The 72,089-nt window shown below is 40.6% G+C and overlaps 1 long non-coding RNA gene across 1 annotated transcript; it reads right to left on the reverse strand.

The window, feature by feature from the left end:
* Positions 1-2,892: 2,892 nt before the first annotated feature.
* LOC138352353 (uncharacterized) lies at positions 2,893-19,787 on the reverse strand. Its single transcript, XR_011222772.1, has 3 exons — positions 19,627-19,787; positions 5,088-7,284; positions 2,893-3,324 (listed from the first exon to the last, which is right to left on the reverse strand). It is a non-coding gene; the product is annotated as an uncharacterized lncRNA (long non-coding RNA).
* Positions 19,788-72,089: the final 52,302 nt, after the last annotated feature.

The raw sequence follows: 72,089 nt of genomic DNA on the forward strand, positions 1-72,089 counted from the left end.
TCAGGAACAGGTTGTTATGCTATTAGTTAGGAACAGCCGTCGTAGTGATAATTGTGTCATTTATAAAATACCTTGTAAAGACTGTAATAAGTTCTATGTTGGGCAAACATCTAAAGATTTGAAATGTAGAATTTCGCAACATAAATACTCTGTAAGACATGACCAATTGTCTAATGCTTTGTTTGTTCATCTGTCAGAAGATGCTCACCAAATTGATTGGGAGATGGCTTCTTCAATAACGAATTGTAAAATCACTTATAACAGAAACATAATTGAATCTGCTTTGATACAAATTACAAAAGAAAGTAATTTGAACATTAGGAGTGGTTTATATAACTTAGATACATTTTTGATAGATCAATTAAATGGCGATCTGAGTAGGATCATTGGAACACATTTGTCTCACTAATTCATTGTAAATATTTACTATCTTATGCTATTATTATCCATGTGTGGGCCTGTTGGTGGATATGGATAGGAGCTGCATCGTATGGGCCAATAGACCTTCATCATTGCTTGTGCGGCTCATATTTGTCTCCACCTAATTCCCATTCATTTGTTATTGTACCTCACCTCACTCCACCATTCTCTCCTGCCTACTTATGTCCAATACTTGACCTGTAAAATCACTCCATCTGAAGATGTATTAATATACGAAAGTACTTAAGGAAATTCCTGCTTCAATTTTCCTCCGTGGTCTGACACTGTCATATATATATATATATATATATATATATATATATATATATATATATATATATATATATATATATATATATATATATATATATATATATATATATATCTTGATAGGATATGCAGTAACGATATCTAACATATTCAAGGATTTAAGTAAGGGTGCCGAGCGCTGTATTTTGAGAGCTTTGAGACTGTCCCAATAATTTAGGTGCTTTATCGTATTCTACCACAACCACAAGTCTACAAGTCAAGTTAAACAGTTTACGAGCTTCGAAGCTACACAAAACGAAATTATTATTGTTACAAACAACTTCGAAGTGAAACTGATAAAGTGATAAATAAAGTGTAAACAAAGTAGCCATGATTGAGGAAAGATGTAAAGGTTTCGCTAGGGAATATTTGAATGCTTGATGGTCCTGTCCGGAGTCTAGACTTCCTTCTATTAGAAATATGCGGAAAGAAGCTCGATCATTTCTGTCAATGCGGCGTCAAATTTGTTCATGGTTCAGCGAGTTGTTGCTGTTAGCAATCTGCATGCATTCCATACACGCCCCTCTCATACACGACCCTCACCCCTGTATCATTCACGACCCCTAATACATCAGAATCATACACGACCCCTCACACACCCGTATCATACACGACTCTTATGAACTTGTATCATACACTCCTCATACACCCGTATCATACACGTCTCATACACGGCCCCTCTCATACACGCCCCTCAAGTATACGTGTCATACTCGCCTCTCACAACCACGAATTATACACGTCCTTCACTCACGCATATCATACACACACCTCACACATACATATCATACACACCAGTCATACCGCTGCACAAGTCAGCTCCGGATATTCAGACCATTAAGTATTTTTTAACTTCGCTATCTCTGTTGGCCAGAGTTGGGAGATGCCGGTTTTTACCCCAAGTGAGGGGGGGAGGGGTCGTGTTGGGGTCTTGCATGGGGGGGGGGTCATGTGGGGGTCTGGCATGGGGAGGATCGTGTGGGGGTCTGGCATGGGGGGGGGAGGCAGGGAAACCTGTGGAGGGGTAGAATATAGATAACAGGTGAAGGTTATGGAGGGGGAGGGGGGGGGGAGTAAGAGTTACTTGTAATTCGTTAAAATTAATGAATTAGGAACAATAATATTTTTGTAATGGTAAACAGAGGACTCCTGTTGCTTAATTATGTATATTTAATTGATTTTCTAGTCCAAAAATACAGATTAAAAATAATTGAAAGCAATTTGAAACCCTGTAAAAGTTTTTTATGTCCTTTTTTTAAAAATAATTGGAAAATAGTATCACATATAAACAATGTTGTTATCGCCCCGTATTAGCAGCATCAGATATGTGATGGTGAAATGATGAGCTTTGCTTCATATTGTGAAATAAAATATACATTAAAAAGAAATAAACTTATTTATTCTGAGAATTTTGCTGCATCAACAACGATGACATATATGAGGCTTGAGTCTGGTGAGGCTTGAGTCTGATGAGGCTTGAGTCTGATGAGGCTTGAGTCTGGAGTTTTTGAGAGTTTAGCAACACCAGTTTCATCTGTAAGTAATTTAAATTAACAAAAATCTTCAGTGAATATATTAACTTGCATATATATATATATATATATATATATATATATATATATATATATATATATATATATATATATATATATATATATATATATATATATAACTGAAAACTCACACTCCAGAAGTGACTCGAACCCATACTGCCAGGAGCAACGCAATTGGTATGTACAGGACGCCTTAATCCGCTTGACCATCACGACAGGACATAAGGAAGTGATAGCCAAAACTATCCTTATGTTCGGTCGTGATGGTCAAGTGGATTAAGGGGTCCTGTACATACCAGTGTCGTTGCTCCTGGCAGTATGGGTTCGAGTCACTTCTGGAGTGTGAGTTTTCAGTTGCATATAGTCCTGGGGACCATTCAGGTTTGTTTGCATATATATATATATATATATATATATATATATATATATATATATATATATATATATATATATATATATATATATATTTATATATGTATATATTGTTAAATATGACCGAAAAAGTGAGATTAATAATTCTAACACGAATTTTCTCAATATTTCTTATGTGTCTTTTTACTGACGAAGGTAATTGAAAAATCAATTCTCCAAAATTCATTTTTATTTCTAGTCTGACGCGACTCTTGAACACGTTTCGAAATAACTTATTACATTTTCAAAGACTTTATTTTACACACACACAACTATAACCTGAAAACACTAAACAGAGTCTTACTTATACTAACACTAAACAGCTTATCCGTCTTACTTATACTCGCATTTGGGTGAGATGATATGGTGCAACAGTTTTGGATGAGGTGAACAAACTTGTGGTAAATACAAGACAACACGAAACAATGGGTATTAGTCGGATATGAGAACATAAGAATGGAAGTAACTGCAGAGGGCCTATTGGCCCTTACTTCCTCTTGATGCTTCTATGTTGGTTCGGTGTCTTGAAGTGGGTAGAATATAGTTGTGCATAAATTGGCTATTGATTGCTGGTGTTGACTTTTTGATGTGTAGTGCTTCACAGATGTCAAGCCGCCTTCTATCGCTGTACCTATCGATTTCAGTTTTGTTTCAGATTTCTGTTACACTAGTAAAAATTAGATTACGTAAACTAAAGATTACTGTTTTCTACTAGTAAAAAAAAAAACTTTTTTTTTTACTAGTTGTATATGAAAAGGGCTGCAATTGTTCCAAGTTTCAGTATTGCAGCCTAAATAGAAATGAAGAATTTTTTTTAACGAATTTTAAACATTTTCTAATCGAAATTACAACCACAAGTTTCAAATGAAATAATTTCCATGACAATTTTCTATCACATTAGCATATAATAAAAGGCTCTGTTTTTTGCGGATTTTCCAAAATATGTTTAGTTTTACTAATACAAATAGTCAAAGTTAGATAAAAAAAAAATATGAAAATATATTATGTTTATTACTGTTATAAAATCAATAAATGAACTTAAAAAATAAGCTCAAAATAAATTTGTAGAAACATAAACTCTACATATAAGGTGTAAGGTTCATGTAAATTGAATAAAAAATGAAAGAATTATAGGAACGTTTATATTACTTGAAAATAAATAAGTAAAAAGTAAAATCTAAGGTTCTGCCATCAGTGGCTTAGGTTGACATGAACCAATTTCCTCCAAAATTGGCACCCTTACAGATAGGCTTACGTGCAGTCAGGAGTATAAGTTTCATGCAAATCGTCCGATAAACAAAGAAGAAAAATGAAAAAAAAATAAAAATTTTAACAATTTTTTTGGATAAAAATAATTGTTAAATATTTTTATTATATGCTATTGTGATAGCTGAGAGTCATAGACATAATTTCAGTTGACACTTGGGTTTGATGTTAGTTTTTGACCATTTTGGAATTTTTTTGACACAAAATTCAATATTTTTTTCCTCCCTTCCTATTTATGCTACGATGCTGAGACTTGGACCAGATGAAACCCTTTTTATATACAACTCGTCAAAAAAGTTTGATTGAAATCGAACGAGTTTTCATTTATTGAATATTTTTGGCATATTTGGGACTGATGTCCCTTTAATCTTCATCAATCAATCTCTCCCTCACATAGGACTTGATAATGGTCCAGGACAGACCAAAACGTCGTCGTTTCTCCATCTTCTGATGTGCAGTTAGAATAGATTAAATTTAGCCTGATAAATTTTTGATAAGAAAGGTTAAATTTGGTTTAGTTAAATTTATTTAAATTTATTTAAATTTAATTAAATTTAATTAAATTTCATTAAAAATAGTTGAATTTAATTAAATTTCATCAAATTTAGTTAAATTTAAATAAATTTACAGTAGTTAAATTTAAATAAATTTACAGTAGTTAAATTTAAATAAATTTAGTTTAATTTAGTTAAAGGTTAAATTTGGTTTAGTTAAATTAAATTACATTTATTTAAATTTAGTTAAATTTAATTAAATTTCATTAAAATTAGTTGAATTTAATTAAATTTCATTAAATTTAGTTAAATTTAAATAAATTTACTTAAATTTAAATAAATTTACTTAAGTTTAAATAAATTTACTTAAATTTACTTAAATTTAAATAAATTTAGTTAAATTAAACAAAAAATTGAATTAAAAAATAGTTAAATTTAAATAAACTTACTTAAATTTAAATAAATTTAGTTAAATTTATATAAATTTATTTTAATAAACCATATATAGTTAAATTCAGCTCTAGTTAAAGTTTGACTAGATAGGAGAAATTTTGATAGAATAAATTAGAATAGGATAGGAAAAGTTAAATTTTGTAAAATTTTGTTAAAATTAGTTTAGGTCAGGAAAAATTACCATAAATTTGGATAGGAGAGGTTTACAACCTATCTGGTGAACAACCCGGGCTGCCTGGTGAGGGAGCGGGCTGGTGTATAACCCGGGCTGCCTGGTGAGGGAGCGGGCTGGTGTATAACCCGGGCTGCCTGGTGAGGGAGCGGGCTGGTGTATCTCCCAGGCTGCCTGGTGAGGGAGCGGGCTGGTGTATAACCCGGGCTGCCTGGTGAGGGAGCGGGTTGGTGTATCACCCAGGCTGCCTGGTGAGGGAGCGGGCTGGTGTATAACCCGGGCTGCCTGGTGAGGGAGCGGGCTGGTGTATAACCCGGGCTGCCTGGTGAGGGAGCGGGCTGGTGTATCACCCAGGCTGCCTGGTGAGGGAGCGGGCTGGTGTATAACCCGGGCTGCCTGGTGAGGGAGCGGGCTGGTGTATCACCCAGGCTGCCTGGTGAGGGAGCGGGCTGGTGTATAACCCGGGCTGCCTGCCTGGTGAGGGAGCGGGCTGGTGTATAACCCGGGCTGTCTGCCTGGTGAGGGAGCGGGCTGGTGTATAACCCGGGCTGTCTGCCTGGTGAGGGAGCGGGGTGTGAGACCATTGTGCTTCAGACACGTATTATTCTCTCTTCGCGCTCTGCGAGACCGAGTCTATTGTCTCTCTCTTTCAGTAATAATTACATGTTCTTTTTGTTCTTGTTCTCGTTATATTTTAATCTTTTGTCTGTTTTTATGAAACTTTAATTTTCTTTCTATTTTTTCCAGTAATTAACTTTTTCCTGAATGTTGTGCTTACTGGGTCGAGCTCCGGCTCTTGGCCTGGTATTAATTGTCTCATTGTACAGCTGGCTTCATACTCGACCTACGATAAGGGATCCAGTGTTGGTTTTCCTGGTGGGAGAGAAATGGTTGTGCACGCTTCCTTCTGCAACCCGTTCTCGCACTTGCTTTCAGTCAATATTGGCTTATTTAATAAGTGCATATGTGACATACTAATTGATTGTGAATATTTTAGTTTACCTTGAAAAGCTTCATAGAAAACACCGACCTCACCTAACCTTCTTAGTATGTTAAGATAAGCATCTTATTGCTTCTTATTTACAATTATTACTTAACCTATCAACACTGCAGGTGTCACTTTCACACAGGACACCATAAAACTTCTGCAATCTTCTTTCTCGGTGAGTCCACTTGTATCTTCCATCGTGCACCACTCAAGGTTCCCTCCCTGAGTATGTCTTCTATGGTACTCACGCCGGCGACTTCACCTTTCTCAGTAAATCATTGGCCAGTCCTATACAGTATCGTCACGGTACCAAAACACCACTTCTACTCTCCAGCAACACGCTGGCAGAGGTCTCCAGCAACACACTGGCAGTGGGGTCTCCAGCAACACACTGGCAGTGGGGTCTCCAGCAACACACTGGCAGAGGTCTCCAGCAACACACTGGCAGTGGTCTCCAGCAACACACTGGCAGTGGGGTCTCCAGCAACACACTGGCAGTGGGGTCTCCAGCAACACACTGGCAGAGGTCTCCAGCAACACACTGGCAGTGGTCTCCAGCAACACACTGGCAGTGGTCTCCAGCAACACACTGGCAGTGGGGTCTCCAGCAACACACTGGCAGTGGTCTCCAGCAACACACTGGCAGTGGTCTCCAGCAACACACTGGCAGTGGGGTCTCCAGCAACACACTGGCAGAGGTCTCCAGCAACACACTGGCAGTGGTCTCCAGCAACACACTGGCAGAGGTCTCCAGCAAAACACTGGCAGTGGGGTCTCCAGCAACACACTGGCAGTGGTCTCCAGCAACACACTGGCAGTGGTCTCCAGCAACACACTGGCAGTGGGGTCTCCAGCAACACACTGGCAGTGGTCTCCAGCAACACACTGGCAGTGAGGTCTCCAGTAACACGCTGGTAGTGGGGTCTCCAGCAACACACTGGCAGAGGTCTCCAGCAACACACCGGCAGAGGTCTCCAGCAACACACTGGCAGAGGTCTCCAGCAACACACTGGCAGGCTTCCACACCGGCTTATAACAAGCCTGAACAGACGGACAGTACTTCCATCTCGTAATTCAACTTGGCCATCCCGGGATACGTCGGTCCAATCGCCAATACTTCAATAAGAATCATAGACAAATAACAGTCTACACCGACTCGGCCAGTTGATCCCACTGAAACACGTCTTGAGTTCAGGACTGCCCTGGGTGAACTGATTCCTGTCGACCACGATACAACCCACATCACTTCTGATGAGTAAAATATGTTTAGTAGGAAATAAACTACATAGGGGGTCAAATAATACAACAGCCATCCAACAAGGAACAGAAAATGGGGTCGAGTGTAGTCATTGACAAGTCACACCTCCCCTCCTAAAAGAATTTGTGGAAGGGTGCCCTCAACAGATGGCGTCGACATCATCACACGCTCATCAAAAAACGTGTCAGGGGATCCAATCTAGCAAACTGCTAGATTGGATCCAAGATTACCTCAATCACAGGTATGCCAGAGTAAAGCTGCAAGGCCAGGTGTCACACTACCAGTTGCATGAGAATGGGACCCGACAAGGAGGAGTCCTGAACCCTAATCTTTTTAACATCCTTATGGAAAACTTTGTTACCATGACATTTGCAGAAGGGTTAAATATTTAATCTTTGCTGATGATATAGCATTAGTCGTTACAGGTCCTTCACTTTTGAATAAAGCCCAGATACGCTAGATAAAGTAAAATCCTAATGGAACACTATAGAGCTAAACATATTTGCACAGAAATCTTTTGGAAATGAGTGTAGGTGGGAACACTCCGGACAGGCACCTTCACATTCAAGACATTAACCTACGGCGGGTTACTCAATATTAACAGATTGTAGCAACAAGTGTAAACAGATTCTAAATGCAGGCGATGAATCACAATAACGTGGCTAAAGTATGATGACAAGACCACACACTAGAATATGAAGGGACGACGACGTTTCGGTCCGTCCTGGACCATTCTCACAATCGACTTGAGTGAGAATGGTCCAGGACGGACCGAAACGTCGTCGCCCCTTCACCTTCTAGTGTGTGGTCTTGTCATCAGATTCTAAATACTGATGAAGCGGCAAAACTTTCAGTTAACAGGAGGAATCTAGACATTTACATATCACAGAGTCTACCAAAGTTTAAGAAAATAATTAGAGATAGAGCAACGCAGTACAATGACCAGGTGCAGACGATGAGTGACAATAATGTGGCTGAAGATATGATGACCTCACACACGACTTAATAATGGTCCAGGGCGGACCGAAGCGATGAGACCTCACACACGACTTAATAATGGTGCAGGGCGGACCGAAGCGATGAGACCTCACACACGACTTAATAATGGTCCAGGGCGGACCGAAGCGATGAGACCTCACACACGACTTAATAATGGTCCAGGGCGGACCGAAGCGATGAGACCTCACACACGACTTAATAATGGTGCAGGGCGGACCGAACCGTCATCGCTCCTCCACCTTGTGACGTGCGGTTTGGTCACCACTACAGGAAGCATAACGTACCAGCTGCAACATCATGATCTGTGTGTTGGTGCAACAATTCAACAAACTATGAACCACTTATTTGATGAAAGGAAACAATGGAAAAAGAGAACTTAAATAGGCTTACAAGCGATGAGTCACAATAATGTGGCTGAAGTTGTCGGAAAATCCGACACCATTTAATATATCATATAGACATAATAGCTGTGTTGTATAAACAAGTTAACCATAGAAAACGTAACTTGTAGTGGAATTACCGTCTAAAGAAAACGGGATATCATCACCACACACTATTATAATTCACCACCTATTATGGTGGGAATTATTCTTAAATACATTAGTCTTTGGACTTTACCATCATAAAAACATCTTATATAAATTAACTTAATTATCAATATTAAAGTAGAGTAAATGTGACCCTTCTATCACTTTCTGAAATGTGGACAATGTAAGCCAGGCGTCAGAGTGAGGAGGAAGGGGCAGCCATTGTTTATACTAGACCAGAGGCTCACACGGGAGCAAATTCGGCTCCTGTTAATTTTACTTGGACGAAGTGTTATGGAAACCAAAGGTGTACCATTGTCAACACGCTGTCTACAAATCAAGTTAAGTGTTCTTTCCGAAACCCGTTTATTTTCATTTGTGGCCATTAATGTCATTATATAGGGTGACCCGGTTAGAGCACGTGGGAGCCTCAAACTAAAGGTAATTAAGCCAGGTCTTCAATGTTCCATGTACAGTTTTCTCTGATATAGCTTGTCATATATAGAATCTGGCTTCACAGCTAGCGCCCTTTTGACAGGTCAAGACGAGGAAGCAAGATTTGTGCACCAGTTACTGGGTGATGGAAGCTACCTCAAAGAGGATAATTTGGTGTCTACACCCTAGTTATACCTGGTGGACTAACCTGCTGTACTATAAGATAAGGAACCTTTTCAATGTATGTAGTCTAATTCTGTAGTTTGATTGGCTGCATATATATAAACTAATAAACCCCCCCTAATGTGTAGAGGATCGATTTGTGAGATTGAGATTATTGCAGAAATACAGTCCACTTATCATTATACAAATTGCTATCGAAGTATATAAATTAACGTAAATATAAATTCATATAAATTAAATAAATATAAATCTCACAGGTCGGTTCCCACAGAAGTATGTTGACCAGACCACACACTAAAAGTTGAAGGGACGACGACGTTTCGGTCCGTCCTGGACCATTCTCACAATCGACTTGAGAATGGTCCAGGACGGACCGAAACGTCGTCGTCCCTTCAACTTTTAGTGTGTGGTCTGGTCAACATAGGCTTACAAAGTTCCAAAGGATGAGAGGAAATGTCAGCAGTGTGAAGAAATGTCCAATAGGCCACAGCAACATTAACTAACACAGTACAGAGTTACAACCCAAATAAGATTTCAAGTGAGATTTAACAGAGCAGAAAACATTGTTAAACACATTGGACGTAGTTTCATTGAGGTCAACATACGAGTCATAAATGCTCATCCACCTCTCAGTAAGTCCGAAATAAGTAACACTAGTGGGCTAGTCAGAGGCTCAGGGCTCGCACAGGAATATCCATGAAAAAAAAAGAGTGCTCAATATTTATCCTCCGCATCTGTATGGTGAGGTCCACTTCGCTCATGTCAGGCACCCTTCAGGTTTTTCAGTGGCTGAAGCTTCGAATTTCCCGCAGATAACTTCACATAAATCAGAACATCATAGTGCATGTTGCTCCATGCTCTCACTCTTAGCTGTGTTGAGCTCCTGCCATTCTTCTCTATTGTCCTGCCTCACTTTTCTTACTCCCACTATTCTTCCCTTCCACCCGTGTTTCCACATTTTCCGTCCTCGTTATCCCTATCTTTCCATTCCTCCATCCTTTGTTTCCCTTATCATTTCCTCCCCTCATCCTTTGTTTTCCCTCTATCTGTGCCTCCCTCACCTTCCCTCTGCGGCTCCCTACATCCTGTTCTCTCAATACACAAATAAAAGTCTCAAGCGTACACAATGGTACGCAGTGGCGAGTACTCTCCAATTGTACCCAGGGTGGATGATGCTCTCTATCTCCTACCCCCCCCCCCCTCTCTCACACTCCGGCGAGTACTACCCAGGTACTGCCTAGGTACTCCCCAGGCAGGGGATCCCGGCACCCTCCGGCACAAACACACACACACACACATAAAAGCCACCCCAGGTTAACAAAAGAAATAAAAATGTTGTAATGGAGGCTGTGTGAGCGTTAAAATCAGAGAGAAAGAGAAAAGAGAGAGAGCGAGAGAGTGTGAGTTACAATATTTTGTGTCGTGTTGGGGGAATTCGAGCTCTTCCCTTCCCTGTCTGTCTGTCTGTCTGTCTGTCTGTCTGTCTGTCTGTCTGTCTGTCTTGGTGTGGATGCTCTTCGTGTGGAGGGTAATGGTGTGTAGTAGTAAAATTTTAAATCTTTGTTTTCCTTATAGTAATATTGACCATTATTCACTCGTCAGGAGAAAACTAACATAAATTTTTTGCTATTCATACTTTGGCCATAGTGGTATAAAACAGTCGATCCTCCCACAGCTTCAGAGAGAGAGAGAGAGAGAGAGAGAGAGAGAGAGAGAGAGAGAGAAAGGGGGGGGGAGAGGGGAGAGATCAGAGACACACCGTCTACCCCCCCCCCTCCCCCCCAACCTAGTAGTTAAATAATGAAAGAGATCTGCAAAAAGGCTTACCATATCAAAGCAAGCTTGTGTTATTTTTTGTTGTTGTTGTTCTTATTGGTAAAGTGTTGTTGCTGTGTCATTGTTGTTACTGTTGTTATTTCTGTTAATGCCTGTTACGATATCAACGAATCTGTAGAGTGAGGTGTGGTGATAGCAACGCCATCTATGGACCGGCGCTCCAACTCCAAGGCATTAAGTGAGATGAAGACAACGCCATCTGTTGGCTGAGGTGTGGCGTCTGAGAAAGGCTCCTGTTTCATATCTCAGTTAGGAGATGAGGTCAATGTGGTGGGCGTCTGGTGAGACTTCTGTTCCCATCTCTCTGCCCTGAACTAATCCGTCTTTCCCTGTTCATCTTTTACAATATTTCTCCCTATACTTCCCCTTTCCTTTACAATTCTTCGTCTCTCTCTCTTCCATTCCCCCTCTTCCTTCTTCCTTCTCCCTGCGTCTTTTCCATCGCCTTCTACTCCTCTCACCCATTCCCACACCCGTTCCTCTCACTCGTACCCGCTGCTCCCCCCCCCACCTCCATCAAGCAACAAACAAACAAACAAACAACTCAATCAATTCTACACCCGATTCTCCTGCTCGGCCGATACCTCAAGACCGCTCAGATCCTGTTATTTTCCCGAGACACTTACATTATGGCAGGATATTCCCCCCAGACACAGACTATGGCAGGATATTCTCCCCCCAGACACAGACTATGGCAGGATATTCTCCCCCACACACAGACTATGGTAGGATATTCTCCCCCCCACACAGACTAAGGTAGGATATTCTCCCTCCAGACACAGACTATGGCAGGATATTCTCCCCCCAGACACAGACTAAGGCAGGATATTCTCCCCCCACACACAGACTAAGGCAGGATATTCTCCCCCCAGACACAGACTAAAGCAGGATATTCTCCCCCCACACACAGACTAAGGCAGGATATTCTCCCCCCCACACAGACTAAGGCAGGATATTCTCCCCCACAAGACTAAGGCAGGATATTCTCCCCCCAGACACAGACTATGGCAGGATATTCTCCCCCCAGACACAGACTAAGGCAGGATATTCTCCCCCCACACACAGACTAAGGCAGGATATTCTCCCCCACACACAGACTATGGCAGGATATTCTCCCCCAGACACAGACTATGGCAGGATATTCTCCCCCACACACAGACTATGGCAGGATATTCTCCCCCAGACACAGACTAAGGCAGGATATTCTCCCCCACACACAGACTAAGGCAGGATATTCTCCCCCAGACACAGACTATGGCAGGATATTCTCCCCCACACACAGACTAAGGCAGGATATTCTCCCCCCAGACACAGACTAAGGCAGGATATTCTCCCCCACACACAGACTAAGGCAGGATATTCCCCCCAGACACAGACTATGGCAGGATATTCTCCCCCCAGACACAGACTAAGGCAGGATATTCCCCCCAGACACAGACTATGGCAGGATATTCTCCCCCACACACAGACTATGGCAGGATATTCTCCCCCCAGACACAGACTAAGGCAGGATATTCCCCCCAGACACAGACTATGGCAGGATATTCTCCCCCCAGACACAGACTATGGCAGGATATTCTCCCCCCAGACACAGACTAAGGCAGGATATTCTCCCCCAGACACAGACTATGGCAGGATATTCTCCCCCACACACAGACTAAGGCAGGATATTCTCCCCCCAGACACAGACTAAGGCAGGATATTCTCCCCCACACACAGACTAAGGCAGGATATTCCCCCCAGACACAGACTATGGCAGGATATTCTCCCCCCAGACACAGACTAAGGCAGGATATTCCCCCCAGACACAGACTATGGCAGGATATTCTCCCCCACACACAGACTATGGCAGGATATTCTCCCCCCAGACACAGACTAAGGCAGGATATTCCCCCCAGACACAGACTATGGCAGGATATTCTCCCCCCAGACACAGACTAAGGCAGGATATTCCCCCCAGACACAGACTATGGCAGGATATTCTCCCCACACACAGACTATGGCAGGATATTCTCCCCCCAGACACAGACTAAGGCAGGATATTCCCCCCAGACACAGACTATGGCAGGATATTCTCCCCCCAGACACAGACTATGGCAGGATATTCTCCCCCCAGACACAGACTATGGCAGGATATTCTCCCCCAGACACAGACTATGGCAGGATATTCTCCCCAGACACAGACTATGGCAGGATATTCTCCCCCCAGACACAGACTATGGCAGGATATTCTCCCCCAGACACAGACTAAGGCAGGATATTCTCCCCCAGACACAGACTATGGCAGGATATTCTCCCCCCAGACACAGACTAAGGCAGGATATTCCCCCCAGACACAGACTATGGCAGGATATTCTCCCCCACACACAGACTATGGCAGGATATTCTCCCCCCAGACACAGACTAAGGCAGGATATCCCCCCCAGACACAGACTATGGCAGGATATTCTCCCCCCAGACACAGACTATGGCAGGATATTCTCCCCCCAGACACAGACTATGGCAGGATATTCTCCCCCAGACACAGACTAAGGCAGGATATTCTCCCCAGACCATGAGCAGGTGGAGTGAGGAGGAGAAGGAGAAGGAGTAGGAGGACGAGAAGGAGGAGGAAGCATTTGTAGGAAGGTCATCCTTGAAAAGGTTCCGAATTTATGAGATAACATCAACAACTTGAGCGACCAGGTGCGGCCCGGAAGGTAATGGAGGGAAGTTATGAGCAACTGACGAGTCGCGGGGAGGGTGTCCTAATGATGCCCTGAAGGGACGTCGCACATGTGGGCGGAGACCACCACCAACTGACATGACGGAGCTGGACACCTCGGCTCTCATCCCGACCCGACGTCCAACAGTGGGAGCCATGGCTGCTGATCTTGACACAGTGACAGCTTCCTAACCGGCAAGAGTCTCTCTCTCTCTCTCTCCCAGGAGCGAGCACAGACGACCTGCACCACCTGGTGGAGATCAGACACGACCTGCACCACCTGGTGGAGATCAGACACGACCTGCACCACCTGGTGGAGATCAGACACGACCTGCACCACCAGGTAGACACGACCTACTCCACCAGGTAGACACGACCTGCACCACCAGGTAGACACGACCTACTCCACCAGGTAGACACGACCTGCACCACCAGGTAGACACGACCTACTCCACCAGGTAGACACGACCTGCACCACCAAGTAGACACAACCTATGTCTGTCAAGATCTCCTCAAGCGCTTGTACCGTTGCTCTGAGCATTTTTCCGTTGACGACAGCTACTGTGAGCGGCTCGCACTGCCCTCCTGGCCTAGCTGCACACAGTGGTGGTCCAACCTGAAGTAACCTCTGACAGAGCGGGAGAGGGAAGGTACAGTGAAGGTGAGAGAGGGTCAGTGAAAGTGAGACAGTGAAACATAAAGTTAAAGTGAGAGAGGGAAAGTGAAAGGTACAGTGAAAGTAAGAGAGAGTGAAAGGTACACAGATAGGGAGTGTGAAACGTACATTAAAAGTGCGAGAGGGAGAGTGAAAGTGAGTGAATGTGAGAGAACTTGTGAGAACATAATACCAAGAATGGAAGCCGTCAGAGTCTGTTACTAATGGAGACATAAATCACAGAACTAAGTTGTTGTGTGGGGCGTATAAAGGAAGGAGGGAGAGAGAGAGAGAGAGAGAGAGAGAGAGAGAGAGAGCAGGTAATAGAAGAGACACGTGAAGGCTCACACCGGTCAAGATCATCAGGTACGGGTTAAACAAGCTTTCGGATAGAGAAATATATTGAGTCTTGCCATGGTGGCGACTGTACGTCTTGCTGATCCAAAGTACTCCCCTAGTTGTGCTTGCGGGGGTTGAGCTTAGGCTCTTTGGTCCCGACTCTCAACCGTCAATCAACTGGTAAAGTGAGACTGTTTCGTAGCTAAGCTGATCTTGCTGCTCTTGCCAAATGGCTGGTGTTTATAATTGAACAAAAAAGATCCAGTTTATGTGGGTTCCAAAATAATTTTTCATGTATATCCAATCAAAATCAGTCAAGGAGCTCCACCAGTATTGAACCTACAATTTCAAGTGAAGGTTCACACACAGAGAACGATAGAGAAATAACTGAAAATCTAAAAAAGAAAAGTATGAGGCTGAATTTAGCACCATATTAAACAACGTGAAAGTTGAAAATCTGGGAAGCTTATTTATGAACTATTTCCAAAATTCTGGCAATATAACTGGTGAGAAAAATTCACCAAGGCTGTGAGGTGTTTCTGAACACTTCAGAAACACTGTTTCTGAAGTTGGGACGCAAGGTGTAGGACCACTCTGCCCTTCCCCCCCCCCCGAGTGCTTGTGGGTCATTCGTAAACACTTGGACTGGCTTCAGTCGGGGCCTCCAGACTTCCTGTGATTTCCTTAGAAATCCGGTGGTATGACTCACAATTCACCGGTGGTCCAATGGTAGAGAATGCGACTTGGCAATGCCGGGGTCGTGGGTTCGCGCCCACCTCACAGCCTTAGTGGATTCTCATTGTTATTTATCACGTTAGTGTGATGGAGTGAATGTAACTGGTATTACCATCAGCACAGCAAGCTTTGAAATATAAATTGGCAACATGCCCATAAACTCAGCCCCGGGTCCCGACTCCTAGAATTCCATATTAATAGAGAGCTGTAAAGTAGCAGTAACAGGAGCGCTCAGTGTAATATGGAGAACAACTTGGATACAGGTAAGTTACCAGAAGCACTTAAAGCAGATATAACTCCTCTGAACAATGGAGTTAGTGAAGCACTGGCAAAAAAAAACAATAGGTTGAACTAACATCACAAATAATGAAAGTTCTTGAAACAATGATTAATGGTCAAATCTCCAGTTTTATGGAGGACAATGAACTTCATAACTTAGATCAATATGGCTTTACAGCGGGATGATCCCTGCTTTTCGGAATTACTAAACCACTTTGACAAAATCAGATAAGCCTTAGAAGAAAAACGTAATATAAATTTTGTATTCAAGGACTTTTTAAAGGCAGTTAATAAATGTTACCATAGATTGATACCATAGAAAATTAAATCAATTGGAATTACATATAAAGTCGGGCGATAGATATTAAATTTCATCTTAAACAGAATGCAAAGAGTAACAGTCAATCATAGAACAAGAAATCCAAGCACAGTGAAAAGTTGTGTACTACAGTCTATGCTCCACTTTTTTTTTTTTTAATTCTAGCAATCCCGACACGCCTATGTTCATCCCGTACCTTAGACCAGTCTCTCTGTCAGTCTGGGTGAGGCTAGCCCGAAGCGTCTGGCCTCCAACTTTGGGCTGACAAACAGAGAGAGAGGCAAATACATTCTTCTTTTCTTACCGGCATTATAATATCATTATTATAAAAGAGAATGTCTGAGTCTCTGTCCAAAGATGGAGGGACTACCCCACCCAAATTGGCAGAGGGAATGGGCTGGGGTACGGGATGAACATAGACTCGTCAGGATCACCAGAATTCAAAACAACGGCGGGTTGGGGGCCACATTCAGACTCCCACGGGGAATTTTTAGCACTGCCTGCTGCCTACACAGCTAAATATTTTAAAAACTATTTTTTTACCTCATAGTAATATAAGGAAAATTCACTTTTTCATTCACTATTATACAGTGATCTCTGAAAAATTTCGTGATATTCATAATTTGTCCGTACTAGCATAAAAATGATACTCCTTCCACAGCTTCAAAGGTTTCTAAAGAGGGCATAGTGCTCAGAGTAAAGGAGTAACTACTCTATTTTTTATTATTTCTTACTGCTAAGCCCCTCTCACCGGCGATCACCACTGAAACAGAAAAAGAGATAGAGACAGACAGAGACAGAGGCAGAGAGAGAGAAGTAGAGACAGTAGATGGATGGATAGCTAGCTAAATGGAAAGATTGATGGATTGATAGATAGATAGATGGATAGAATGAAGGTTAGGCGAATATAGATGGGCAGATAAATCGAAAGATAGATGGATTGATAGACGAATATATGGATAGATGGATGGAGGGATGGATGAATGGCTGGATGGATATGTTAAAAGATAGATGGTTGGATAGATGGAAATATGGAAATATGGATGGATTCATAGATGAGTAGATGGATGGATAGATGGTTGGATGGATGGATGGATATGGATACATGAATAGATGAATAGACTGAGGAATTGATAGATATAGAGATAGGCTAGATAGATTGGTAGATGGATAGTTGGATAGATAGATGGATGCACAGATTGATGGATAGAAAGATAGATGGATGGATGAATAGATGTGTGGATAGATGGATGGTTTAGATATGGATCGCTAGATAGATAAATTGACAGATGGATAGACAGATGAATTGATAGATGGATAGATGAGTAGTTGAATGGATATGTGGAAAAACAGATGGGTAGATGAATGGATAGATGAATAGATAGGTGGATAAATAGATGGCTAGATGGATGGATTGATTGTTGGAAACATAGACGGATTGATAGATGGACAGATAGATGGTTAGACACATGGATAGAGAGAATAGATAGATAGGTGGATTATTAGATAGATGAATGCATAGACAGATAGATAAATATGTAAAGAGATGGACGGAAAGATAGATGGGCAGCTTGAAGACAGACCCGGGCAATGCCATGTAGAACCCATAATGCATATATAAGTGAGAATGTTTGAGGTTGTGGGCCAGATGCCTGGGGCTAGTCTCACCTAACATTGCTGGATGAAATGTGGTTGAGTGACAAGCGTCTTAGAGTGGTTAGATTCGATCCATCTCCTCTAAGAGGTATCAACTCCTATTCCGAATTCCAACGAGTCCTATGAAACATGAAATGTGGGTTTGGTTGTCCATAGAGTGTTAAGCCAGACTTTATCGCTGTTATCATGTAATAGACCATACACATCACACGCCTTCGTATGACTAACCATCCTGTGTGATGGGGAATTTTACCATCACGTAGCTAGTTTTTTGACACACTCTGTACTTCCCTTCATATAGTCTAGGGCAGCTGTACAAATGCACATGTTCCTAAATGTGTCAATAAAGAAAAGTAATAACCGATGAATCAACGTCGATAACATTGACTGAATGTTACGTATCTTTCTCCCACTTGGATGGAGAATGTGAGGGCGCTCCCATGGGAGAGAGAATGAGAACGAGGAAGATGGGCGAAGGGGAACATGACGGAGAATGAGCGAGAGAGAGAGAGAGAGAGAGAGAGAGAGAGAGAGAGAGAGAGAGAGAGAGAGAGAGAGAGAGAGAGAGAGAGAGAGAGAGAGAGTGAGAGAGAGAGTGAGAGAAAGAAAGAGAACGTGAGAGAGAGAGAGAGAGAGAGAGAGAGAGAGAGAGAGAGAGAGAGAGAGAGAGAGAGAGAGAGAGAGAGAGAGAGAGAGAGAGAGTGAGAGAAAGAAAGAGAACGTGAGAGAGAGAGAGAGAGAGAGAGAGAGAGAGAGAGAGAGAGAGAGAGAGAGAGAGAGAGAGAGAGAGAGAGAGAGAGAAAGAGAACGTGAGAGAGAGAGAGAGAGAGAGAGAGAGAGAGAGAGAGAGAGAGAGAGAGAGAGAGAGAGAGAGAGAGAGAGAGAGAGAGAGAGTGAGTGAGAGAAAGAAAGAGAACGTGAGAGAGAGAGAGAGAAAGAGAGAGAGAGAGAGAGAGAGAGAGAGAGAGAGAGAGAGAGAGAGAGAGAGAGAGAGAGAGAGAGAGAGAGAGAACTTGTAAGGTTATTAAACTTGAAAAGCTCAATGATAGGATTACAAGGATCAGGACCATGATGGCTGAGTTTATTTCATTTTCCAGGACGGTACAGAATAACTGCACACGTCTCGTCACGGGAACCTCGTGTATAAAGAGGCGTGGCGGGCTACGCTACTTGGTTTACCACTCAACTAAGTCTTAAACTAAGTCACTACTAAGTACTTATCAGAATTAAAATTTTGTTATAACTTAGTCATTATAAAGTCCTTATGACTCTAGAGATCAACCCGTTCGCCTAATAGAACGTCGTATTTTGACGTATACTCTACCTAAAACCAAAAATTGTCGTACTTGAAAATGGTAGCGGTTCGCGAAATTGACATACTGTCCCGTTTTCTGTTTTGGGTCCTCTGGTAGGTTAGGATAAGGACACTTTAGTACAACAGTTTCTTGACGTTGGGAAATCTTAGGAGGACGGGCTGATTTTTCATTACATATTAAGGTTCGATGATTTAATCCTTAATCTATACAAAAAACATTAAGGGCACTAAACGTTTCAGAGGCCTCAGAGGAACCAATGGACCTCCAAAAAGTGACTCATCTCAGGGAAATAGTTCCTATAAGACGCTGAGGACACTACCAAACTGCTGAGGAGGATGCGAACGACGTCTTGGCTTGAACGGTTTCCACCAGCAGGTGCAGGAAGGCCAACTCAAGAAGTGTTGCGGAGCGCCGCTTGAGGACTTCTGCCCAAGACAACACGAGCGATAAAACTGAGAGCCAGAGTCAGGCAGACGAAGGAGAAAACCATCTCACTTACGAATTACCATTAAGCAACACATCGAAGTCAGGAGTGTCCATGACGCAAGGTTCTCTGGCGACGCAACATAAGCTGTATTACATCAGGGAGGTGTCGTGACGCAACACAAGCTGTATTACATCAGGGGTGTGTCGTGACGCAACACAAGCTGAATAGCACCAGTAGTTCGTGTGACGCCAAGCCGACCTCCAGACGCAACACACAGGCTGGATAACATCAGCGGCAGCAGGCGCACAGATGGTAAACACAATGACTACCTTCACCAACACGCATACAGAGTCATCAAGGCGGAAGATCAATTCTAGATTATGGAACGTCAAGCAACTCTGGAGGCAGCAATCACTCGCAGCAACAGTAACAACAACAGTAGCAACATTAATATCAACAAACACAGTATTGACTGATTTATTATTTAATTTGATTTCATTTGAGAATTGATTTTTAAATTACCATTGACAGTGAAAAGAAACATAAGAAATATTGAGAAAATTCGTGTTAGAATGATTAATCTTACCTTTGCGATCATATTTAACAACATATGTTTACAAGAAAGACTGCTACCAAAATATATATATATATATATATATATATATATATATATATATATATATATATATATATATATATATATATATATATATATATATATATATATATATATATATATATGCGAACAAACCTGAATGGTCCCCAGGACTATATGCAACTGAAAACTCACACCCCAGAAGTGACCCGAACCCATACTGCCAGGATATTTTCAGTTGCATATTGTCCTGGGGACCATTCAGGCTTGTTCACATTTGTGTTCCTCACGTGTTCCCCAAAGAATGAGGTGATTTGATAAAATGCTATGCCCAAGATTACCATCAGAGTGCCGGTTCAAATTTAATATGTATAGGAAACCTACCAACGTAGGGTCGTATGTTCATTTTTATTCGAATCATCATAGTAAAGTTAAACAGGCAGTATTTTCAGGAATGTTTCTACGGGCTTTGAGGGTATACAGCCCGGAGTTTTTTGATGAAGAGGTTGCCAAAATATATGAAATTGGGAAGAGTTTACAATATCCTAAGAGGTTTTTGAATTTCACGTTCGAACAAGCCAAGCGTACGTTTTATAATCACGTCCCTAAGGCGAAACCAGAAATTATTAACTCATTGGTGGTACCTTATGCGAATGGACTTGAAAAACTGTCTCCGATTTTTAAGAAACTTAATATAAATTTGGTGTTCACTAATAGTACGATCAAATCCAATTTAATAAAAAACTCCCCTAATACAGCAGGTTGTGTGTATTCGATTCCCCTGCAATGATGTGATTTTGTGTACCTTGGACAAACAGGAAAGTCCTTACAATTGCGGTTGTCACAACATGCTTATAGTATTAGAACTGCCCAAACATCTAACGCATTGTATCTGCACACGACTTTATGCGATCACAATATTAACTGGAATGGGGCGAAAAGCATTACCAATTGTGGTGGTTTCGTGGAACGGAATTTGATTGAGTCTGCTCTAATCAGTCAGTGTCCAAATCTTCTTAATGTTAGTACTGGTATGTGCAAACTTGATCCATTTTTAAGTCATAATATTGCACAACAGTTTATGAAAAAACTCTGATAGAGAAACTTACAATGTCTCATTACAATTTTATATTCATATATTGTGTGTTCATGAGGCTTTTATTTAATCTTTCATCCTTATTCTCTGACCGCTTAATCCTCTTTGACCATTCTAAGCTAAGCTATACTTGTTTCTGGTTAATTCTTTCCCTAGAGATAGGTTGGTCAGGTTCCAGGTGTCGGCCTGTATCCTCTCTCTCTCTTCCCTTAGTCAGTCTGGTGTTGACAAAGGCTTTAACAGACCGAAACGTTCACTTCCTTTCATATTTCTCTATGGATTTTCCGCATAAAATGATCAGCGTTTTGTGATCGTCAATTGCATATATATATATATATATATATATATATATATATATATATATATATATATATATATATATATATATATATATATATATGTATATATATATATATATATATATATATATATATATATATATATATATATATATATATATATATGTGACCGAAAAAGTGAGATATATATATATCCTACCATGAAAAAATCAAAAGGAAGGGGGTGGTAGGAGAAAAGCACATAGAAACAGTATTGGAGGGGACCTAAACATTCCCTCTAATGCGTTATGCGTGGTTTCCTCCGAGGCTATGGGTCCCTTTCTTCCAGCTAGAGGTGGTACTCTATAATTTTTTTTAAACTCATATATATATATATATATATATATATATATATATATATATATATATATATATAAAGAAAATTATTTTTTAAAAGAAAAAAGGATCTGATTTTTTTAAAGAAAAATTTATTTGATTTTTAGATATTTTCACAACATTTAATGGTAGGCGAGGCAGGAAGTGAGTTATATAGGGAAATAGGTAGGCTGGAAGGGAGGGAGGTAGGCAGGAAAGTAGGTAGGCAGGGAGGAAGGTAGGCAGGGAAGAAGGTAGACAAGAAGGCAGGGAAAATTTTAAGCAGGAAGGCAGTGGAGAAGGTAGGCAGAGAGTGAGGAAAAGAAGTAGGCAGGGAGGGTGGGAAAGGCGTAGGCAAGATGGAAGAGAGGCAAGGAAGAAGCTAGGTAGGATTGCAGGGAGGGAGGGAGGGAATGAAGGGGGGCAGGAAGGTAGGGAGGGAGGCAGAGTTAGGGAAGCAGGGTGGCAGGAAGGGAGGGTGGGAGGGAAGGAGGGAAGCAGCTCCATATTTAACGTGGAGCGGGAACTCTCAAGACTAAAGGGGTGAGGCTAGGCAACGACGGGGAGAACCGTAAGTTAGAAGAAGGTAAGGCAATAGAAGAAAGAAGGGAAGACAAGGGAAGGGAAGATAAGGGAAGGGAGGTGGAATGGGAATGAAGAGCAAATGAGAAAGGGTTAAGAAATGTAGGACTAGCAAGGCAAGAAAATGTGAAGCAGGAAGAAGCAGCTGAAGATAAAGGAAGAGTAAAAGCATAGAGGATAATCATCAAGAAATTTAAGGGACGCGACGGCAGAGGAAGGAAGAAAGGAAGGAAAGAAGGAAGGAAGGAAGGAAGGAAGCAGACAAATCATTAAGGTGAGGAAGGGCAGGAAGCAATGAAGGCAGCAGAGGAGGAGGTTGTCTGCTGCTGTCTTTAGTGGTCTGCTGTTTATGTGTGTCTCACTGATGACCAAACCTCGCTTCAGAAAATTAAGAAACGACGACCATTATCAAGTCATCTCTCTCTCTCTCTCTCTCTCTCTCTCTCTCTCTCTCTCTCTCTCTCTCTCTCTCTCTCTCTCTCTCTCTCTCTCTCTCTCTCTCTCTCTCTCTCTTTTAATAGCAAGAAACAAATATTATTCAACACAATATAAAATGGAAATGTTGAGTGCCAAACTGCCCAATTACGGTCATGACCTTTGAGTACGGGCATGAGTCGCGTCAATGGAACAATGTATTTGAGTATTCCAATTATTGTTTTTTTTACATATATGCATTCTAACACACACATACACACACACATATATATATATATATATATATATATATATATATATATATATATATATATATATATATATATATAACTGAAAACTTACACCCCAGAAGTGACTCGAACCCATACTCCCAGAAGCAACGCAACTGGTATGTACAAGACGCCTTAATCCACTTGACCATCACGACCGGACATAATGAGGTGATAGCCGAGGCTATTTGAACCACCCCACCGCCGGCACTCGGATAGTAATCTTGGGCATAGCATTTTACCAAATCACCTCATTCTTTGGGGCACACGTGAGGAACACAAATGCGAACAAGCCTGAATGGTCCCCAGGACAATATGCAACTGAAAACTCACACCCCAGAAGTGACTCGAACCCATACTCCCAGAAGCAACGCAACTGGTATGTACAAGACGCCTTAATCCACTTGACCATCATACCAGTTGCGTTGCTTCTGGGAGTATGGGTTCGAGTCACTTCTGGGGTGTGAGTTTTCAGTTGCATATTGTCCTGGGGACCATTCAGGCTTGTTCGCATTTGTGTTCCTCACGTGTGCCCCAAAGAATGAGGTGATTTGGTAAAATGCTATGCCCAAGATTACTATCCGAGTGCCGGCGGTGGGGTGGTTCAAATAGCCTCGGCTATCACCTCATTATGTCCGGTCGTGATGGTCAAGTGGATTAAGGCGTCTTGTACATACCAGTTGCGTTGCTTCTAGGAGTATGGGTTCGAGTCACTTCTGGGGTGTGAGTTTTCAGTTGCATATTGTCCTGGGGACCATTCAGGCTTGTTCGCATATATATATATATATATATATATATATATATATGCGGAAAATCCACAGAGAAATATGAAATGAGGTGAACGTTTCGGCTTTGTTAAAGCCTTTGTCAACACCAGACTGACAGTCTGGTGCACCAGTGCAGTCAGTCTGGTGTTGACAAAGGCTTTAACAAAGCCGAAACGTTCACCTCATTTCATATTTCTCTGTGGATTTTCCGCATAAAATGATCAGTGTTTTGTGATCGTCAATTGCATATATATATATATATATATATATATATATATATATATATATATATATATATATATATATATATGCAAACAAGCCTGAATGGTCCCCAGGACTATATACAACTGAAAACTCACACCCCAGAAGTGACTCGAACCCATACTCCCACAACTGGTATGTACAGGGACGCCTTAATCCGCTTGACCATCACGACCGGACATAAGGAAGTGATAGCCGAGGCTATCACTTCCTTATGTCCGGTCGTGATGGTCAAGCGGATTAAGGCGTCCCTGTACATACCAGTTGTGGGAGTATGGGTTCGAGTCACTTCTGGGGTGTGAGTTTTCAGTTATATATATATATATATATATATATATATATATATATATATATATATATATATATATATATATTCATATATACATATATATCTATATATATTAGTATATTTTGGTAGCAGTCTTTCTTGTAAACATATATTATTAAATATGACCGAAAAAGTAAGGTTAATAATTCTAACACGAATTTTCTCAATATTTCTTATGCTTCTTTTCACTGTCGATGATAATTGAAAAATCAATTTTCCAAAATTCAGTTTTATTTCTTGTCTGACGTGACACTTGAACGCGTTTCGTAATAACTTATTACATTTTCAAAGACTTTATTTTACACACACATAACTATAACCTGCAAACACTAAACAGAGTTCTACTATGCTATCATTTAGATTGATTGATAAAGATTAAGCCACCCAAGAGGTGGCACGGGCATGAATAGCCCGTAAGTGGTACAATTTTTTTTTTCTCAGTATTCTGAGGTTGCATTTAACCATCAAGCTGTTATCGTGGGGGAGGATACTGCTTCACAGTCTTTATGAGGGTGTCCAGCTGCTGGACACCTTTGTTGACCAGGAGAGTGGCTGTGTTGATGGCTTCAGGGTGGCCACTGCATGATTCAGGAACTCTTAAAGCTCTTCTAATGTCATTGGTTGCTTCACATTCCAGTAGATAGTGAAGTAGCTATCGTTTGATTGATTGATGAAGATTAAGCCACCAAAAAGGTGGCACGGGCATGAATAGCCCGTAAGTGGGGGCCCTTTTGAGCCATCACCAGTATCAATTGATGATACTGGAGATCTGTGGAGGTGCGACTGCACCCTGCGTGACGGGAGATGTCTCCCGTGAGCTATCATTTAGATTGATTGATTGATGAAGATTAAGCCATCCAAAAGGTGGCACGGGCATGAATAGCCCGTAAGTGGTGGCCCTTTTGAGCCATTACCAGTATCAAGAGCTGATACTGGAGATCTGTGGAGGTGCGAATGCACCCTGCGTGACGGGAGATGTCTCCCTTGTGAATGTGTTAAGATGAAGATGAAGCCACCCAAAAGGTGGCACGGGCATGAATAGCTCGTAAGTGGTGGCCCTTTTGAGCCATTACCAGTATCAAGAGCTGATACTGGAGATCTGTGGAGGCGCGACTGCACCCTGCGTGACGGGAGATGTCTCCCGGACCAAGTGGTGACCAGATCGCTATCATTTAAACAGCTTTCAGCTTATATACCCGCATTTGGGTGAGGTGATATGTTACAACAGTTTTGGATGAGGTGAACAAAACTTTCAACACAAGACAGAACTCGGTGCATTGGGTATAAATTGCGTAAATTAATTAAAGAGAAGAATGGAAATAACTGCAAAGGGCCCATTGGCCCATATTTCTTGATGCTTCAATATTGGTGCGGAGTCTTGAAGTGTGTAGAATTTAGTTGTGCATTAATTGGCTGTTGTTTGCTGGTGTTGACTTCTTGATGTGTAGTGCCTCGCAGATGTCAAGCCGCCTGCTATCGCTGTATCTATCGATGATTTCTGTGTTGTTTGTTAAGACTTCTCTGGTGATGGTCTGGTTGTGGGAAGAGATTATATGTTCGTTAATGGAGCCCTGTGGCTTATGCATCGTTTATCGCCTGGAAAGAGATGTTGTCTTGCCTATATACTGAGTTCTTTGAGGCTTACAGTCCCCAAGTGGGCATTTGAAGGCAAAGACGACGTTGGTCTCTTTTAAAGCGTTCTGCTTTGTGTCAGGAGAGTTTCTCATGAGTAGATTGGCCGTTTTTTTGGTTTTATAGTAAATCGTCAATTGTATCTTCTGATTTTTGTCTTTAGGGATAACGTTCCTATTAACAATATCTTTCAAGACCCTTTCCTCCGTTTTATGAGCTGTGGAAAAGAAGTTCCTGTAAAATAGTCTAATAGGGGGTATAGGTGTTGTGTTAGTTGTCTCTTCAGAGGTTGCATGGCATTTCACCTTCCTTCTTATGATGTCTTCAACGAAACCATTGGATAAGCCGTTGTTGACTAGGACCTGCCTTACCCTACAGAGTTCTTCATCGACTTGCTTCCATCCTGAGCTGTGGCTGAGAGCACAGGATGGAAGCAAGTCTGGTGCCATGTCCCATGCTTCAACTTCTTTTCTAACCAATGTAGTTGCTGTGGATTTTGCATTTAATGCAGCTGCACCAGTTGGTTGAATGTTGTGTTTGATGCACAGGGCTTCATGCAGATGCTTCACATTCCAGTAATACAATAGTGGCACTCCTGCATCTGTTCCATGGATATGACTCTCTTTACCTATTAGGTCTATTGCCTCCCAGCAGCACTTGCAGCCCAGTCTTAGTCAGTATACAGCTACTGCAATGTGTCTGGATAGCTTTTGCCAGACTTGAAGGAGTACCCCGTGGCTTGTTTGTACACAATGCAGTGGGTCTGACTTCCGCTACTTTGCCTCTGTGGCGACTTAAAATAGTTGGAAGTATTTTCTTCTTGATTTGCTCTTTAATCTGATAGAAATTCCAAGGTATTTTTATCTGTACAACAGTTTAAGCAGTCGCAGTTTTTGCTAGTGAGTCTGCCTTTGCATTATCAACTATGCCAGTGTGACTTGTATTGTTATGAACCCCAGGTAGCCTGGTGAAGCGAGTCTACCAGGTGAGAGTTATTCTGCACACCTGACCATAGATTAAGATGTCAGAGGAAGGAAATATATTAAGTAAATGTTAGTGAGTGACTTAAAAGAATACAAGCAGAGGATGAGCATCTTAAAAAAAAGTTAGAGGGAATAAGATGTTAACATTTTGTGACGTGACATGACGCTGGCGGAATTCGTAATGAGTCACAATGAATTAATGCGTAATTCGGCGGGACCAAAGAGCCAAAGCTCAACCCACGCAAGCACAATTAGGTGAGTACTTGAGTTGCCACAGTCGTCAGGAATAGACATACGTCACTGTCTTCTAGAAAGATAGAAGAATACAGTTTTGGATAAAGCGTTTGAGTGAAGGCTACAGTGTAAAACTTTTGACGAAGCAGCTGAGAATGCGATATACGTCATTTGTCAGTGATTATAAAGATATTTGAGGCGACCTGAAACCTAGAAGGTGGTCGTGCCTGTGTGGACTTTATTGTCTTATATCCTCAAGTGGAGGAGAGTAAGCAGGTATTTCTGTGTGGAGCCGGAGAGTAAGCAGGTATTTCTGTGTGGAGCCGGAGAGTAAGCAGGTATTTCTGTGTGGAGCCTGCCAGGTGACTTCGTGTGCTTATGTCAGACTGGAAGAAGCTGTGAGAGACTGTCCTAAAGAATTTTGTTAGATGGCCGAGAGTGACGTCATATTGGAGCGTCAGAGAGCGCCCTCACTCCCTGGAATTCTGCGGTGAGCCCATTTAATTAACTGATAGAATGATCTTGTGCCCTGCGGTCATAGAGAACATATATGACTATTGGGTGGATATTTTATTAAGACAGTGAACAGAGATAAGGAGTCAAAAAGGAGTGGACATGCTGGAGTCTGGAGCAGTACATGCTTACTCGCCTGTGGTCAGTGAGTGACTGATGAGGTGGAGCTCCAGGCAGCCGGCGCAACTTGATTTCGGTGTGGACTCGTCCGAAAATGGGCGAGGACCCACCGCGCCTGAGCCGGAGTGTTGAAAGGTATATTGGAAGGAGGAGTTTATTTATTGTAAATACATTTATTTGTATTGATATTAGAAAGTTACTGATTGGTAGTAGCCTAGAGTGCTGTACTGTAATATTATATATTTTTGTTCTTGTATGTGTTCTCATGTAATAAATGTTTGTTGACAGCTGGTTGTTTACTCTTGTCCTGGTGAGGCTTCCTGGGTAGCGAGAGAGAGAGACACTTGCAAATTGTTGGACAGAGGTCAACAACATCACAAGGAGGATTTAGGAGATCATCCCATAATAAAGGAGAGTGTGGGGGAGTCGCGGCAGCATGAGTGGGTGTGTACTCATGACAATACTCTCCAATACTCTCTTAGAGCCGCTCCAAGCAACAGCCTGGTGGACCAAACTCTCACAAGTCGAGCCTGGCCTCGGGCCGGGCTTGGGGAGTAGAAGAACTCCCAGAACCCCATCAACCAGGTAATAGGCCAGTTTGGAGCCGCACCCCTGAATAAAGGTGACGCCGAACTGCTCTCCGAGAACAAGGCGATTACAGGGTGATCTCCAACCTTATTATAAGCACTCTAGTGTCCATTACTGGTCGACTGACGGCAGCAGAAGTGTGGTTGCCATGGTCGGTCATGTATTTTTCAGGGAGTGATTGGGGTCTCTGTTCGTCAGTAAGAACGTATCAGTTTGGCTCAATAACCAGTTTTACAAACCCCCAACTCCTGATAGTATCCAATTTAGGGTGATTTATTGATGAAGATTAAGCCACCCAAGAAGTGTCATGGGCATGAATACCCCCATAAGAGGTAGATTTTTTGTTAGTAAATGCTGATGTTGTATTTAAAACATCAGGCTACTATCGCAGGGAAGAATAGTGCAGTGGCAGTGTTGATGGCTTTAGGATTGTTACTGCAAGATTCAGGGACTCTTAAAGCTCTTCTGAGGTCGTTGGTTCCTTCGCATTCCAGGAGATAGTGATAGTGGCTTTTCTGTGATTGTTTGGCAGAAGATGCATTCCCTCTACGTGGGTTCACCAATCTCCAAGTTGAATCGTAACCTAGATTTAGTCTATATAACGGTTATATAGACTATAGTTATATAGTTCGGTTATATTATAACCGAACTGCTATTTCCGATGTGGATTTCTTTTGGGATGTTTAACCTTTCTAACCTGGTGGCCTGAAGATATTATAATGCAGAGGGCGAACCTTCTGCTACTCTCAGGTGTAGATGGGCTTTGTTGAGGTGTGAGAATTTTATGGTGATGGTATTTTTTATGTACTCTAGGCTGGGTTGGATTGTTTTATGTATCACTGGATGACGAGTTGCCAATTTAGCAATTTCATCGGCTTTCTCATTTAATGAGATTCCAACATGGGATGGGATCCAATTTAGGGTGATGTTGAGACTTTTGCCTTTAGCGACTACTCCAAGATAGAAAATGGTGGTAATTATTTCCACGTTGACTTTCCACTGCCTTTTTCTTAATATTTGAAGTGCAACTTTTGAGTCTGTGTGTATTACTGCATTTTGAGTGTTTTGTGCAATCACATATGCAAATGCCTGTTGTATGGCAGAAAGCTCAGTTTGGGTCATTGACGGCCATTTTCGTTGGAAGACCTTCTTTTACTATTTTGAAGGTAGGCTCCTCCCACGGTGGAGAACAAGTGTAGCTTGGGTGTGGTTGATCGCCTCCTGTATCAAGAATCATGCTTTTTAATTGTAGTTTGTTTAGGATTTTTCCCACTCTAGCAGCCCAAGAGTTTCCGTTGTTTTGGCCAAGTCCAACCACCAAGGCCTGTTGTATTGGGACTGGATCACGAGAAATGCTTCTTTCTTGAAGAGAGGGCAAACCAGTTTCCAGTCTTAGAGTTGCAAGCCTGGTCCACCTTGGGGCTTCCATGGCAGCTCTTGTAGCATTGTCTTGGGAAACTTCAAGCTTTTTCCATTGTTGTTGTGATAGGCCACTTGCTACTACCACCAAGATCTGCACCAGTGGCGGCTCCAGGCAGGTGAGTGCAGGTGCGGCATAGTTGATCACTGATCTGACTGCCTGTACATAGTATGTGCGAAGGACTTGCAGATTAGCTCCTCCAGAGAGAGGGAGGTTAACGACCTGAGGATTGCCATCCTGGCCGCTGTTTTCCCTCTTAAGTAAGTGACCTCAGCATTAAAATTTATGTGTATGTCCAGGATTATTCCTAGATACTGATAAGTGTCCACCCATTCAATAGGTTGACCCTGTACTGTGAGTTGGATGTTGGGCTTCGCTATTTTTATGGGCATGGCTTTTGTCTTTGTGGGATTGAGTTTGATACCAATTTGCTTTACCTCTTCACTGATGCACTCTAAACATTTGGGTGGAAGGCGTGCCGCATCCCTTCCTTTTATGATGATGACAAAGTCGTCCGCGTTGCTTACCATGAATGCATCGATATCCGCCACCAAGATAATGTTATTAAAAAAAAAAATACTATAACCAGTATTAAAAGAAGGAAACTCTACCTTCATTTAAAACTTTGACCCAAATATCGCAGTAATAAAGTTATAGTGAATAACCGAACTCGTATTACGGGCTCACCATAGCCCGTGCTACATGGAAATTTTATATCTGAGTAGCTAAATATAAAACAACAACAACTCCATGTTGCCCTTTGTTACTGTACTTTAGCTTTAAACATTTTCACATAAATAGAATGGGAGAATTTAATTTTTTTTTTCAACAAATTTTACACATTTTCAACAATTTACTACAACCACAAGTTTCAAATGAAATCATTTGTATGACACTTATATCACATTAGCATATAATAAAGGATTTGTATTACTGGATTTTCCAAAATAAGTTTAGTTTGACTAATACAAATAGTCAAAGTTCCCCTCCCAAAAATATTATATAACTATATCATGCTTATTACTATTTATAAAATCAATAAATACTTAGGAAAAAAATGCTTCTTACAGATTGTAGAGACATAAATTCTACATATAAGGTGTAAGTTTCATGTAAATTGAGTAAAAAATGTAAGAGGAGTAGCTACGTTAATGTTACTTGAAAGAAAGTGATGAAGAAATGAAGTCTAAGGTGCTGCCATTTGTGGCTGAGGTTGACATCAACCATTTCCTCCAAAATTGGCACCGTTACAGAAAGGATTATGTGCAGTCAGGCATATAAGTTTCATGCAAATCGCACGATGAACAAATGAGAAAAAAAAAGAAAAAAAAAATTTTTACTAAATTTTTTTTTATAAAACTCATTTTTTTTTATTATATGTTATTGTGATAGCTAAGAGTCATAGACATGATTTCAGTTGACACTTGTGTTTGATGTTAATTTTTGAACATTTTGGAAAATTTTTGACACATGATTAATTTTTATTTCTTCCTTCTTATTTATGCTACGATGCTAAGATTTAGACCAGTTGAAGCCAATTTCATATACAACTAGTCAAAAGAGTTTGATTGAAATCGAACGAGTTTTCATTTATTGCATATTTTGCAGATATGCCCCCTTGAACACATACAGTATTATGGAAGGTGAAATAGCATAAGCTGTTTCATCCTTTTGAGATGTATCCTATTGTGTCAATAAACTTGCCCTCTCTATTCTATACTATAAGTGAATGTCTATCTGTTCAAAGTTGGAGGCCAGACATGTGGGTCTGGCCTTAATATGAGCATTACCCAAATATGTAGAGAAAACGATCTGGCATAAGCAGTGGGCATAGACTGGTTAGTGTAGACCTAAATTAAATGATTTAAGAATTATTATTAATTATTCACCACCTCCATCCATCCAATTTTCGTAGTTTCATTTCTGGTGAAGTGTGAAATATTCGTAGAAAAATACTATTTCCTTCAAAAAAAATCCTCTCCTTAATATTTATGTTTTATTTATTGATTTATATATACAAGAGTTCTTACATTTTTATAAAGCCACTAGCATGCATAGCATTTTGGGCAAGTTCTTAATCCTAATTTTCCCCGGAATATAGCCCTCCGAATCATTTAACAACCAGGTATCCATTCACTGATGGTTGAACAAAGGCTACAGTTAAGGATTGGCGCCAAGTAAATCCTACCCGGCCAGGATACGAACCTAGGTCAAAGGCGCCAAGCGCCTTTGACCTAGGCTTTGACATTCGCTTCCGAAGCGCCAAGCGAATGTTTTACCACTACACCACGGGGATATATTGTATTTTATTAAACGGAAGAGGAGCTATTCCAGTATTGGGAGGGGTTGGGGAAGAGATTGGAATTAGGGAGGGAGGACGAAGGTGAGGGCGGGAGTGGGGGAATCTAAGGGGAGGGGGGTTGAGTTAGGAGGATAGGGAAGGGGAATGGGCGGGATGCGGGACTGGGGGGAGGATGAGGGGAAGTGGGAGTGGGTAGGACATGGATGTACTGATAGGTGGAAAATATGGATGGTTAGATGGATGTATTGACTGGTGGAAAAATTGATGGATAGATAGATGAGTAGATGGAGAGAAAGATGAATGGAGAGATTGAGAGATGGATACAGATGGATAGATAGGTGAATAGAGAGATGAGAAGATTGTTGGATAGATTAGTAGATGGATTGATAAATGAAAGAATACAGATAGATGCAAAGATAGATAGATGGATAGATAGATAGATGGTTGCTTCATAGATAAATGGATAGATAGATAGATGGTTGCTTCATAGATAAATGGATAGATAGATAGATGGTTGCTTCATAGATAAATGGATGGCTGCTTTGACAGATGGATAGCTGCATATATAGGTGGAGTGGCTGCATAGATAGATGACTAGCTGCATAGATAAGTGGTAGTTGAAGTAAAGATGAGGAACCTCGTACATATATTGTCCTAAAAGGAATATATAAAGTAGAAATCGGTACTACTGAATTTGGACAAACCGGAAAACCTTTTGTACTGATGATGCAAAGAAAACTTAATCTAACCTAATCTTCGTAGGCTGTAACCTTCGTAATAGACGCTCTGAGGCCTAATATAGTACATATATGTGCTATAGTAGCCAAAGGAATAATTTAGTTTGGTTTTAGCTTAATTTTGTCGTACTCTATAAAGTGAATAGTGCCAAATTCTATTTGTCTAATTGTCCATCACGACTACGTTTTTACCAGTAGTGAAATATGAGACTATGACCGTCCCAAAGCCGAGGAGAATCTCAGGGATCGAACTCGGTCATAGTCAAAAGAGGGCTGGGGAGTCCGTAGACTGGGACGGTCCTCGTCAGGGGGACGTTTTGGGTCATGTGGGGTACAATGTGTGTGTAAGGGTAAGAGGGGGAGGGAGGATAAGTAATGGGAGAGGTATACATCAACATGTTGATAGTGTGAGAGAGGGAGGGAGGGAGGAGGTGTGATGCCCCCACATGGTGTGGGACGGGCAGCGGCATGTGGGACGTTGTGGGTCATGTAGGGTAAAAGGGTGTATGGAAAAGGGGGGTAAGAATATGGTGAACAGGTGAACAATAGTAGTAGGTGTGTTTAGCATATGTGCAGGTGTGTAATATGATAATATACGTGTAGATCGCGTAGAGTTAAACAGTGTAAGTAGTTAATAATAATAACAACAGTATGTAGGATTACCAACAGTATGTTGATATTATGATATATTTACTGCAGAGGCAGTTACTTCCATTCTTACCTTAAATTTACCCAATTAATACCCATTGTTTCGTGTTCTGTCCTGTGTTGAAAGTTTTGTTCACCTCATCCAAAACTGTTGTAACATATCACCTCCCCCAAAATGTGGGTATAAAATAAAATAAAATGAAAGCTGTTTAAATCATCACACACAAAGACGGCACCACTCCCGTGCCAGGTAAGTCCACTACGGGCTCACCATAGCCCGTGCTACTTGGAACCTGTTCCGAGTAGCTGAATCTATAACAACAAACAACTGTTTAAATCATCAGAAAAAAATTGTACCACTTACGGGCTATTCATGCCCGTGCCACCTCTTGGGTGGCTTAATCTTTATCAATCAATCAATCGTTTAAATCATACCATTTGGTCCGGGAGACATCACCCGTCACGCAGGGTGCAGTTGCGCCTCCACAGATCTCCAGTATCATCTTTTGATACTGGTAATGGCTCAAAAGGGCCACCACTTACGGGCTATTCATGCCCGTGCCACCTTTTGGGTGGCTTAATCTTCATCAATCAATCAATCGTTTAAATCATAGCATAGTAAGAACTCTGTTTAGTGTTTGCAAGTTATAGTTGTGTGTGTGTAAACTAAAAGTCTTTGAAAATGTAATAAGTTATTACATTATATATATATATATATATATATATATATATATATATATATATATATATATATATATATATCATTTTGGGACAATGGAATGACTTGAACAATATAAGAGACGCAATCCGGAATAACATTTAATTCCCTTGCATCATCGAATATTCTATTTTGGGCCCTAAATGTAGGAGACCAATGTTGACAAATCCACACACTGGAAAGTGAACAGACTACGACGTTTCGGTCCGTCCTGGACCATTCTCAAGTCGATTGAGAATGGTCCAAGACGGACCGAAACGTCGTCGTTCCTTCATTTTCTAGTGTGTGGATTGATTAATATACTTCTGCCACGTTATATTGACTCATCGCCTGCGTAGGAGACCATTATTCCATCAACCAGGCCGAGGAGGCTCACAACAAGAATGAATCTGAGGAGTACCTCAGATTCCCGTACCCATCTAAAGTACCCATCTAAAGTACCCATCTAAAGTACCCATCTAAACTAATACCACCACCAGAGTTTCTGGAGGTAATCCAGAAACAATAAGCAATATTATATTCGAACCGTTCATCCAATGGACTGGATGAACGGATGGATGACTACCCGCGCTATTTGCGGACTGCATATACGATGCAGTCCACAATTGCGAGGGTAGTAACGTTTCCTCCACTTGGGTCCTCGGGGTTCCAACTCGGTCTCGAAAATACGGGACAGTGAGAGGTGATCCATCAGCATTGTGGTGACCCAGTAATAGAGCCAACCGTGACTACATTAAGATTGGCATTTTGACATGTTTTTTATATTAAGATTGACATGTTGTTTTTACGGCAGTGACATTGGCTGAGAGCGACGGTCCGCCATCGACCCGAGGCCCGGCTGTACAATATCTGAAGACTTCCTGTGTGTTCCGCCAAGATGGCTGCCGACCAGCTTATTGGAAAAACAGTCAGAGATGTAAACAAGGCTTGCAAAATGGTGTTCCTGAGGTGAGGGGAGAAAGATGGCGTTGGGGAGAGGATTCTGTGGACGGAGAGAGATAAGGAGAGGAGCGAGATGAGTGAAACTAAATTCTTAAACCTCCATGACTGAAAGTTTATACGTTCACCACTGCAGGCTTTGAACTTTGCCACTGAAAGCTTCAGCCATTAATAGCTTAGATCGTCATTACTGTAAGCTTAGATTTTCAAATCAATTAAGTTTTTTTCTGCAGGATATTTGGACCCAAACAAGTCCCTCCAACCAAGGATTCCGGTGAACTGGCGGCAGCAACGGCCCCATCACAAATAGGTGAGGCCCATCTCGAGCATGCATGTCGTTCCTTCCATTGAGCTTTTGATAGAGTGTAATATGAAAGATTGATTAAAAAGAAAGAAGCTCGTGGTACTGGGGGGTGCAATATTAAGTTGGATTGGGGCATGGCTATATAAAAGGAAACAAAGAGTTAGTATAAATGGACCAGGAATGCTGATATTCCTGGACCTCGAAAACGCCTTTGAACTGGCTAGCGCCCCAGATATTCTCTGCTGCCTCATTGACAAAGAGGTCAGAGGCAACCTGCTCTCCTAGACCAAAAACTGTCTCATAAACAGAGAAGCAAGAGTAAAACTTCATGGCACAGTCTCTGAGTACAAAAGACATGAAAATGGTACACCGCAAGGAGGTATTCTCAGCCCTCTTCTCTTCAACTGTTTATGGAAAGAATAATGAGGTTGAAACTTGCACATCACTGCAGGCTGCTAAACTACGCGAACGACTTTGTCATCATCATAAAAGGAAGGGATGTGGCGCACCTTGCACCCAAATGCTTAGACTGCATCAGTAAAGAGGCAAAACAGATTGGGATCAAACTCAACCCCTCAAAGTCAAAGGCCATGCCCATAAAAAAAGCGAAGCTCAACATTCAACTCACAGTACAGGGTCAACCAATTGAATGGGTGGACACCTATCAGTATCTAGGAATAATCCTGGACACACACATGAATTTTAATGCTGAGGTCACTTACTTGAGAGAGCGAACTGCGGCCCGGACGGCAATCCTCAGGTCGCTAACCTCCCTCTCTGGAGGAGCCAATCTGCAAGTCCTTCGCACATACTATGTACAGGCAGTCAGATCAGTGATCGATTATGCCGCACCTGCACTCACAAATCTATCACACCAACAGTGAAAAAAGCTTGACGATGCCCAAAACAATGCTATGAGAGCCGCACTGGGAGCCCCCATGTGGACCAGGCTTGAAACTCTTAGACTGGAGACGGGTTTGCCCTCTCTACAAGAAAGAATATCACAAAGGACAGCTACAATTATCAGTAAGATAATTATTTCTTCTGATCCAATCCCAGTACGGCAGGCCTTGGTGGTTGGACTAGGCCAAAACAATGGAAACTCTTCGGCTGCAAGAGCAGGAAAAGTCCTAAACAGACTACATTTAAAAAACATGATTTTCCGAGCTACTGTCTACCATATTTAATAAATCAATAGAGTTAGGTAGAGTGCCAGAGTCATAGAAGGTAGCTAATGTGGTACCAATTTTTAAGAAAGGAGATAGATCTCTTGCGTCAAACTATCGGCCAATTAGCCTAACGCCTATTGTGGGACAGTTACTTGAATCGATAATTGCAAATACAATTCGTCTTCATCTTGAAAAACATAAATTAATAAATGAGTCGCAGCATGGTTTTACAAATGGCCGTTCATGTTTAACAAATTTGCTATCTTTTTATTCCAGCATAGTTGAGGCAGTTGATAGTGGTAAGCATTGTGATGTTGTGTACCTAGACTTTAGCAAAGCTTTTGATACAGTGCCACATGAAAGACTGATTAAAGAAATAGAGGCTCATGGTATTGGGGGTGCTATATTAAGCTGGATGAGGGCATGGCTATTCTAAAGGAACAGAGAGTTAGTATAAATGGAGTAAAGTCTGAGTGGGATACCTGCTTGATGGGGTTCTGGGAGTTCTTCTACTCCCCAAGCCCGGCCCGAGGCCAGGCTCGACTTGTGAGAGTTTGGTCCACCAGGCTGTTGCTTGGAGCGGCCCGCAGGGCCACATATCCACCACAGCCCGGTTGGTCCGGAACTTCTCTTAGAAAACAGTCCAGTTTTTTCTTGAAGATGTCCACGGTTGTTCCGGCAATATTTCTTATAGTCGCTGGGAGGACGTTGAACAACCGCGGACCTCTGATGTTTATACAGTGTTCTCTGATTGTGCTATAGCTTGTGTAATTAGTTATGCCATTAAAATGATGAGATAATGGAGTGAGTACAGGTTTACTCGCTACAACGTATGTTTCTGTTACGTTGTTGGGTTGATTAGATACACAGTGTTTAGTGAGTTTCATATTTATTTAGTAGTCCTGGATACAGCAGTGTCGTAGACGTTGAGACGAAGCCTGGAGCAGAGCAGAGAGCTGAGTGAGGCCGGAGTCGTGGAGCTCTATGTGGGAGAGCGTGGCGGCTCGATTGGGAATTGCGAGTGTCTGAACTCAGGGAGCGAGAGCGTTGTAGCTGGATGCGGTCGTAGTCTGCTGTCTGCTCTGTGTCTTAGGTCGATTAGAACTGCCCACGCCGAGTACTACATTCTTGACTGGAGATTGTACTGGTTTGCTATTCTCAAATCGCTGGCTTATATACGGTTACTACACCTCAGTAAGATAGGAGGGTGGAAAAACTGTTACCTGTAAATAGGGATAGGATTATAGCTTGTGTAATTAGTTATGCCATTAAGATGATGAGATAATGGAGTGAGTAACTCGCTACAGGACTCCCCCTGCCAGGGAATGGAAGAAATGCAATATAACAAAAATATGAGGCTACTGTTCCTGGGTCGCTGTAAAACATGTAGTCCGGTACCAAAAAATGCAGGCAGTGTGTGGACAAGCTCGGTGTAGCAGGAGAGAAGAATGTGCATGAGTGTTGCATCCTTGGGTCGCTGGTGGAGCATTTAGATCCGGGGCGGATGGGCTCGGGCACCAGGACAATAGGAGGTAATGTAGGCACGTAGTTAGGACAACGAGAGAATCACTGCTAGAGCTGAATTGTCCTGGAGGCGACGAAGAGTCGGAAACGCAAGCTGTAAGTCCTGTACTGCGCAAGGTGCTTGAGTCGGCAGAGTATCAGATGCAGTGAACGTGTCGATGAATCTGACGAAAGAGCAGCTGTCGTGGGAGTCCCTGTAGAGCAAGCAGTGCCCTGGCAGCGACGGAGAGTCGGCGGGAGAGGCTGTAGATCCTACATGATGTAGTTGCTGATGAAACTGTCGAATGAGTAAGTAACGCTCGCTGTGCAGCAAGCTGTAGTTGATGAAAAGGCAGAGATGATCGCGGTGAAAATCATAGATTGTGGCGAGGGTGTTGGCAGCGTTCCGTGACAGGTGGCAGCGGTCCACAGCAAGCAACAGCAGGAGTGAAGGTCCAGTGAGAGTCCATGTTGTAGTCAGTCGTGGCTGGGTATCGTCGAAACTCTCCGGGGTCACCAAAGTAACGTACGTTTATGTTACGTTGTTGGGTTGATTAGATACACAGTGTTTAGTGAGTTTCATATTTATTTAGTAGTCCTGGATACAGCAGTGTCGTAGACGTTGAGACGAAGCCTGGAGCAGAGCAGAGAGCTGAGTGAGGCCGGAGTCGTGGAGCTCTATGCGGGAGCTCTATGCTCTATGCAATTCCCAATCGAGCCGCTCATGGCGGCTCGATTGGGAATTGCAATAAACTGTTTTAAACTTTAAAAAGTTTAATCTGAACTCGGGGAGCGAGAGCGTTGTAGCTGGATGCGGTCGTAGTCTGCTGTCTGCTCTGTGTCGAAGCTGTAGCTTGTCTTAGGTCGATTAGAACTGCCCATGCCGAGTACTACATTCTTGACTGGAGATTGTACTGGTTTGCTATTCGATTGATGAAGATTAAGCCACCCAAAAGGTGGCACGGGCATGAATAGCCCGTAAGTGGCGGCCCTTTTGAGCCATCACCATTATCAATTGATGATACTGGAGATCTGTGGAGGTGCAACTGCACCCTGCGTGACGGAAGATGTCTTTCGTGTGAATGTGTTAAGATGAAGATGAAGCCACCCAAAAGGTGGCACGGGCATGAAAAGCTCGTAAGTGGTGGCCCTTTTAGCCATCACCAGTATCAATAGATGATACTGGAGATCTGTGGAGGTGCGACTACACCCTGCGTGACGGGAAATGTCTCCCGTGGGTTTGCTATTCTCAAATCTTTCATATGAAGAAAGATTAACAAAGCTTAAGTTGCATTCACTGGAAAGGCGAAGAGTTAGGGGTGACATGATAGAGGTTTACAAGTGGATGAATGGACATAACCGGGGGGATATTAATAGGGTATTAAAAGTATCAACACAGGACAGAACACGAAACAATGGATATAAATTGGATAAGTTTAGATTTAGGAAAGACTTGGGTAAATACTGGTTCAGTAACAGGGTTGTTGATTTGTGGAACCAATTGCCGCGTAACATTGTGGAGGTGGGGTCCCTCGATTGTTTCAAGCACGGGTTGGACAAGTATATGAGTGGGATTGGGTGGTTATAGAATAGGAGCTGCCTCGTATGGGCCAATAGGCCTTCTGCAGTTACCTTTGTTCTTATGTTCTTATGTTCTTAAATCGCTGGCAAATCACCTCGGTTACTACACCTCACAGTAAGATAGGAGGGTGGAAAAACCGTTACCTGTAAATAGGGATAGGATTATAGCTTGTGTAATTAGTTATGCCATTAAGATGATGAGATAATGGAGCGAGTATAGGTTTACTCGCTACAGTGCCTATGGCACCTCTGCTCTACTGGTTCAATTTTGCATTTTCTTCCATATCGTTCACTCCAGTACGTTGTTATTTCACTATGTAGATTTGGGACCTGGCCCTCCAGTATTTTCCACGTGTATATTATTTGGTATCTCTCTCGTCTCCTTTCTAGAGCGTACATTTGGAGAGCTTTGAGACGATCCCAATAATTTAGGTGTTTTATCTCGTCTATGCGTGCCGTATATATTCTCTGTATTCCCTCTATTTCAGCAATCTCTCCTGCTCTGAAGGGGGAAGTGAGTACTGAGCAGTATTCGAGACGGGACAACACAAGTGACTTGAAGAGTACAACCATTGTGATGGGATCCCTGGATTTGAAAGTTCTCGTAATCCATCCGATCATTTTTCTGGCTGACGCGATATTTGCTTGGTTATGCTCCCTAAACGTTAGATCGTCGGACATCATTATTCCCAAATCCTTGACGTGCTGTTTTTCTACTATGGGAATATTCGATTGTGTTTTGTACCCTGTATTATGTTTCAGATCCTCATTTTTGCCGTACCTTAGTACCTGAAATTTATCACTGTTAAACATCATGTTATTTTCTGCTGCCCAATCGAAAACTTTGCTGACATCTGCTTGTAGTTTTTCAATGTGTTCAGCAGAGGTAATTTTCATGCTGATTTTTGTGTCATCTGCAAAGGACGACACGAAGCTGTGACGTGTATTTTTGTCTATATCAGATACGAGAATAAGGAACAGTAGCGGTGCAAGGACTGTACCTTGAGGTACAGAGCTTTTAACATCGCTTGGACTCGATTTTATCTGATTGACTGTTACTCTTTGTGTTCTGTTCGACAGGAAATTGAGTATCCAGCGTCCTACTTTTCCAGTTATTCCCATTGACCTCATTTTGTGAGCTATCACCCCATGGTCACATTTGTCGAATGCCTTTGCAAAGTCTGTGTATACAACATCTGCATTTTGCTTTTCTTCTAGGGCTTCTGTGATTTTGTCATAGTGGTTGAGTAACTGTGACAGACAGGATCTTCCCGCTCTAAATCCATGTTGTCCTGGATTCATTGTTTTCCATAAAACTAGAAATTTGATTCCTAATCACTCTTTCAAACACTTTTATTATGTGTGATGTTAGTGCAACTGGCCTATAATTTTTTGCCAAGGCTTTGCTCCCCCCCTTGTGCAACAGAGCTATATCTGCAGATTTAAGTGCTGCTGGTATCTCACCCTGTATCCAGGCTCTTTCTCCATATTACGCTGAGTGCTCTCGCTACTGGCTAAAGTTCATTCATTCTGAACGTAAGGATAATGTTAGTGGAGTGCCTCAAGGCTCTGTCATGGGACCTCTGTTGTTTATAATATATATAAATGATTTAGATTCAGGTTTGAGTGGCAACATCTGCAAATTTGCAGATGATACAAAAATCGGTAGGGAAATTAACACGGAAGAAGGCTATCACTTCAAGTTGATCTAAATAGGGTTTTGAAATGGCCAAAAGATTCGCAGATGCAGTTTAATGCTGATAAATGTAAAGGTCTGAGGTTAGGTAATGATGATAGAGTTACAAGATACGAGCTAGATGGTGTTGAGATTGCGAAGTCGGATTGCGAAAGGGATCTGGGAGTTATGATTAGTTAGAATTTAAAACAAAAGGATCAATGCATAAATGTTAATAATAAGGCGAATAGGACACTGGGATTTATTAATCGAAGCGTTAGTAACAAGACACCTGGTATGGTTCTTCAGCTATATCTTGCTCTGGTTAGGCCCCATAGCCATAGAATTAGTTAGGAGCAAGGGAGGAATCCCGATCATATGTGGCATTCTTCCAAGAAAGAGCGTTGGGAATGAATGGTTGTCGAGGGCACTTGGTGTCAATTGCCGGCTGGAAAGATATTGCAAACCAAATGCAATATCTTTCATAGACAACTAGGAACACTTCCATGGAAGAAATGAAATGTATGCTCGTGATGGGGTGCATCTATCCAGGGCTCGGGTTGTTGCTGTTGCGAACTCGTTGGAACCAGTGGTTAGAGGCATTTGTTTGGATTTAAACTGTTAGTAGGTAGTGGTATGGGAATTGATAGGGAGGAAGGAGGTAATAAAAATATGTGTTTGTTGAAGAAACAAATTGGCAAAATGATCAGGGAAAGAGAAGGGCATCAAAATAACAATTCACTTAGGGTATATTACACTAACAGTAGAAGTCTAAGAAACAAAATAAACGAGTTAAATGCTCTTATCTGTACAGAAGAAATAGATATTATTGCACTTACCGAAATATGGATGAATGTAGAAAAAAGAGAGCTATTAGCTGAATATCAAATAAATGGATTTAAACTATTTCACACAGATAGATATATTAGACGAGGAGGGGGAGTAGCTATATATGTTAGGGACAATTTGAAATGTAGTCTCAAAGAGGGAATCAAAACTGAGCCACACACAGAAACTGTTTGGATAGAATTAAACGAAAAAGCAAATATTATTATAATAGGAGTTATATATAGGCCACCAAATTTAGACAGAATGGAAGCAAAGCATCTATGGGATGAAATATCTAGAGCATCTAGATCTAACAGTATTTATGTCATAGGTGACTTTAATTTTAGTGGAATAAACTGGTTGAACAAAACGGAATAATGAAGCAGAAGACTTTCTAGAATTAATTGACGATTGCTTTCTTACGCAACATATTAAGGAACCAACGCGGGGAAATAATATTTTACATTTAGTGTTAACTAACAGGGAAACACAAATTAAAAACATCGAAATAGGGAGTGAGCTAGGGAACAGTGATCATAAAGAAATCAGATTTAGCATAGAATGGTTAGATCTGTAGAGGAAAATTCTGTTAAAGTGCCTGATTTTCGAAAAGTTGATTTCAATAGCCTAAGAAATTTTTTGGGTCAAATAGATTGGAATGTTTTGGGGATGGGGTGTGGGCTAGACGTGAACCCAGCGACAGGTGACGTAAAAAGGGATTTCGATGTGGATTCAAAATATAACCTATTTAAAAATATTCTAAGCAAAGCCCAGGAACGTAGTATACCATATAAATTAAATAGAACGAATAATAATGATCCAAAGTGGATAACAAAGGATCTGAAGAACCTTATAGGTAAAAAGAGAGCGTGGTACAAAAGGATTAAGAATGGGGAAGTTAGTTTAGAACTGGAATTTGTACAACTGGTTAGAAATGTTAAAAAAGAGATAAGGAAAGCAAAAAGAAACTACGAAGTTCGCATAGCAGGGCAAGCGAAGACAAATCCTAAAGGGTTTTTTCAGTTAAATCGAACTAAGACTAGGGAAAGGATAGGTCCATTAAAAACTGAGACAGGTTAAATAACGGATAATGACGAGGAGTTGAGTAGTATTTTTAATATATATTTTATATCTGTATTTACTAAAGAGGAACTTAACAATATGCCTTCAGCCGAACAAGAATATGTGGGTGGGGACGAGGACAGGTTGAATAGTTTAGCAGTTACCAGGGAGGATGTAATTAAACAAATAGTAAAACTAAAACCAAACAAATCCCCAGGGCCGGATGAAGTGTTTGCCAGGGTGCTTGAAGAATGCAAAGAGGAGCTTTCCGAGCCACTGTCTACCATATTTAATAAATCAATAGAGCTAGGTAGAGTGCCAGAGTCATGGAAGGTAGCTAATTTGGTACCAATTTTTAAGAAAGGAGATAGATCACTTGCGTCAAACTATCGGCCAATTAGTCTAACGTCTATTGTGGGAAAGTTACTTGAACATAAGAACAACGGCAACTGCAGAAGGCCAATTGGCCCATACGAGGCAGCTCCTATCTATAACCACCTAATCCCACTCATATACATGTCCAACCCGCGTTTGAAACAATCGAGGGACCCCACCTCCACCACGTTACGTGGTAATTGGTTTCACAAATCAACAACCCTGTTACCGCAACCCGTCCTCTTAAAAATAACGTCACTTTTGGCTCGTATGCGTGATATGGCCAAATTTGGACGTAATTTGAAATGAAATCGACTCACAAAAGTGACGTTCTGTTCCGTTTTCTATTTGAGTCGTCCGGCTTACGCGTAGAGGTTATGAGAGGACACTTTAAATTAACGTTTTTTCATACCGTTTTGAAACTTTATGAGATTTTCCTGCCCACCTAACCTATCAGAGGACACTTAACTTACTGTTGTTGAAAAAAAAAATCCCAAATTTATTTTCATTTTTTTTTCATTTTCAAAGGATTGACAAATGCAGTTTAATGCTGATAAATGTAAAGTTCTGAGGCTAGGTAATGATGATAGAGTTACAAGACACGAGCTAGATGGTGTTGAGACTGCGAAGTCGGATTGCGAAAGGGATCTGGGAGTTATGATTAGTAAGAATTTAAAACAAAAGGATCAATGCATGAATGTTCGTAATAAGGCGAATAGGACACTGGGATTTATTAATCGAAGCGTTAGTAACAAGACACCTGGTGTGGTTCTTAAGCTATATCTTGCTCTGGTTAGGCCCCATTTAGATTATGCAGTTCAGTTTTGGTCGCCGTATTATAGAATGGATATAAATTCACTTGAACGTGTCCAACGTAGGATGACTAAGTTATTTCCCCAAATTAGAAATCTTTCATATGAAGAAAGATTAACAAAGCTTAAGTTGCATTCACTGGAAAAGCGAAGAGTTAGGGGTGACATGATAGAGGTTTACAAGTGGATGAATGGACATAACAAAGGGGATATTAATAGGGTATTAAAAGTATCAACACAAGACAGAACACGAAACAATGGGTATAAATTGGATAAGTTTAGATTTAGAAAAGACTTGGGTAAATACTGGTTCGGTAACAGGGTTGTTGATTTATGGAACCAATTGCCACGTAACGTGGTGGATGTGGGGTCCCTCGATTGTTTCAAGCGCGAGTTGGACAAGTATATGAGTGGGATTGGGTGGTTATAGATAGGAGCTGCCTCGTATGGGCCAATAGGCCTTCTGCAGTTACCTTTGTTATGTTCAGATTACGTCCAAATTCGGCCATACGGGTAAACGGCCAAAAGCGACGTTCTTTTTAAGAGGACAGGTTGGTTACCGAACCAGTATTTACCCAAATCTTTCTTAAATCTAAATTTATTCAATTTATACCCATTGTTTCGTGTTCTGTCTTGTGTTGATACTTTTAATACCCTATTAATTAATACCCACCTTTGTTATGTCCATTCACCCACTTGTAAACCTCTATCATGTCACCCCTAACTCTGCGCCTTTCCAGTGAATGCAACTTAAGCTTTGTTAATCTTTCTTCATATGAAAGATTTCTAATTTGGGGAATTAACTTAGTCATCCTACGCTGGACACGTTCAAGTGAATTTGTATGGCGATCAAAACTGAACTGCATAATCGAAATGGGGCCTAACTAGAGCAAGATATAGCTGAAGAACCACACCAGGTGTCTTGTTACTAACGCTTCGATTAATAAATCCCAGTGTCCTGTTTAAGAACATAAGAACATAAGAACGAAGGCAACAGCAGAAGGCCTATTGGCCCATACGAGGCAGCTCCTATTTATAACCACCCAATCCCACTCATATACTTGTCCAACCCGCGCTTGAAACAATCGAGGGACCCCACCTCCAGCACGTTACGCGGTAATTGGTTCCACAAATCAACAACCCTGTTACTGAACCAGTATTTACCCAAGTCTTTCCTAAATCTATTAATATCCCCTTTGTTATGTCCATTCATCCACTTGTAAACCTCTATCATGTCACCCCTAACTCTGCGCCTTTCCAGTGAATGCAACTTAAGCTTTGTTAATCTTTCTTCATATGAAAGATTTCTAATTTGGGGAATTAACTTAGTCATCCTACGCTGGACACGTTCAAGTGAATTTATATCATTCTATAATATGGCGACCAAAACTTAACTGCATAATCTAAATGGGGCCTAACCAGAGCAAGATATAGCTTGAGAATCACACCAGGTGTCTTGTTACTAACGCTGCGATTAATAAATCCAAGTGTCCGATTTGCCTTATTACGAACATTTATGCATTGATCCTTTTGTTTTAAATTCTTACTAATCATAACTCTCAGATCCCTTTCGCAATCCGACTTCGCAATCTCAACATCATCTAGCTCGTATCTTGTAACTCTATCATCATTACCTAACCTCAGAACTTTACATTTATCAGCATTAAACTGCATTTATCAGCATTAATTTGCCTTATTACGAACATTCATGCATTGATCCTTTTGTTTTAAGAACATAAGAACAAAGTTAACTGCAGAAGGCCTATTGGCCCATACGAGGCAGCTCCTATATATAACCACCCAATCCCACTCATATACTTGTCCAACCCACGCTTGAAACAATCGAGGGACCCCACCTCCACCACGTTACGCGGTAATTGATTCCACAAATCTACAACCCTGTTACCGAACCAGTATTTACCCAAGTCCTTCATAAATCTAAACTTATCCAATTTATACCCATTGTTTCGTGTTCTGTCTTGTGTTGATACTTTTAATACCCCTATTAATATCTCCTTTGTTATGTCCATTCATCCACTTGTAAACCTCTATCATAATGTTTTAAATTCTTACTAATCATAACTCCCAGATCCCTTTCGCAATCTCAACACCATCTAGCTCGTATCTTGTAACTCTATCATCATTACCTAGCCTCAGAACTTTACATTTATCAGCATTAAACTGCATCTGCCAATCCTTTGACCATTTCAAAACCCTATTTAGATCAACTTGAAGTGATAGTGAGTCTTCTTCCGTATTAATTTCCCTACCGATTTTTGTATCATAAGAACATAAAAACAAAGGCAACTGCAGAAGGCCTATTGGCCCATACGAGGCAGCTTCTATCTATAACCACCCAACCCCACTCATATACACGTCCAACCCGCGCATGAAACAATCGAGGGACCCCACCTCCACCACGTTACACCTCATTTGGTCTGTATATAGTCTGGGATATCATGTCTGGGTTGTATCAGATTGAGAACACCAGGGAGAGAGAAGAGTCCCACTGGCATGGCCGTAGTAAGGTATTTATATATTTTATATAATGTGCATATCGAAGTAAATCATATATCAGAATTCCTCATTATGCAAATGTTCGTATTTTTCTTAAAGGAGGAGAAAATAATATTAGACGAGTGGTACTAATATGAACGTTTCAAAGTGCCATTAACTTTCGCCATTAGTCTTAGGTAAATAGAATTAGAATTATTTTTTCTATTAATATTAATTTTTTCATTAGAATTCATTTTAGGAAGACTAATGTGCGAATCTTCTTCTTGGTCTTTAACACTCTTCTTGGACTTCAGGTTCCGCTGAAGGAACCTGAAGGTTCCACACCTGAAGGAACCTGAAGGTTCCTTCATTGGTTCCACAAATCAACAACCCTGTTACCGAACCAGTATTTACCCAAGTCTTTCCTAAATCTAAACTTATCCAATTTATACCCATTGTTTCGTGTTCTGTCTTGTGTTGATACTTACATAACTCCCAGATCCCCTTCGCAATCTCAACACCATTCAGCTCGTATCTTGTAACTCTATCATTACCTAGCCTCAAAACTCTACATTTATCAGCATTTAACTGCATCTGCCAATCTTTCGATCATTTCAAAACCCTATTTAGATCAACTTGGAGTGATAGCGAGTCTTCTTCCGTGTGAATTTCCCTACCAATTTTGATATCAGCGGTAAATTTGCAAATGTTTCTACTCAAACCTGAATCTAAATCATTTATATATATTTTATAAACAACAGACGTCTCAGGACAGAGCCACGAGGCACTCCACTTACAACTTTTTCCCATTCTGACTTAACCCCATTTATACTACTTTGTTTCCTTTGGTATAGCCTTGCCCTAATCCAAATTAATATAGCACCCACAATACCACGAGTCTCTTTCTTTTTAACGAGTCTTTCATGTGGTACTGTATGAAAAGCTTTGCTAGTGGTACCACGAGTCTTTCATGTGGTACTGTATGAAAAGCTTTGCTAGTGGTACCACGAGTCTTTCATGTGGTACTGTATGAAAAGCTTTGCTAGTGGTACCACGAGTCTTTCATGTGGTACTGTATGAAAAGCTTTGCTAGTGGTACCACGAGTCTTTCATGTGGTACTGTATGAAAAGCTTTGCTAGTGGTACCACGAGTCTTTCATGTGGTACTGTATGAAAAGCTTTGCTAGTCAAGTACGTGGTACACAACATAACAATCCTTACCACCATCAACTGCCTCAACTATGCTGGAATAGAAAGATAGCAAATTTGTTAAACATGAACGGCCATTTATAAAACCATGTTGCGACTCACTTATTAATTTCATTTTTTCAAGCTGAAGACGAATTGTATTTGCAATTGTCGATTGAAGTAGGCTATTTTAAAACTTTTATTTTGACGCAAGTGATCTATCTCCTATCTTAAAAATTGGTACCACATTAGCAACCTTCCGTGACTCTGGCACTCTACTTGACTATTGATTATTAAATATGGTAGACAGTGGCTCGCAAAGCTCCTCTTTGCATTCTTTAAGCACCCTGGCAAACACTTCATCTGGCCCTGGGGATTTGTTTGGTTTGAGTTTTACTATTTGTTTGATTACTTCCTCCCTGTAACTGCTAAACCTCCATACACCTCATTTGGTCTGTATATAGTCTGGGATATCATGTCTGGGTTGTATCAGATTGAGAACACCAGGGAGAGAGAGGAGTCCCACTGACATGGCCGTAGTAAGGTATTTATATATTTTATATAATGTGCATATCGAAGTAAATCATATATCGGAATTCGTCATTATGCAAATGTTCGCATTTTTCTTAATGCAGGAGAAAATAATATTGGACGAGTGGTATTAATATAAACGTTTCAAAGTGCCATTAACTTTGTCTTAGGAAGACTAATGTGCGCATCTTCTTCTTGATCTGATAATTTAAGACGATAATTTACGCGGTAATTGGTTCCACAAATCAACAACCCTGTTACCGAACCAGTATTTACCCAAGTCTTTCCTAAATCTAAACTTATCCAATTTATACCCATTGTTTCGTGTTCTGTCTTGTGTTGATACTTTTAATATCCTATTAATATCCCCTTTGTTATGTCCATTCATCCACTTGTAAACCTCTATCATGTCACACCTAACTCTTTGCCATTCCAGTGAATACAATTTAAGCTAATGTTAATCTTTCTTCATATGAAAGATTTCTAATTTGGGGAATTAACTTATGTAGACTTGCACGTAGAATTAGTCATCCTACGCTGGACACGTTCAAGTCAATTTATATCCATTCTATAATATGGCGACCAAAACTGAACTGCATAATCTAAATGGGGCCTAACTAGAGCAAGATATAGCTTGAGAACCACACCAGGTGTCTTGTTACTGACGCTTCGATTAATAAATCCCAGTGTCCTGTTTGCCTTATTATGAACATTCATGCATTGATCCTTTTGTTTTAAATTCTTATCATAACTCCCAGATCCCTTTCGCAATCTCAACACCATCTAGCTCGTATCTTGTAACTATCATCATTACCTAGCTTCAAAACTTTACATTTATCAGCATTAAACTGCATCTGCCAATCCTTTGACCATTTCAAAAGCCTATTTAGATCAACTTGAAGTGATAGTGAGTCTTCTTCCGTGTTAATTTCCCTGTCGATCGGCAATGATATCATTACATATCATGTAATGTTCGGTATTGATGATACCGATCGGCGATCGGTATCATCGGCAATGATATCATTACAATGATCAGGGGTCGTGATTTGGCGCACCTGTTTTTAGTTACAATGGTGAGGGGTCGTGACTTGGCGCACCTGTTTTTAGTTACAATGGTGAGGGGTCGTGACTTGGCGCACCTGTTTTTAGTTACCTCGGCTAGTGATTGCCTGACCTCCCAGCACCACTTGCAGCCAAGTCTTAGTCTTTGTATTGCTACTGCAATATCTCTGGATAGCTTTTGCCAGGTTTGCAGGAGGAGTACCCCGTGTTTAGTTCGTATCACATTGCAGTGGGTCTGACTTCCGCTACTTTGGCTCTGTACTCACCTAATTGTGCTTGCGGGGGTTGAGCTTTGGCTCTTTGGTCCCGCCTCTCAACTGTCAATCAACTGGTGTACAGATTCCTGAGCCTACTGGGCTCTATCATATCTACATTTGAAACTGTGTATGGAGTCAGCCTCCACCACATCACTTCCTAGTGCATTCCATTTATTAACTCCTCTGACACTGAAAAAATTCTTTCTAACGTCTCTGTGACTCATCTGGGTACTAAATTTCCACCTGTGGCCCCTTGTTCGTGTCCCACCCGTGCTGAAGAGTTTGTTTTTGTCCACCTGTCAATTCCCCTGAGAATTTTGTAGGTGGTTATCATGTCTCCCCTTACTTTCCTGTTTTCCAGGGATGTGAGGTTCAGCTCCTCTAGCCTTTCTTCGTAGCCCATTCCTCTCAGTTCCGGGACGAGCCTGGTGGCATACCGCTGAATCTTCTCTAACTTTGTCTTGTGTTTAACTAGGTATGGACTCCAGGCTGGAGCTGCATACTCCAGGATTTGTCTTACATAAGTGGTATACAGGGTCCTGAACGATTCCTTACACTAGTTTCTAAAGGCAGTTCTTATGTTGGCCAGTCTAACATATGCCGCTGATGATATTCTTTTGATGTGGGCCTCTGTGTGGTATCAAACCCCAGATCTTTCTCTCTATTTGACTCTTGTAGGATTTCCCCTCCCAGATGATACCTTGTGTTCAGCCTCCAGCTCCCTTCGCCTAATTTCATTACCTTACACTTTCCTGAGTTGAGCTTTAGCAGCCATTTTCTAGACCATTTCTCCAGTTTGTCCAGGTCATCCTGAAATCTCTGTCTATCTTCATCCGTCTTGATTCTTCTCATAATTTTAGCATCATCAGCAAACATTGAGAGTAACGAGTCAATACCCTCTGGAAGATCGTTTACATATATTAGAAACATGATGGGTCTATGTACTGAGCCCTGTGGGACTCCACTGGTGACATCTCGCCACTCTGATGTCTCCCCCCTTACCGTTACTCGCTGTTTCCTGTTGCTTAAGTATTCCCTTATTCACTGGAGCACCTTCCCTTTTACTCCTGCCTGTTGCTCCAACTTTTTTTAACAGCCTTTATTCTGTGACGACTTATGATGGTTGGGAATATTTTCTTCTTGATTTGCTCCTTAATCTGATAGAAACCTGTAGGTATTTTTATCTGTACAAGTTTAAGCAGTGGCAGATTTTGCCAGTGAGTCTGCCTTTTCATTACCAACTATGCCATTGTGACTTGTAATCCAAATTACGGTGATTGATAGCCCTAGATTGTGTGCGTCTTTTCCTATATGTATGATTTCAGTGGTGAGTTTTATATTATCTCTGTGCTGGCTGGATAATAATGCCTACAGCGAAGATTTAGAGTCGGTATGAATGATGACATCTTGTAAATTGTTCTCAATTGCATTATTTATGGCTTATTTGGGACATATAACTCGGTTTGCAATGTTGAGCATCTTCTATTCATGCTCCAGAAAGCGTCATGGTTGATGGTGTAAATTGCTGCCCCAACAGAGTTTCTGTCTTGATTAACAGATCAATCTGTCAAGACGTGAGTGGTTGTTGGTCTTGAGATGCTTTCCATTTGTTGTTTGTCTTGAGCCTCTGTGAGACACATGCAGTATTTTTAACTGGTAATCCTTCAGAGATTATTTTGAGACTGTTCTTACCATGGAGGAAGCTGTTGATTTGGGCTGTCTTCTTTGTTTTTATTGGTCAGTTTCAAGCCAACTATCCCTACTAGACTTGACTATCCCAAATATCCCCTATGGAATAGATTATCCGCCGAAGCACTTGTTCTGTCTTAAAGGTTTCTATTAGTCGATCTTTGTATGTTATCTTTGATTTATAGTCTAGCAGTGGTTCTAACAAATTTTCTGTTATGGTGGCTATTCCTTGTCTGATTCGGTTTTCTAAGGCTGATAAGTTGGGTTCCATTCTTACTTTCTCTAGCCAGCGTCCACATAGGTGCTCTCAGCATTCGTTCTGAGGGCATCGTTTTGTGACACTTCGAGTTTCTACTGTTAGTTATCACTACGGAATGTAAGAGCAGGATCAGCATAGTCAATGAGCGACCTAACTGCTTGAACGTAGTACATTTTGAGTACTGGTAGAGTTGCACCATCTGAAAGTGCAACTCTTGTGACGAGACTTGTCAGGGGATCGCAAAGCTGAGTTTCTGACCTTGCTACGTTGCCGATGATATTCAATTTTTTTAGTGAATTTGAATGTAGACAACCAATATGAACTGGTTGTCTATTATGACTCCAGTGTATAGGAATGAAATGACCCACTCAATTTCTTGCCCTTGTATTATGAGTCTGATATCTTGGGTTTTCATTTTAACGGCCATTCGTATCCATAGTAAAACCAAAGTCATTGCTTTGGTTTTATTGTTGTTTATTTTCATTGCATCATTGCCCCGAAATCATCTCAAGATAACCTGAAGATTGCTATGCGTTCCGATTCTGTGCTGATGACGTCTAGGTCTTTTTGTGCATGATTCTTTGAGCTGTTGCTTTTGAAAATGACCACAAAATCATCTGCTTAGTTAAGAAGTTTGTTGTTAAGAAGAAATGAATTGTTCCATGAGACAATTTAAGATGAAGAGACTCGGTATTCCTCTCTGCGGACTCCCATTTTCCAGTCCTCTTTGAGGAGAATGTTTTTCCTTGAAATTTGGCTGTTGAGCAGACTTCCTTTGGCAAAGGTAAGAGCGTGTCCTTTGATTTCTTAATCCACAAGGCAGCACAGTGTAATTGGAGCATTGGCTAGTTCGAAGGCTTTTTTCTAGGTCTAGAAAAATTAAATTTCCTGGTTAACCTTGATTTCATCCAGGATTGAGGTAAGGCATTCTGTGGTTCCCACACCTTTCCTATAAGCAAACATATTTTGGTGCAGTGAAATGGTTTTTCATTCAGTTCTCCTAAGAGCAATTCATTCCGCAGTTTTAGCCAAGCAGCTTATTAATGAGGTGGCTCAATAATTTTCTGGGTTTTTAGGTTTTGGAACAGGAAATATAATTGCACTATTCCAAGAGTTCTTATCTGAGTTCTTGTCAACTATACTCTACGATATTCAAGACGACTTCTTCAACCTTTTATCCTGGCATGGCCAGCATGTTTTAAATGATTTTGTCATTACCTGAAATGGTGTTTTTAATTTTCTTCGTAGCTCTTCTGAGTTCTTTCAGATTGAAAAGTTGGTCTAGCTCGTCAGGTAAGCCTAAATCATCGCCTGTTTTTTCCGTCTTGCTGCCTGAAGAGTTTGTTGGTGAGTCGGAGTTACATGTAGAAGGTGAGTCGAACTGGCTCCTGAAGCAAATAGATTTGCTATTATTTCTTCTTCTTGCTCTGGAACGGAACTGCAGAAAGTGTAATAAGAAAGTACAATACGGAAGTGAAGTGCACTAGAAACTGTAGTGAAGACTTTATTTCCTTACTGCATTTTTTATAGTATCATATTTTTTTTACTGCAGTATTCTTTTCTTACTGCAATAAAGAATTTGTCGTAAGAAAGTGGATAATGGAAGAACGGGAAGAAAAGGCATAAGGAAAGTGCATTTATTAGTTTTAATCGTCGGTTAGTTTTAATTTAATTTTATTGGTTTAATTTTAATCTTCAAATTAATGTCTCTAATTCTTTTTTAGTTTAGTTCATTTATTATGCACCCCATACCCATCTTGTAGGTGGTAGTGGAAAGGGTTACAGAGGCACATAATGGGCTTAAGGATTGAACCGCACTATTCATTTAGCTAAGCATGTTACAATCTTGATGAGCTAGTTACAAAATTCGGTACAAGTTGTCACATCATAAATGGGTTCGAGAACGCCCACAAGTACAGTTTCTAAATTGAGCAGATGACATATGCGGAGAGCTAGTGTCACAATTGATATGTTTGTCCTGCACACCGCCCCCCATCCAGTGAGCAGCGGTGGATAGGCTACAGTCACTTAGTTACTACCTACAGTTTGCAAACTGGGGGATATTTGCCTAAATTTCAGGTAGCAAATCATTTTGAACGAAATATTTTCACATTGGTTATAGAATTCTCTCTGAATTCACGTATCTTTTCGCATTCCATCATATAGTGACGGAGGGTGCGTGAATAATTTTGTTGACACAGTTTACATTTGGTCAGGTCTACATCATCAGATAATGAGAATTCCCAGAGATACTCGTAACCGAATCTAAGCCGAGCACTAGTAAAATCTAGACGTCTGCTGATTTTATTGGATAAACAATAGATGTGTGGCTCCTCTTGCTTGATAGTATGATAGATGGAATTACTGGTGTCGATTTCACTTTGCCACAAATCTACAAGATTTTGTTGAAGTTCTTGGTGTACGGCTGCTCTCAGAATGCTCATTGACAATCCAAGATTACACTCAACGTCTCCTTTAAAGGCTGATTCTTTGGCTAATTTATCAGCTCTATCATGCATTTGGAGGCCAACATGAGATGGAGACCACATGAAATGGACTCTGTTACCATCATTAATTCTTATTAAATATTTAACAAACAATTGCAAACAAGGAAATATTAAAGATCAAATAATATGAGGTATCATATATTATTAATAAACAAATATATACATATAAAGCTAACAGTTATAACATATGCAACATGTGACCTAATGTGCTTTGCGTTGGGGGGCACCGTTATCAGTATGCTGGGTATCAAAATTGAAGGCATCGTCTGCGTGTCGGATATCACTATTTTGTTTACTGACTGCTTGTTGGATATCACTTTTAGGATCCGTTAGCATGTAGAGTATCACTATTTTGGGCACCGTCAGCGTGTCGAGTATTACCATTTTGGGCACCATTTGCATGAATGGCATCAGTACTTTGGGCATCATGACCATGCAGGATATTTGTATTTCGGGCACTATCATCTTGTAGGGATTCAGTATTAATGATAACGCCGTCAGCATTGAGGGAATCAGTATTCTCGACATTGTCGTTATAAATAATGGTGTCTGTATTAGGGGCATTTTCATCAGCTTCCGAAGGCTCCGAGATGTGATCTTCATCAGTATCCAAAGGCCCCACGAGGAGTGCGAGGTGGCCTTTGTTAATTAACCAGTCAATGAAAACGATACTTACGTCATATATGAGCCAGATGTAACCGAGGATCTCACCAGTGGTAACTATGGTCGGAAGGTACACAGTAATCAGACCAAACTTAATCAAGTAGGCAATTAAGCCAAATATAACGTTTAAAATCATCGTTACTCCAAAACGGGACCAGGGAAAACTGAAGCCACTGCTTGTTGAATTGTTTGGTTTCTCGTTAGTCATGGCCTTCCAGGCAGGGCGAAAGAATCCACTTATTTTTTCTTTTAATTTCCCAAAGTAGCTCATAAATCCTGAACTATGTCCCTGCGATAGACATTCAGCAATGTTCGGTGATAAAAGGTGCATGAAGAAGACGGCAATTGCAATTTTAGAGTCCATTGTCCAGAGAAAGTAGAGTGAAAGGTGAATGTTTGAAAAGTATGCTGATGATTAAGCCCCTTCAGTGGTGTCAGTGGTGACACGGGCATGAGCGGCTTGTGCGGTATGCTCCTTGTCAGCCAGTATTTATGCTTGGCCTTGTACCTGACCATGTACCATAATAATAAACTTCACGAGGCCTAGTGTCTCATACGAAGCAGCTGTTATTTATAACCAGACAAGCTCATTCATAAACCCAAAAACACGTCCTAAACATAATGATCAACCACATTTACATAATCGAAAATAACGCATATAAACAGCAATCATTACAAAACACGCAAAAAAAAACTTTCGACACAATATGGAATGATAGACTGATATACGAACTATGTTAAAACTTTCGTCATCATGCAAAACCTACTTTGTAACAGAACAATACAAATATTTTTTTCCAAAACATACTTATTTTTTTAATATAAATGTTGGAGCCCTTCAGAAGTCTTTGCCCTGATTCTAGACCCCTGACGACATACCTGACTTCATCACATTCAGACCTATATGACAAATATTTGCACTGCAAGCTGGCTCAACTTTTCCAACCCATATTTTCTAATAGTAATATATGTGTATTGCTTGGATTTGTGAATCCTTGAGCGACCCGCAATAGAGGAGGATATTATTATTCTAAGATTCTCTATTCATTTGTGGTGTATTGTATTAACTCAATAAGCTTACTTGAAGTGGTGCGTAAGTGATGATATTAGGGCTTTATATAAATCTTCGAGTAATCATTTCTTAGTGTACATAGTTGATGAAGTGATTTCTTTGTGATAACGTCTATTTGGGTGATGTGTGTGTGTGTGAAAGTTTTTGTTATGTTTTAGTACAAGTACATGCAGGTCAGATGATCTATGATGCAGGTCAAACATCGATGTTAATGTTGAAAATCTAGTAAAGAATTTTACTGGAATTATGTTTTCTCGTTTGTTACATAAGAAAGATGTGACTGTTAAGTTTGGTGGGTTTGCTTTGAAACACATATCATATTTCCTTTGTATGATCGTTCGATTTCATATTGTGCTTCTACGAGTCAAATTGTTATTGTTTCAAATGTAATGAACTGTGTAAGTAATATTCAAAACAAGTGATTTATTATTAATGGAGACACGGATGTAGTTGCTTCAACAAATCCACAAAAGACGGGACGAGGATTCGAACCTGCGTCCGAGAGCATCCCAGACGCTGCCTTAATCGACTGAGCTACAACATTGTCAAAGAGTTGAGGCCGAATTTCTACTGTAGAGAACTTACTGGATCCTGCAGCCTCTCCGAGACACAAACCAGGGTTTTACACAATTCCCTGATGCCTGAAATTGTTTATGTAATAATCTAAGATGAGGTCTGATAAAGACCTTTTGTGCCCTCAGTAATGCTTTTTGCGCTACCGCTCACAGGATGAGAATGGGGTGCACAACAAACTAGCCGCCTCCGGCGGCAACAATCAAATCCCCAATGCACTCGAGTTATGTCAATAGGCCGTTCTCCCTCTTCGCCCTTACTTCATAAAGGAAGTACTACATCAATGAAGATAGGCCGAAGAGGGAGAAAGGGCCTATTTTGTGTCTCGGAGAGGCTGCAGGATCCAGTAAGTTCAGTAGAACTTCGGTTTCAATTCATTTTGACCATGTCGTAGCTCAGTCGATTACGGCAGCGTCTGGGATGCACTCGAACGCAGGTTCGAATCCTCGTCATGGCACTTGTGGATTTGTTCATTTAGTGCATCATGATATTGTGATTTCTGTGTGTAATGTAGTTGCTTTACTAGGTGTAATATCGGAACAAGGACAGGTAAATGATGGACTTCAATGTTTAGAATGAAGAAATATGGACGATTCAGAATAATTCTTATTTTCATTACACTATTGTCAAGATAGTTGCATAGACAATCTGTCCTCTTATAAAGAACGTCGCATTTCGATCGTATGCGTTACACAGGGCCAAAAATTGTTGCATTAAAAAATGGAAGAGGCTCGCAAAAGTGACGTATTGTCCCGTTTTCTGTTTTGCGTCCTCTGGTAGGTTGGGATAAAGGCACTTTAATATGACCGTTTTCTTTATGTTAGGAAACCATTTGAGAAGGGGCTGACATGGATGGTTTTGCTTGATGATGAAAGTTGTAACATAGTTTATATGAGTCCAACATACCAAACTGTGAGGAGAGCTTTTCCTACGTGTTTTGTAATGATTCCTGTTTCCATGCGTTGTTTTTGGTTTATGTGACTGGTTTATTATGATGTTTAGAACGTTTTTGATTCGTTAGTCTAATAATTCTCTTTTGTTTCTGAGTGTAATAATTCCGTGTTGTTTCTGTTCGTAATAATTCCAACGCATTGTCCTGTTTATATAGTACTTTTTGTAACTATGTGAACCATCGTAAATACAAAGTCGTGATGGACAATAAGACTTGATGGACAATTAGAATTTGGCACTATTCAGTTATAGAGTTCGAAAAAATAAGCTAAAAAGCAAACATAAATGATCCTTGGGCTACTATGGCACATATATGTACTATTTTAGGACTACGAAGGTTAGGTTAGGTTAAGTTTTCTTTGCAACATCAGTACAAAATGATTTCTAAATTCAATAGTACCGATTTCTACTTTTTATTTTCCTTTTAGGACAATGTACGATGGTCCTCATCGTTACTATAACTACTACTTAAACAGGAGGATAGGCTGATTAATTCATTTGTTCTCCTACCTCTCATTACTATAATCACAAACCTATATATATATCTCTGAAACTCTATCCTAGTACCTCTGCAACCTCCATTACATTCCCATTACCTCTGATAATATTTCTAGGGCATTATAAAAATAATCAACTCTCTCTTCCCTTCCCTTCACGCAGCGCCCCCCTTTATCTAAGCACTTGGGCTGGATGGTTGAGCAACGGTCTCGCTTTGGGCAGGTCGGTGTTCAATCCCCGACCGTTCAAGTGGTTGGGCACCATTCCTCTTTCCCGTCCCATCCCAAATCCTTGTCTTGATCCCTCCCAAGTGCTATATTATTGTAATTACTTGGCGCTTTCCCCTAATATTTCCATCCCCCTCATCCACGCATCCTCCCCCCCTACTGACAGCTTCTCTTCCCTATCATAAAATACAATATTAAGGAGCAATGAAATTTTTTTATGTATTTAATGAAATTAACTTTTCTTATGGAAAAGGTCTTTGGGCATCTCTACAAATATTTCACACTTGACCAGAAATGAAACTATGAAAATTGGATAGAGGGAGGTAGTGAATAATTAATAATAATTCTTAAATCATTTAATTTAGGACTACATTAACCAACCTATGCCCGTCGCGCATATAACCTTAAACTGGATCCCATCCCATATTGGAATCCCATTAAATGAAAAAGCTGATGAAATTACTAAATTTGCAACTCGTCATCCAGTGATACATAAAACAATTCAACCCAGCCTAGAGAACATAAAAAACATCATCACCAAAAAACTCTCACATCTCAACAAAGCCTACCTACACCAGAGAATAGCTGAAGGTTCGTCATCTGCAACATGGTATCTTCAGGCAACCAAATTAGAAAGGTTAAATATCCCAAAAGGAATCCACAGAAATAGCAGTTAGGTTATATAGACTACGTCTAGGTTACAGATGCAACTGGGAGATTGGTGAACCCCGACAGAGAGAGTGCATCTTCTGCCAAACTGTCACAGAAAAGCCATTACTTCACTATCTTCTGGAATGTGAAGCAACCAATGACCTTAGAAGAGCTTTAAGAGTTCCTGAATCATGCAGTGGCCACCCTGAAGCCATCAACACAGCCACTCTCCTGGTCAACAAATGTGTCCAGCAGCTGGACACTCTCATAAAGACTGTGAAGCAGTATCCTCCCCCGCGATAACAGCTTGATGGTTAAATGAAACCTCAGAATACTGAGAAAAAAAAAAAATTATACCACTTACGGGCTATTCATGCCCGTGCCACCTCTTGGGTGGCTTAATTTTCATCAATCAATCGTCGTGTATACCAGATCGTTTTTCCTACAAATTTGGGAAAGGCCCATATTAATGCCAGACCCACTTGACTGGCCTCTAACTTTGAACAGATATAAAAAATATAAAGGGCAAGTTTATTGACACAGTAAGATACATCTCAAAAGGGCTAAAACAGCTTAAGCTATGTTGACCAAACCACACACTAGAAAGTGAAGGGACGACGACGTTTCGGTCCGTCCTGGACCAATCTCCATCCAATTGTTGGAATGGTCAAGTCACAATCGACTTGAGAATGGTCCAGAACGGACTGAAACGTCGTCGTCCCTTCACTTTCTAGTGTGTTGTTTGGTCTATATATTTCAGCCACGTTATTGTGACTCCTCGTCTGCACCTTAGGCTATTTCAACCTCCATAATACTGTGTGTTTAAGAAAATAATTTTGTCCTGTGACGAAAATGTCTTCGGTCATATTAACAAACATTTCATTCTTGAAAAGAAGTGAGTGCACGAAATTCGGATGGGTGGGACAAACAGACATTCTCTCCTATAGTCACGTGGGTCTTATACCATAGATATGATTAGCATTATTCAATAGGAGTGTCTCTCGAATGTATTCTTTTCTTTAATACATTAATTGGCTGAACATTCCTCCATGAACTGTGAAAAGTTCAGAAAGAGCTTACAGCTGACATTCTTCATTCATAACAAACTTGAGTCTTTGAAAGAATAAAAGTGCAGAAAGAACATACAATACGAAGTGATCTAAGACACTACAGTTCAGAAGTGTAGTACGGAAGTGAAATTAGGAAATCAATATTGTAGTGTATCAATAAAATGCAATAAGGATGTGCATTATTAAAAAAGTGCTAGAAGAATGTGCAAAAAGAAATTGCAATAATGAAGTGCACTAAGAAAATGCAATAGGGAATTACAGTGAAAAAGTGCAAAAGGAAAGTAAAGTAACAAAGAGCAATCTGGAACAGTTGTTGTTGCTCTAGCTTTAGCTACTCGGAACTAAAATTTGAATGTAGCTTTTGTGATCCCCGTAATAGAGTTCGGTTATTCACAATAACCTTGTTACTGTGATATATTGTCCAAAATTTAAATAAAAGTAGAGATCCTTCTTTTCACACTGGTTATAGTCTTTATGTTTTTGGTTATAACATTATCTTAGTGACGATTATAGATGCACAATGTTCGCTAGCGTGTCTCATTCTTCAGGTTCTTTTTTTTTACCTATTGAAGTCTCTGTGGATTTTGCATTTAATGCAGCTGCTCTTGTTGGTTGAATGTTGAGTCTGATGCGCAGGGCTTCAGTTGCTTCACCTTCCAGTAAGTAATACAATAGTGGTACACTTGCATCTGTTTCACAGACATGACACTCTCTAACTATTAGGTTTATTACCTCCCAGCACCACTTGCAGCCAAGTCTTAGTCTTTGTATTGCTACTGCAATATCTCTGGATAGCTTTTGCCAGGTTTGCAGGAGGAGTACCCCGTGTTTAGTTCGTATCACATTGCAGTGGGTCTGACTTCCGCTACTTTGGCTCTGTACTCACCTAATTGTGCTTGCGGGGGTTGAGCTTTGGCTCTTTGGTCCCGCCTCTCAACTGTCAATCAACTGGTGTACAGATTCCTGAGCCTACTGGGCTCTATCATATCTACATTTGAAACTGTGTATGGAGTCAGCCTCCACCACATCACTTCCTAGTGCATTCCATTTATTAACTCCTGACACTGAAAAAATTCTTTCTAACGTCTCTGTGACTCATCTGGGTACTAAATTTCCACCTGTGGCCCCTTGTTCGTGTCCCACCCGTGCTGAAGAGTTTGTTTTTGTCCACCTGTCAATTCCCCTGAGAATTTTGTAGGTGGTTATCATGTCTCCCCTTACTTTCCTGTTTTCCAGGGATGTGAGGTTCAGCTCCTCTAGCCTTTCTTCGTAGCTCATTCCTCTCAGTTCCGGGACGAGCCTGGTGGCATACCGCTGAATCTTCTCTAACTTTGTCTTGTGTTTAACTAGGTATGGACTCCAGGCTGGAGCTGCATTCTCCAGGATTTGTCTTACATAAGTGGTATACAGGGTCCTGAACGATTCCTTACACTAGTTTCTAAAGGCAGTTCTTATGTTGGCCAGTCTAACATATGCCGCTGATGATATTCTTTTGATGTGGGCCTCTGTGTGATATCAAACCCCAGATCTTTCTCTCTATTTGACTCTTGTAGGATTTCCCCTCCCAGATGACACCTTGTGTTCAGCCTCCAGCTCCCTTCGCCTAATTTCATTACCTTACACTTTCCTGAGTTGAACTTTAGCAGCCATTTTCTAGACCATTTCTCCAGTTTGTCCAGGTCATCCTGAAATCTCTGTCTATCTTCATCCGTCTTGATTCTTCTCATAATTTTAGCATCAGCAAACATTGAGAGTAACGAGTCAATACCCTCTGGAAGATCGTTTACATATATTAGAAACATGATGGGTCTATGTACTGAGCCCTGTGGGACTCCACTGGTGACATCTCGCCACTCTGATGTCTCCCCCCTTACCGTTACTCGCTGTTTCCTGTTGCTTAAGTATTCTCTTATTCACTGGAGCACCTTCCCTTTTACTCCTGCCTGTTGCTCCAACTTTTTTTAACAGCCTTTATTCTGTGACGACTTATGATGATTGGGAATATTTTCTTCTTGATTTGCTCCTTAATCTGATAGAAACCTGTAGGTATTTTTATCTGTACAACAGTTTAAGCAGTGGCAGATTTTGCCAGTGAGTCTGCCTTTTCATTACCAACTATGCCATTGTGACTTGTCATCCAAATTACGGTGATTGACAGCCCTAGATTGTGTGCGTCTTTTCCTATATGTATGATTTCAGTGGTGAGTTTTATATTATCTCTGTGGTGGCTGGATAATAATGCCTACAGCGAAGATTTAGAGTCGGTATGAATGATGACATCTTGTAAATTGTTCTCAATTGCATTATTTATGGCTTATTTGGGACATATAACTCGGTTTGCAATGTTGAGCATCTTCTATTCATGCTCCAGAAAGCGTCATGGTTGATGGTGTAAATTGCTGCCCCAACAGAGGGCAATGTTGCAATGTTTGCAATGTTGAGCATCTTCTATTCATGCTCCAGAAAGCGTCATGGTTGATGGTGTAAATTGCTGCCCCAACAGAGTTTCTGTCTTGATTAACATATCAATCTGTCAAGACGTGAGTGGTTGTTGGTCTTGAGATGCTTTCCATTTGTTGTTTGTCTTGAGCCTCTGTGAGACACATGCAGTATTTTTAACTGGTAATCCTTCAGAGATTATTTTGAGACTGTTCTTACCATGGAGGAAGCTGTTGATTTGGGCTGTCTTCTTTGTTTTTATTGGTCAGTTTCAAGCCAACTATCCCTAATAGACTTGACTATCCCAAATATCCCCTATGGAATAGATTATCCGCCGAAGCACTTGTTCTGTCTTAAAGGTTTCTATTAGTCGATCTTTGTATGTTATCTTTGATTTATAGTCTAGCAGTGGTTCTAACAAATTTTCTGTTATGGTGGCTATTCCTTGTCTGATCCGGTTTTCTAAGGCTGATAAGTTGGGTTCCATTCTTACTTTCTCTAGCCAGCGTCCACATAGGTGCTCTCAGCATTCGTTCTGAGGGCATCGTTTTGTGACACTTCGAGTTTCTACTGTTAGTTATCACTACGGAATGTAAGAGCAGGATCAGCATAGTCAATGAGCGACCTAACTGCTTGAACGTAGTACATTTTGAGTACTGGTAGAGTTGCACCATCTGAAAGTGCAACTCTTGTGACGAGACTTGTCAGGGGATCGCAAAGCTGAGTTTCTGACCTTGCTACGTTGCCGATGATATTCAATTTTTTTAGTGAATTTGAATGTAGGCAACCAATATGAACTGGTTGTCTATTATGACTCCAGGGTATAGAAATGAAATGACCCACTCAATTTCTTGCCCTTGTATTATGAGTCTGATATCTTGGGTTCTCATTTTAACGGCCATTCGTATCCATAGTAAAACCAAAGTCATTGCTTTGGATTTATTGTTGTTTATTTTCATTGCATCATTGCCCCAAAATTATCTCAAGATAACCTGAAGATTGCTATGCGTTCCGATTCTCTGCTGATGACGTCTAGGTCTTTTTGTGCATGATTCTTTGAGCTGTTGATTTTGAAAATGACCACAAAATCATCTGCTTAGTTAAGAAGTTTGTTGTTAAGAAGAAATGAATTGTTCCATGAGACAATGTAAGATGAAGAGACTCGGTATTCCTCTCTGCGGACTCCCATTTTCCAGTCCTCTTTGAGGAGGATATTTTTCCTTGAAATTTGGCTGTTGAGCAGACTTCCTTTGGCAAAGGCAAGAGCGTGTCCTTTGATTTCTTAATCCACAAGGCAGCACAGTGTAATTGGAGCATTGGCTAGTTCGAAGGCTTTTTTCTAGGTCTAGAAAAATTAAATTTCCTGGTTAACCTTGATTTCATCCAGGATTGAGGTAAGGCATTCTGTGGTTCCCACACCTTTCCTATAAGCAAACATATTTTGGTGCAGTGAAATGGTTTTTCATTCAGTTCTCCTAAGAGCAATTCATTCCGCAGTTTTAGCCAAGCAGCTTATTAATGAGGTGGCTCAATAATTTTCTGGGTTTTTAGGTTTTGGAACAGGAAATATAATTGCACTATTCCAAGAGTTCTTATCTGAGTTCTTGTCAACTATACTCTACGATATTCAAGAAGACTTCTTCAACCTTTTATCCTGGCATTGCCAGCATGTTTTAAATGATTTTGTCATTACCTGAAATGGTGTTTTTAATTTTCTTCGTAGCTCTTCTGAGTTCTTTCAGATTGAAAAGTTGGTCTAGCTCGTCAGGTAAGCCTAAATCATCGCCTGTTTTTACCGTCTTGCTGCCTGAAGAGTTTGTTGGTGAGTCAGAGTTACATGTAGAAGGTGAGTCGAACTGGCTCCTGAAGCAAATAGATTTGCTATTATTTCTTCTTCTTGCTCTGGAACGGAACTGCAGAAAGAAAGTGTAATAAGAAAGTACAATACGGAAGTGAAGTGCACTAGAAACTGTAGTGAAGACTTTATTTCCTTACTGCATTTTTTATAGTATCATATTTTTTTACTGCAGTATTCTTTTCTTACTGCAATAAAGAATTTGCCGTAAGAAAGTGGATAATGGAAGAACGGGAAGAAAAGGCATAAGGAAAGTGCAGTAAGAAATTACATAGAAAATGCAGTAAGAACGTGCAATAATGAAGTCCAATAAGAAAGTGTAAAAAAAAGAGCTATATGAAAGTACAAAATTAAAATGGAGTTAGAAAGTGCAATCAAAAAGTGAACTAAAAATAATTTAGAAAAATGAGTTACGTTTCGTGTGATTATTAGCTACCACATAACAATACAGGCCTACTGTTTCTCTAATTATAATGTTCAAATAACAACAAAAAACCCTTGAAATCTCTTCATTTCAAGGTAAGTCAGAGACAAGAGTTTTGCGGATACAAATTGAAACTGTTACGTATGGGCCAAATGCCTTTTCTCAGTTTATATTATTCATGTAAAGGATGAACCAGAACGTTCACATAAGTTGATAATATTCTACTTTAGGGCGAGCGACGAGTCACAATAACGTTGCTGAAGATATGATGAGCAAACCACACGCCGGGAAATGAAGAAACTACGTTCGTCCTTTACCATTGTCAAGTCGTGTTATGGTGGTCATCATCACACGACTTCATAATGGTCCAGGGTGGACCGAAACATGGTCGGCTCTACATTTTCCGAAATGTGGTTTGGTCATTATTCAACTTAATTTGCGAATAGGTTATTCAATCTTGTATTTTATGCAAATACGGATATTTGTATATATTAATCAGATTATAAAGAAATTGAAGTTTTCCAAATTATTTAATTTATTAGTTTTAATCGTCGGTTAGTTTAAATCATTGGTTAGTTTTAATTTAATTTTATTGGTTTAATTTTAATCATCAAATTAATGTCTCTAATTCTTTTTTAGTTTAGTTCATTTATTATGCTCCCCATACCCATCTTGTAGGTGGTAGTGGAAAGGGTTACAGAGGCACATAATGGGCTTAAGGATTGAACCGCACTATTCACTTGGCTAAGCATGTCACAATCTTGATGAGCTAGTTACAAAATTCGGTACAAGTCGTCACATCATAAATGGGTTCGAGAACGCCCACAAGTACAGTTTCTAAATTGAGCAGATGACATATGCGGAGAGCTAGTGTCACAATTGATATGTTTGTCCTGCACACCGACCCCCATCCAGTGGGCAGCGATGGATAGGCTACAGTCACTTAGTTACTACCTACAGTTTGCAAACTGGGGGATATTTGCCTAAATATCAGGTAGCAAATCATTTTGAACGAAATATTTTCACATTGGTTATAGAATTGTCTCTGAATTCACGTATCTTTTCGCATTCCATCACATAGTGACGGAGGGTGCGTGAATAATTTTGTTGACACAATTTACATTTGGTCAGGTCTACATCATCAGATAATGAGAATTCCCAGATATACTCGTAACCGAATCTAAGCCGAGGACTAGTAAAATCTAGACGTCTGCTGATTTTATTGGATGAACAATAGATGTGTGGCTCCTCTTGTTTGATAGTATGATAGATGGAATTACTGGTGTCGATTTCACTTTGCCACAAATCTACAAGATTTTGTTGAAGTTCTTGGTGTACTGCTGCTCTCAGATTGCTCATTGACAATCCAAGATTACACTCAACGTCTCCTTTAAAGGCAGATTCATTGGCTAACTTATCAGCTCTATCATGCATTCGGAGGCCAACATGAGATGGAGACCACATGAAATGGACTCTGTTACCATCATTAATTCTTATTAAATATTTAACAAACAATTGCAAACAAGGAAATATTAAAGATCAAATAATTTCAGGTATCATATATTATTAATTAACAAATATATACATATAAAGCAAACAGTTATAACATATGCAACATGTGACCTAATGTGCTTTGCGTTGGGGTCACCGTTATCAGTATGCTGGGTATCAAAATTGAAGGCATCGTCTTCGTGTCGGATATCACTATTTTGTTTACTGTCTGCTTGTTGGATATCACTTTTAGGAACCGTTAGCATGTAGAGTATCACTATTTTGGGCACCGTCAGCGTGTCGAGTATTACCATTTTGGGCACCATTTGCATGAATGGCATCACTACTTTGGGCATCATCACCATGCAGGATATTTGTATTTCGGGCACTATCATCATGTATGGATTCAGTATTAATGATAACGCCGTCAGCATTGAGGGAATCAGTATTCTCGACATTGTCGTTATAAATAATGGTGTCTGTATTAGGGGCATTTTCATCAGCTTGCGAAGGCTCTGAGATGTGATCTTCATCAGTATCCAAAGGCCCCACGAGGAGTGCGAGGTGGCCTTTGTTAATTAACCAGTCGATGAAAACGATACTTACGTCATATATGAGCCAGATGTAACCGAGGATCTCACCAGTGGTAACTATGGTCGGAAGGTACACAGTAATCAGACCAAACTTAATCAAGTAGGCAATTAAGCCAAATATAACGTTTAAAATCATCGTTACTCCAAAACGGGACCAGGGAAAACTGAAGCCACTGCTTGTTGAATTGTTTGGTTTCTCGTCAGTCATGGCCTTCCAGGCAGGGCGAAAGAATCCACTTATTTTTTCTTTTAATTTCCCAAAGTAGCTCATAAATCCTGAACTATGTCCCTGCGATAGACATTCAGCAATGTTCGGTGATAAAAGGTGCATGAAGAAGACGGCAATTGCAATTTTAGAGTCCATTGTCCAGAGAAAGTAGAGTGAAAGATGAATGTTTGAAAAGTATGCTGATGATTAAGCCCCTTCAGTGGTGTCAGTGGTGACACGGGCATGAGCGGCTTGTGCGGTATGCTCCTTGTCAGCCAGTATTTATGCTTGGCCTTGTACCTGACCATGTACCATAATAATAAACTTCACGAGGCCTAGTGTCTCATACGAAGCAGCTGTTATTTATAACCAGACAAGCTCATTCGTAAACCCAAAACCACGTCCTAAACATAATGATCAACCACATTTACATAATCGAAAAAAACGCATATAAACAGCAATCATTACAAAACACAAAAAAAACTTTCGACACAATATGGTATGATAGACTGAAATACGAACTATGTTAAAACTTTCATCATGCAAAACCTACTTTGTAACTGAACAATACAAATATTTTTTTTCCAAAACACACTTATTTTTTTTAATATAAATGTCGGATCCCTTCAGAAGTCTTTCCCCTGATTCTAGACCCCTGACGACATATCTGACTTCATCACATTCAGACCTATATGACAAATATTTGCACTGCAAGCTGGCTCAACTTTTCCAACCCATATTTTCTAATAGTAATATATGTGTATTGCTTGGATTTGTGAATCCTTGAGCGACCCGCAATAGAGGAGGATATTATTATTCTAAGATTCTCTATTCATTTGTGGTGTATTTTATTAACTCAATAAGCTTACTTGAAGTGGTGCGTAAGTGATGATATTAGGGCTTTATATAAATCTTCGAGTAATCATTTCTTAGTGTGCATAGTTGATGAAGTGATTTCTTTGTGATAACGTCTATTTGGGTGATGTGTGTGTGTGTGAAAGTTTTTGTTATGTTTTAGTACAAGTACATGCAGGTCAGATGATCTCTGATGCAGGTCAAACATCTATGTTAATGTTGAAAATCTAGTAAAGAATTTTACTGGAATTATGTTTTCTCGTTTGTTACATAAGAAAGATGTGACTGTTAAGTTTGGTGGGTTTGCTTTGAAACACATATCATATTTCCTTTGTATGATCGTTCGATTTCATATTGTGCTTCTACGAGTCAAATTGTTATTGTTTCAAATGTAATGAACTGTGTAAGTAATATTCAAAACAAGTAATGTACACGTGTCATCTTTTGCATAGCATATGGTCAGTGATTTATTATTAATGGAGACACGGATGTAGTTGCTTGAACAAATCCACAAAAGACGGGACGAGGATTCGAACCTGCGTCCGAGAGCATCCCAGACGCGGCCTTAATCGACTGAGCTACGACATGGTCAAAAGAGTTGAAACCGAAGTTCTACTGTAGAGAATTTACTGGATCCTGCAGCCTCTCCAAGACACAAATCAGGGTTTTACACAACTCTCTCATGAATGAATTTTTTTATGTAATAATCTAAGATGAGGTCTGATAAAGACCTTTTGTGCCCTCTGTAATGCTTTTTGCGCTACCGCTCACAGGATGAGAATGGGGTGCGCAACAAACTAGCCGCCTCCGGCGGCAACAATCAAATCCCCCATGCAGTCGAGTTATGTCAAAGGCCGTTCTCCCTCTTCGCCCTAACTTCATAAAGGAAGTATTACATCAATGAAGATAGGCCGAAGAGGGAGAACGACCTATTTTGTGTCTCGGAGAGGCTGCAGGATCCAGTAAGTTCAGTAGAACTTCGGTTTCAACTCCTTTTGACCATGTCGTATCTCAGTCGATTAAGGCAGCGTCTGGGATGCACTCGGACGCAGGTTCGAATCTTCGTCATGGCACTTGTGGATTTGTTCATTTGATGCATCATGTTATTGTGATTTCTGTGTGTAATGTAGTTGCTTTACTAGGTGTAATATCGGAACAAGGACAGGTAAATGATGGACTTCAATGTTTAGAATGAAGAAATATGGACGATTCGGAATAATTCTTATTTTCATTACACTATTGTCAAGATAGTTGCATAGACAATCTGTCCTCTTATAAAGAACGTCGCATTTCGATCGTATGCGTTACACAGGGCCAAAAATTGTTGCATTAAAAAATGGAAGAGGCTCGCAAAAGTGACGTATTGTCCCGTTTTCTGTCCTCTGGTAGGTTGGGATAAAGGCACTTTAATATGACCGTTTTCTTTATGTTAGGAAACCATTTGAGAAGGGGCTGACATGGATGGTTTTGCTTGATGATGAAAGTTGTTACATAGTTTATATGAGTCCAACATACCAAACTGTGAGGAGAGCTTTTCCTACGTGTTTTGTAATGATTCCTGTTTCCATGCGTTGTTTTTGGTTTATGTGACTGGTTTATTATGATGTTTAGAACGTTTTTGATTCGTTAGTCTAATAATTCTCTTTTGTTTCTGAGTGTAATAATTCCGTGTTGTTTCTGTTCGTAATAATTCCAACGCATTGTCCTGTTTATATAGTACTTTTTGTAACTATGTGAACCATCGTAAATACAAAGTCGTGATGGACAATTAGAATTTGGCACTATTCAGTTATAGAGTTCGAAAAAATAAGTTAAAAAGCAAACATAAATGATCCTTGGGCTACTATGGCACATATATGTACTATTTTAGGACTACGAAGGTTAGGTTAGGTTAAGTTTTCTTTGCAACATCAGTACAAAATGATTTCTAAATTCAATAGTACCGATTTCTACTTTTTATTTTCCTTTTAGGACAATAAATGTACGATGGTCCTCATCGTTACTATAACTACTACTTAAACAGGAGGATAGGCTGATTAATTCATTAGTTCTCCTACCTCTCATTACTATAATCACAAACCTATATATATATCTCTGAAACTCTATCCTAGTACCTCTGCAACCTCCATTACATTCCCATTACCTCTGATAATATTTCTAGGGCATTATAAAAATAATCAACTCTCTCTTCCCTTCCCTTCACGCAGCGCCCCCCTTTATCTAAGCACTTGGGCTGGATGGTTGAGCAACGGTCTCGCTTTGGGCAGGTCGGTGTTCAATCCCCGACCGTTCAAGTGGTTGGGCACCATTCCTCTTTCCCGTCCCATCCCAAATCCTTGTCTTGATCCCTCCCAAGTGCTATATTATTGTAATTACTTGGCGCTTTCCCCTAATAATTCCATCCCCCTCATCCACACATCCTCCCCCCCTACTGACAGCTTCTCTTCCCTATCATAAAATACAATATTAAGGAGCAATGAAATTTTTTTATGTATTTAATGAAATTAACTTTTCTTATGGAAAAGGTCTTTGGGCATCTCTACAAATATTTCACACTTGACCAGAAATGAAACTATGAAAATTGGATAGAGGGAGGTAGTGAATAATTAATAATAATTCTTAAATCATTTAATTTAGGACTACATTAACCAACCTATGCCCGTCGCGCATATAACCTTAAACTGGATCCCATCCCATATTGGAATCCCATTAAATGAAAAAGCTGATGAAATTACTAAATTTGCAACTCGTCATCCAGTGATACATAAAACAATTCAACCCAGCCTAGAGAACATAAAAAACATCATCACCAAAAAACTCTCACATCTCAACAAAGCCTACCTACACCAGAGAATAGCTGAAGGTTCGTCATCTGGAACATGGTATCTTCAGGCTACCAAATTAGAAAGGTTAAATATCACAAAAGGAACCCACAGAGAAATAGCAGTTAGGTTATATAGACTACGTCTAGGTTACAGATGCAACTGGGAGATTGGTGAACCCGGAGAGAGAGAGAGTGCATCTTCTGCCAAACTGTCACAGAAAAGCCATTACTTCACTATCTTCTGGAATGTGAAGCAACCAATAACCTTAGAAGAGCTTTAAGAGTTCCTGAATCATGCAGTGGCCACCCTGAAGCCATCAACACAGCCACTCTCCTGGTCAACAAAGGTGTCCAGCAGCTGGACACTCTCATAAAGACTGTGAACCAGTATCCTCCCCCGCGATAACAGCTTGATGGTTAAATGCAACCTCAGAATACTGAGAGAAAAAAAATTGTACCACTTACGGGCTATTCATGCCCGTGCCACCTCTTGGGTGGCTTAATTTTCATCAATCAATCGTCGCGTATACCAGATCGTTTTTCCTACCAATTTGGGAAAGGCCCATATTAATGCCAGACCCACTTGACTGGCCTCTAACTTTGAACAGATATTCACTATCAGTATAAAATATAAAGGGCAAGTTTATTGACACAGTAAGATACATCTCAAAAGGGCTAAAACAGCTTAAGCTATGTTAACCAAACCACACACTAGAAAGTGAAGGGACGACGACGTTTCGGTCCGTCCTGGACCAATCTCCATCCAATTGTTGGAATGGTCAAGTCACAATCGACTTGAGAATGGTCCAGAACGGACTGAAACGTCGTCGTCCCTTCACTTTC

This window comes from Procambarus clarkii, chromosome 53 (genome assembly GCF_040958095.1).
Source record: "Procambarus clarkii isolate CNS0578487 chromosome 53, FALCON_Pclarkii_2.0, whole genome shotgun sequence".
Lineage (NCBI taxonomy): Eukaryota > Metazoa > Arthropoda > Malacostraca > Decapoda > Cambaridae > Procambarus > Procambarus clarkii.